This window comes from Cucurbita pepo, chromosome 10 (assembly GCF_057944985.1).
Source record: "Cucurbita pepo subsp. pepo isolate OVF chromosome 10, ASM5794498v1, whole genome shotgun sequence".
Classification (NCBI taxonomy): Eukaryota; Viridiplantae; Streptophyta; class Magnoliopsida; order Cucurbitales; family Cucurbitaceae; genus Cucurbita; species Cucurbita pepo.
Genome location: NC_141807.1, coordinates 11,611,370 through 11,683,458, shown reverse-complemented (window position 1 = coordinate 11,683,458; position 72,089 = coordinate 11,611,370). Strand labels below are relative to the sequence as shown.

General features: G+C 35.1%; 3 non-coding genes across 3 annotated transcripts; 1 reads left to right on the top strand and 2 right to left on the bottom strand.

Annotated features, from left to right (window-relative positions):
* Positions 1–4,898: 4,898 nt before the first annotated feature.
* On the bottom strand, positions 4,899–4,970 carry TRNAE-UUC (transfer RNA glutamic acid (anticodon UUC)). Its single transcript has one exon. It is a non-coding gene; the product is annotated as a tRNA-Glu (tRNA).
* Positions 4,971–56,336: 51,366 nt separating this feature from the next.
* Positions 56,337–56,408, bottom strand: TRNAP-AGG (transfer RNA proline (anticodon AGG)). The gene has a single exon. It is a non-coding gene; the product is annotated as a tRNA-Pro (tRNA).
* Positions 56,409–66,507: 10,099 nt separating this feature from the next.
* TRNAF-AAA (transfer RNA phenylalanine (anticodon AAA)) lies at positions 66,508–66,580 on the top strand. Its single transcript has one exon. It is a non-coding gene; the product is annotated as a tRNA-Phe (tRNA).
* Positions 66,581–72,089: the final 5,509 nt, after the last annotated feature.

Genomic DNA, 72,089 nt, shown 5'->3' with positions numbered 1-72,089 from the left:
TTGTCTCCTTCCTCCAGCAGACTGCACAAGTGGACTCTCCATCGACATACTTTTATTATGACACACGTAGAAGACTTCTGCTTTTAGTTTTAACTAGTTTAGGGCATGACTCTGATACGAAAATGTTAGTCACAAAAAAAGAAAACTGGAAAGATCAGAAGAATCAGGAGAAATCTCTCATCCAATTGAAGAATGCTAAATCAAATCTAATTCAAATAACTAGATAAAATCTAATCCAAATAACTCGATCAAATCTAATCCTTACAGTTATCATATCTATTTGGTATAATATTTATGTCTCGTATCTATATCTCTTTTTTTTTTTGTGACTTTGAGATATTTTGCTTTTATAAATAGATATCTTCACAAAAATAAGTTTAATTTATGTTGAGATGGAGAATAAAAATTGACACTTAAGGACGTTGATACTTGGGACTTTGATTCCTCTTGGTGTGAAGCTTGCATCTTGCAATTACTTGGGTAGAGAATGTGTTTCACTTAAAATTCACTCAAGAGAAAATAATCAAATAACGAACCATATTTGAGAGAGGATAACTTTTTTTTTTTTTAATCTTCGAGAAATAAGAAAGAATAAAAATTAAAACATGGCAGGAATGACATCTTCTTGAATCTTTGTTTTGTTCTCCTAAATGTATATAAAAAAAATAAAAAAATAAAAATCTTATATATTTTTATATATAATTGAAGTACCTATTTAATAAAACTCTATCCAAACTTCTACTCATAAATTTAATTATTATTTGTATACAATTGTTATATTTTTAATTTTAATATTAGCGTGGATAGCTCAGGGAGAGCGTCATATTGAAGATTTAAAGGTAACGTTTGATCCACGTTCACTGCATTAGCGATTATTAGCGTGGATAGCTCAGGGAGAGCGTCATATTGAAGATTTAAAGGTAACGTTTGATCCACGTTCACTGCATTAGCGATTATTTCTTTTTGAATTTTTAATTTTAATATTAGCGTGGATAGCTCAGGGAGAGCGTCATATTGAAGATTTAATGGTAACGTTTGATCAACGTTCACTGCATTAGCGATTATTTCTTTTTGAATTTTTAATTTTAATATTAGCGTGGATAGCTCAGGGAGAGCGTCATATTGAAGATTTAAAGGTAACGTTTGATCCACGTTCACTGCATTAGCGATTATTTCTTTTTAAAATCTCAATCTCAATGAATTAGTAGAAGGAAGATTTAAAGGTAACGTTTGATCCACGTTCACTACATTAGCGATTATTTCTTTTTAAAATCTCAATCTCAATGAATTAGCAGAAGATCGATTATTTCTTTTTAAAATCTCAATGAATTAGCAGAAGATCTGTCACGTTTTTTATCCAACTGGCATAAGTTGACTAAGTTGCATATCTTTACTATTCAATCTAAAACATGTGATTATTTATTTTTTATGTTATCTAGGATGGCTTAGTTGGGAGAGCATCTAATTGAGTATTAGAAGGTCTTGTGTTCAATTTGCATCCATTGCACCTTATAGTTTTATGAATTTTTATTTTTAATGTTAGCGGGGATAGATCAGTTGGGAGAGTGTCAAACTAGTCGCATGTTTAATCTCCACGTTCACTGCACCTGTTTCCATTTGCAGTCGCATGTTTAATCTCCACGTTCACTGCACCTGTTTCCATTTGCATAAGCTGACTATTCAATAAAAAATAAACTAGTTATTATTTATTTTTAAAATTTCAATGAATAATGAATTAGCGGAAATACCTTTACACATGAATTTTGATTTTTAATGTTAGCGAGGATAGCTTAGTTCGGACTGAATATCTGAAGGTTACATGTTTAATCTACATTCACCACACTTGGTTTACGTTGCATAAAAAATAAACTAGTTATTATTTATTTTTAAAATTTCAACGAATAATGAATTAGCAGAAATACCTTTACACATGAATTTTGATTTTTAGTGTTAGCGGGGATAGCTTAGTTCGGACTTAATATCTGAAGGTTACATGGTTAATCCACGTTCACCGCACTTGGTTTACGTTGCATAAGTTCATTAAGTTGCATAACTTTATTCAATCTAAAATGAGTGATTATTTGTTTTTAAAATATAATGAATTTGCGGAAATACCTTTACTTATGATTTTTTTTTTCAAATATTTGCGAAGATAACATAGTTTTGAGAGTGTCAGACTGAAAATGGGAAGGTCACGTGTTCGATCCACGCTCACCGCACCTGAGTTAAGTCACATAACTTCACTCATGACTATTCAATTTAAAATTAGTGATTATTTCCTTTTAAAATATCAATGAATTAGCTAAATACTTTACTAATGAGTTTTCATTTTTAATGTTAGCCGGGATAGCTTCGTTGGGAGAGCGTCACTAAAGATCTCAAGGTCACGTGTTTGATCCACGTTCACTGCACCTCATTCAAGTTGACTAAGTTGCATAACCTCGCTATTCAATCTAAAATTAGTGATTATTTCTATTTAAAATCTCAATGGAGTAGTGAAAATATCTTAACCGATGAATTTTTATTTTTAATGTTAGTGGGGATAGCTCAGTTTGGAGGGCGTCACTGAAGATCTGAAAGTCAAGTGAGAGCATCACTAAAGATCTGAAAGTCACGTGGTTGATCCACGTTCACCGCACCTAATTCAAGTTGACTAACTTGCATAACCTAAATATTCAATCTAAAATTAGTAATTAGGTCACGTGTTTGATCCTGCACCTGATTCAAGTTGACTAAGTTGTATAACCTTGCTATTCAATCTAAAATTAGTGATTATTTCTTTTTAAAATCTCAATGAAGTAGTGAAAATATCTTAACCGATGAATTTTTATTTTTAATGTTAGTGGGGATAGCTCAGTTTGGAGGGCGTCACTGAAGATCTGAAAGTCACGTGAGAGCATCACTAAAGATCTAAAAGTCACGTGTTTGATCCACGTTCACCCGCACCTAATTCAAGTTGACTAACTTGCATAACCTAAATATTCAATCTAAAATTAGTGATTATTTCTTTTTAAAATTACTTGACTATTTAATCTAAATTTAGTGATTATTTCTTTTTAAAATTTCGGAATTTTCATTTTCAATGTTATAGGGGATAGCTTAGTTGGGAGAGCTTAATATTGAAGATTTGAAGGTCAGGTTGTTGTTCGACCTTCACCACACCTGATTCAAGTAATATAACTTACTATCTTATCTAAATTTAGAGATGATTTCTTTTTAAAATTTCAATGAGTTAGCGTAAATAATTTTACTGATGAATTTTCATTTTAACGTTAGCGTGGATAGCTCAATTGGGAGTGCGTTTGTAGATAGCGTGGATTCCTAATTCTTTATTTGACTATAAATGCTCTATAAGACATTTAGTAAAATGACTCATTTTATTGCATGGAACAATAAAATTAATCTTCCCTTAGAATTGTCAATACATTCTACTTTCAATGTTGCTAAGTTGAGTCCTTCTGATGTAGGTGATGATTTTTCTTATTCGAGGACGAATCCTAAAGAGGGGGATGATGATAAGAATCACAGTGTACATTCTACTTTCAATGTTGCTGAGTTGAGTCCTTTTGATGTAGGTGATGATTTTTCTGATTCGAGGAAAAATCCTTTTGAATAGGGGGATGATGATAAGAATCACGGTGTTCCAACCAGACCTATTACACAACCCAAGGCCAAGAAGATTCAACAAGCATTCATACTTCATCTACAAAATTGGATAGGCTAGGTTCAACCATCATTTCATGTGTGACAAGCTGATTCGTTTGAGTCAAGACCATTTGGAGTTCAAAAGTAAATATTTGCATGGTTGAAGTAGCGGATGAAGTTGCAAGCATCATTTCATGAGTGGTTAGAAAACTTTATTTCTTGTTTTAATTTCATAAAGTTTGTAATGCTCAAATTGACTTCGTCTTCTGTGGAGATCTAAAGGGATCGAGATTAAATCACGGCCACTAACTTCTTTTGTGGGGAGACTATAAATACCCACACATTATTATGTAAAAGCATATTTGTGATCAATGAAATTGATCTCTCAAGTTGAGATGATCCCTCGTGTAGAAATTCGAGCATATCTTTGTCATTTCTAAGTTTTATGCAATTCTTGTGGTAGATTGCATCTGAGTCATTCAATCAAGCCTCGATGAAGTTCGATTGTGGAGTGACTCGATTTAGAAAAAGGTTCCATAATCTAATTCTAGCTTTATCTCTTGGTTGATCCAAATTTTGTATAAGAAGGAGCGTCGATTGCATCGATTCTATCAACAGTCTTCCCATGAGTTTATGGTGCATGACCCATTTTTTATACCATCCACCATCGAGCGCCACCATAGTTTTGCATCGTCCATGAGATGCATTGCGACCAACGTAACTCTTAGGTCCTATGAGTAAGTTCAAGTAACCTTCAAGTATTTTTCTACGTCAAAAATAAAGCTTTTTAATTCCTTAGCATCCCGGTTTCCATTTAAGGGGTTGTGTTCTTCAATTTTAAGTTTGTTAAGCCCACATGAATGTGGCTTGAGGTGTGGTTCTCTACCGCCCAACTTGTCAAACTCACTCGGGTGCTCATCAACCATGATGTCGTTCAACAAGAGAGACCTCGAAAACGACTGGATTATCGCATTAACCATTTGAATCACATGCTCATCTCAACAATGACGTCGTTCAACAAGAGAGACCTCGAAAATGACTGGATTATCGCATTAACCATTTGAATTACCTGCTCATCTCAACCATGATGTCGTTCAACAAAAGAGACCTCGAAAACGACTGGATTATCGCATTAACCATTTAAAATTAAACAAAATATCTATAACATAACTTCTAACAAAGGTACCAAGTTCATAAAAGTCTTTTTAGTCTAAGATAGAAACTGTAAAATAAAATGAAATAAGAAAATAATATTCCATTGCCGGGAATCAAACCCGGGTCTCCTGGGTGAAAGCCAGATATCCTTACCGCTGGACAACAATGGATTTTTGGTGTAGATGTCCTGAAGTCTTTTGTCAGATCGCTGAAGAGTTTTAGCATGATCTTTTGCTTAATGTCTAACTCTTCGACACGCCCTTCCCTGTGTGTGTTAGAGTTCTCAGGGCTACCGCGACGTTTCAAGCTGTTCGATTGTGTGGCTCTTTCTTCAAAAGAGTCAATATAAAATGTTAGGTCTTTGATTGGCAACCCATCCAGGGGAGTGTCGATTGCATCGATTCCATCAATGATCTTCCCATGAGTTTATGGTTCATGACCAATTTTTTATACCATTCACCTTCGAGAACTACCATAGTTTTGCATCGTCCATGAGATGCATTGCGGCTAACGTAACTCTCAGATCGTATGAGAAAGTTCCTGTAGCCCTCAACTCTCAAGTCGTATGATAGAGTTCTTAGAGCTACCGCGACATTTCGAGGTGTTCGATCGTGTGGCTTTTTCTTCAAAAGAGTCAACATCAAACGTTAGGTCTTTAATTGGCAACCCATCAAGGGGAGCGTCGATTGAACCGATTCCATCAACGGTCTTCCCATGAGTTTATGGTGCATGACCCATTTTTTATATCATCCACCTTCGAGCGCCACCGTCCATGAGATGCATTGTGGCCAACGTAACTCTTAGGTTCTATGAGCAAGTTCCTGTAACCTTCAAGTATTGTTCTACGTCAAAAATAAAGTTTTTTAATTCCTTAGCATCCTGGTTCCCATTTAAGGGTTTGTGTTTTTGGATTTTTAGTTTGTTAAGCCCAACATGAGCTTGGCTCGGGGTGTGGTTCTCTACGACCCTCCTTATCAAACTCACTCTGGTGCTCATCTCAGTCATCTCAGCCATGATGGCGTCCAACAAAAGAGACCTTCAAAATGATCGGATTATCACATTAACCATTTGAATAACCTCAACCTCACTTGTTGAAATTGAACCAAATATCTATGACATAATACTATTAAAGGTTCAAAGTTCATAACAGTCTTTTTAATCTAAGATACTATTGAACTTGACCATTATAGTGCCTCTCAAACCAAGTTCATAAAAGTCTTTTGAATTTAAGATACTATTGAACTTATCCATTAGAGTGCTTCTCAAACCTAGGTAAAGTTTAAATATAATTGGTGACAAAAGATGAAACTATAAAATAAACGAAATAAGAAAATAAAATTTCATTTTCGAGAATCGAAGTCGGGTCTCCTCGATGAAAGCTAGATCTTCTGTGTAATGTCTAACTCTTCGACATATTTTTTTTATGTGTGTGATAGAGTTCTTAGAGATACCGCCCCAATTCTTGTTGTTTGATCATGTGGCTCTTTCTTCAAAAGAGTCAACATCAAACATTAGGTCTTTGATTGGAAACCCATACAGGGGAGCGTCGATTGCTTCAATTCCATCAATGGTCTTCCCATGATTTTTTGGTGCATGACCAGTTTTTTATACAATTCACCTCCAAGCGCCACCATAGTTTTGCATCGTCCATGAGATGCATTGTAGGCCAATGTAACTCTCAGGTCCTCTGAGCAAGTTCCTATAGTCTTGAAGTATAATATCAAAACATATTAACGTATTTGATATGTTAAATATTAAAATAATTGATGTGTATCATAAACATTAAATAAAAATATATATTTGAAATTTGAATGAGATTCATATTAATTAAACATATATTATGATATTCTACGACATTTTAATATTATTGAAATAAGATATTATATCTTAATGTATTAGGTATTGAAATATATAATTTGACAAAAATTATCACAAGTTCACTTTAAATAGAACCCTAGGGTTAAGTCACATCGAACACTAAATACTGTGACATTTTAAGTGATATTTTGCAGAGGAAGCTGATAAGGTCTTCAAAGAGCATGTGGTCATGTCTCGCATTTTAGGTTAACAACATGGTGAAAAGAAACCAGAAATTCTGATACTGGTAATTAATTACAAACCTTTGAATAAGGTTTTAGAATAAATAAGATATCCAATCCAAAACAAAAATGATTTGATAAAAAGAATTTAGAGTCAAATGTTTTTATAAAATTCGACATGAAATTGGGATTTTGGAAAATTCTAGTTTCCTAAAAGGACAAATATAAAATAGCATTTAATGTCCAATTTAGAAAATATGAGAGGAACCTCATGCCATTTAGGCTAAATAACGCTCCATCCGAATTTCAGAAGATTATGAATGATATGTTCAATCCTTTCAAAAAAATTCGATAGTTTATATCGATGATGTGTTGATATTTTCTAAAACCATTAAGATCAACACTTTAAACATCTACATACATTCATTAATGTAATCAAAAGAAATCAGCTAGTTGTGTCTGGTAGTGTTACTATAACACACGCGGAAGCAATTTGGATCTTAGGCACTTTTAGAACATCAATTATTGTAAATGACTAGCATGTTCATAAGTATTAAAACTTAATGAGTTTAAATACTAACCTTTTGTAGTTCAAACTCCTTTTGCCTCACGAACCGGTTTCGAACCACCACTAGTGTCTTCTCCACTATTCTCCGGCCTTAGAACGGGATTGTGGAATCCGGTGAGTGACTAGACTTGGGAGGGATTTTGTAAGGATGGAAGATAGTGTTTTTGAGAGATTTTTCATCAAGATGAAGAATCCATTCAAAGTATCATGATCACTCTATTTAAAGAGTCAAGTTTGCATGTTCATGCAAACTTTGAGATCACCAAATTTTGACACTTAAAATTCCACTCAAATGTTTGGAATTATGTGGCAAGCATGCATGTTTGAGTTAACCAAATTTTGACACCTCAAAATTCCACTATCATGGATTTTTCCATTAGATGAAAGTCAACATTTTGACTTTCTTCATTTTAATTCAACAATTAATTTGAATAATGAATTTCAAATTAAAATAACATTAAAGGATTAATTAAACTATTTAATTAATATTTAATATTAATTCAAATGCCAATCCCAATCAATTCTGACACATAATTGATTAAGATATTTAAATCTTATTTAAATATCTCAGATTCTCTCTTTTCGTTTAATTCGTAAATAAAACAAAATTGCGGTTAAATATATCGTATATATGTAACGCATATTCCCTAATTTGAATTCGAACACTTCGAACTCACTCGTCACACTGTTCTATGGTTTAGTCCGATATGAGCTAGCAGAGGGACCTAATGGACCTATAGATCATGGGCTCCAACGATTCAAGATTAACCGATTAAACTCATTAACCTGGTTAACCAACATTCGTTAACTACTAGGACACTCCACTATAGCCTAGTAGTTGCACTCCCCTCACTATAGATATATTTCTGTCCATCTGATATAACCATGATTAGTAAGTCGATCCTTCACAGGTTGTTCGTAACTAGAGCTGGGTCAATTTACCGTTTTACCCCTGAAGTTACTTCTTGATCCTTATGTCTCACTGCTCCTCTAATAAACAATTGGTTTGTGGTCCAACCAGTAAACCGAATCCCTCTCAGGCCAATGAGAGGGTGGGGCCCCTTGTTCAAGACCTGGAGTCAGTGCTTAAGGGAACTACCTTTCTTCTATCCCTAAAAGTGGGTAGGAGTGAATTCCGTCTTGCACCCCACGTCCCCAGCCATTCACCCAGTCTTACCCCTGAAATGGGAGGCCTGTTGAGTCGGCGAACTAGAGCCACTCTCACCCATGCAAATCTAAGGATAATTCCGAATAAACAGGAGTTCATGGTTAGCTCAGGATTAAAACCGAGTTACCTAGGTTATCGAATGAAAAGAAAATCAGTCTCAACAGTAAACGACTTTATAAAGTGAGAGTGGTTTTCTTCATGGTCCGATCTTATGCAATACTCATTGCATAGGACGCCCCCACTCACATGTCTCCACATGCACAATTTAGTGATCACATTGTTTATATCATATACAAAAGTGGGCCGCATCCATAGTGTCCCCAGAATAAGGTACTCAGCCTTATCCTTATACTATAGATCATTTTGACTATATACTTGAACTTGATCCACTCTTATGTCTCTACATATAGTTCAAGTAATCATACTATAGCCAGAGTGTTCTTAGTTTATTGGATTTAGATTAACGATCGTAAAGTTCACTTTATTCAATAACAATTTTTTACTGAATAAACATCAATAATAACTTTATTGAAAATAGAATATATCTTTGTTTACAAACTATGAGTTTTAGGACATAAAACCCAACAGTGTCCATACCCAAAATCAAATAATATCAAACTCAGATACGTTTTCTTGGATTTTAAATTTATTTGAGCCTTATTAAAACCTATCCAATGGTCTTTGTCTCAAACTTTCGTGATGACGTATCCTAGAAAAGCAAACTTCAAAAAAAATTTAGGTTCTCTCAATTACGTGTCTTATATCCTTCAAGATATCAGGCACATTTACAAATGTCTTGATGAGTGTCTTCAAAATAATACTAAGTCTTGATTTATAAGGGATATCTCTACTACCCAAAAAAATCAATTCATTAGTCAAATAAACTCTCTGCTTAAGGATGTCAATGACAAAAAAGTTCAATTCTAATTTCAATTAAGGATGTCAATTACAGGAACGTATCCTAACGCTATCGTTCTATCAATCTATCATAATCCTATCCCTTTCTACCCATAACCTAGTCGTATTGTTTTATGAATCCATCGTGACCATATCGTTGTTATCAATCTGTCATACCCATAGCACTTCGATATGTAACCAAACCATAACGTTTCATGAACATGTCTTACTCCTATCGTTACATTACGTTTAGTGCATCCTTCTCGTATCCTATCTCAAATATACCATTGAACACATGGTACCGTAAGTATTTCATACAATTCACATATTATAACATATCATAAGCATATCGATTCACAAACATTTCACACATATCAATATATATGACACTTGCAGAACCACGAGCACAGTCAACATCAAATATAACCATACGCATGGTAAGGCCACCTACCTGATTAGCTTATGCTGGTGTCCCCAATTTATCCTTAAGAAAGTTCGATTTTTCTTTTGTATTAAAGTCAACCTATATGAACATGACATCAATTTCAATCATTTCTCTAAATTTTATGATGCTGTAGTATTAGATTTCATGGGAAAATTGAACGATTAAGGTCTTGAAATGTCTATTTTTACTTGTGTTCCTAATCTTACTTCGGTGTGTTTGTTACATTTTTTTAAAATTATGTTAGTCATTACTTTTGGCTAATTTAATCTATTCTATTTATTTATTTATTTGCTATTGATGGACCTATCTTTCAAAAACATACTAAATAAAACTAAATAATTGGTTAAGAGAGGATATGAGATATGACTTAAGGTTAAATCTCTTTCCACATGAGAATAACTCATTCTCATGTCCATCTTTGCTACCATGTACTAAATTAGGGATTTTATTTCTCTTGGGTCAAAACCATCCTTAAAGCACAAAATTGAAGTTGTAGTTAGTCAATTATAATATCTAGTTTTCAAACTACTTTAAATAGGTGTAAAGAGAGCATGAGAATAACTTACTTTCACTAATCTGACACGTGTTGGGCATGTACTGAACACTTGTTAATACAATGGATACATTACAAATTTATAATCCATCGTATCAGACACTTGACTTTGAATATATTTTGAGAGTAAAACATACATTAAGCTTTTATTTAAGTATACAAATATATAAACTTATTTATATGAATTTATTTCTAATATAAAATTGATAATTTTTTTGAAATAATTCTTTTTAATTAATGTATCATTGTCATATCGGTGTCCTAGTTTTTTAAGAATGACATGTTACTGTTAGTAACAGAAAAAGAAAACGGTAAGATCATGAAGAATTGGGAGAAATCTCTCATCGAATTGAAGAATGACTAAATCAAATCTAATTCAAATAACTAGATCAAATCTAATCCAAATAACTCAATAAAATCTAATCCTAACAATCCCTCCCTTAAACTGAACAGGAATAGTAATCAGTTTATATCTACGACCTCATACCAAACTTCCACCAGGTAACTTCATCAATAACCATGTGCCATTTCTGTTTATGGCTCTAGATCGCTGGCTTGCCTCCATTTCTCACTCTTCAATACTTCTCTAAAGTTTACAAAGTTTGCAGTAAGGGTAAACATGGCTGAGCTTCATCATCTTCTTTACAAAAAAAAACTTCTCCTATTGCATAGTCTCTCATCCAGACTGGTGGTCTCTTATTCCTTGCCTTATTCGAGCTAGGAGAGGTCGCTTCAGCCAAAGAGCCAGATGAAATATTTTCCTCTGCAGTATTTTCATCTGCCGCGTCTATATCCTTATTTTCATCTGCCGCTTCTATATCCTTATTTTCATCTGCTGCTTCTATATCCTTATTTTCATCTGCCGTTTCTATATCATAGAGTCTGTAAGCTTTTGACTCTTCACTAACTTCCAGCAAAACATAACTCAAACTCTTATCATCTACCTTAGTTCTCTGAGCTGCCTCCTCTTTTTGTCTCTGAATCTACTCGAGCTCACAATATTATTCTTCTTCCTTCCGCTGCAGCTCCAGAACTAATCGTCGCTGTGCTTTTTCTACCCTTCTTCTATTCTCTTCCAGCATTTTATCTAGCTCTTCTCTCTCTTTTCGTGCTTGTTCTTCTTTTTGTCTTGTAGTAGTAAGAGCGGCGTCTTTCTCTTTCTCAAGATGCACATCAACATCATCAAACAACTTCGTGCGACCTTTCTCTATTCGCCTATGTATTTCTAATTTAGTCTCTTCAGAGTTTAGCCTTTCTTCAACATTCTTCTAAATTAGTTCTTCCATCCTCCTAGCTGCATCGTCTTCTAACTTCTTCAACTCTGTTTCACGCCTTTTCTTCTTTTCTTCCTCTTTCTTAAGCTTCTCTATGGAATGATTCCGATCAGTGGATGCACGACTAGGACTGGAACTGAACGATTTGGGGAAAGGAGATAACGAGGAAGTCCTACTTCTGCATTGGCGGCTGAGGGAAGTTGAACGGCTGTTTCTCCTGGAATTGGTAGTGGAATGATAGGGGGAAGAACTTGGGTCCCTTCTGCTTCTCTGACTATGGCGATAGGAATTGGAGCGGTGAGTGTACGACAGAGACCTTGAACCACTTTTCCCCATAAGTTTCAATTGAGTTTGAACGGTTGCTACAGGCTGAGATATAGCATGCAATACGAACATTCGATTCAAAGACATCTTTGTCTCCATGATTAAGCCTCTCTCAGGATGAAACACCTTGCATGTTCCATTTTGAAACAAAAAGGTAACGCCTTTGCTTGCAATTTTTCAATACTCAACAAATTGTTCCTCAGGTCTGGCACATAGAACACTCCTGTGATTATCATTATGATTCCATTCACTTCCAGCCGTACATTACCCTTTCCAGTTACAACCATGCTTGAGTTGTTGCCCAGCTTCACTGAATCTCTGAAACTTCCATCAAAATCTGAAAAATATTCCCTTCTTCCCACACATATGATTGCTACATCCCGAGTCAAGGAACCACATATCTTCTCTATTGGCCTTATGCATATTCACGTAAGCCTCAGCGACATCTCTTCTTGACTCTCTGCATAGTTTGTCTCCTTCTCCTTGCTTTGACATTCCCATTGAAAATGTCCTAGCTTGTGACAGTTATAGCACTCCACTGTGGCCTTGTTGAAGGTTTGTCTGGCTCGTCTGGTATTGCTTTGACATTTCCATTGAAAATGTCCTAGCTTGTGACAGTTATAGCACTCCACTATGGCCTTGTGAAGGTTTGTCTGCCTCGTCTGGTATTGCTTTGACATTCCCATTGAAAATGTCCTAGCTTGTGACAGTTATAGCGCTCCACTATTGTCTTGTTGAAGGTTTGTCTGCCTCGTCCCCTTCCTCTGCCTCTAAAGCTTCCACGACCTTGACTCCTTCCTCCAGTAGACTGCACAAGTGGACTCTCCATCGACATACTTTTATTATGACACACGTAGAAGACTGCTGCTTCTAATTTTAACTAGTTTAGGGCATGACTCTAATACCAAAATGTTAGGAACAGAAAAAGAAAACTGGAAAGATCAGAAGAATCGGGAGAAATCTCTCATCCAATTGAAGAATGACTAAATCAAATCTAATTCAAATAACTAGATAAAATCTAATCCAAATAACTTAATCAAATCTAATCCTTACAGTTATCATATCTATTTGGTATCATATTTATGTCTCGTATCTATATCTCATTTTTATTTTATTGACTCTGAGATATTTTGCTTTTATAAATAGATATCTTCACGAAAATAAGTTTAATTTATGTTGAGATGGAAAATAAAAATTGGCATTTAAGGACGTTGATACTTGGGACTTTGATTCCTCTTGGTGTGAAGCTTCCATCTTGCAATTACTTGGGTAGAGAATGTGTTTCACTTAAAATTCACTCAAGAGAAAATAATCAAATAACGAACCATATTTGAGAGATGATAACTTTTTTTTTTTTAATCTTCGAGAAATAAGAAAGAATAAAAATTAAAACATGGCAGGAATGACATCTTCTTGAATGTTTGTTTTGTTATCCTAATTGTATATAAAAAATAAAAAAAATAAAAAAAAAATCTTATCTATTTTTAGATATAATTTAAGTACCTATTTAATAAAACTTCATCCAAAGTTCTACTCATAAATTTAATTATTATTTGTTTATACTATTGGTAATACACTAGTCTCGGTTGGTTGACTAAAACAATGCAACCATTGTCCAAACTATAGAATTTGATTCGAGCCTATTTCCTAATGGAGTGAGGCTCAATTAGACTTTGTTGTAAGATTCGACCATATCAATTTGAATAGCGTTCTCCAACTATAAATTATTGAACTCTAAAGTATTCACGAGAAAAGTAAGTTTGTTGAAACTATCTATAAAAGTGTTCCAAAGTGACTCGTGGAGAAGATTTGCCTTAAAATCTAGTTCCAATTAGGGATGTCAATGATGAAGAAGTGCAAGCTGTTCGAAGGTTTGCCGTGGAAAATTTCAGGGGTGGTAGATATAATTTAATTTACAAGCGTGTGGTGAATGGTCTTTTCAGTCCCATATAGGCCTTGACCCCAAATTTTATAGTATTGTGATAGAAGCTATAAATGACAATAATATAAATTGGTTAGATATTGCAATTGTGAAGAAGTTCCGTCATATGCATCGGACGCTACCACCATCCTATAAGCTCTTATCTTTTGAGGAATTCATCAAATTCCCTCTTCACAAGTAGCAGTATAACTACTAGATTGCTTTCTTTACTTACAATAAGTCCTCTCTCTATATGTGCTTGTGGGACATTACTCTCTTTTATCTATAAAAGTGGCATAGCCATAATGATATAATAATCCTTATATAAGCATCTTTCCTTTCTCTATATGTGCTTGTGGGACATTACTCTCTTTTATATATAAAAATGGCATAGCCATAATGATAAAATAATCCTCTCTATATGTGCTTGTGGGACATTACTCTCTTTTATCTATAAAAGTGGCATAGCCATAATTATATAATAATCCTTATATAAGTATCTTTTCTTTTTCTCTCGTGGATACATAACATGTTAAATTAACTCATACTTAAAAAAATAATTTCTCTCTTTTGGAGATGCGGGGCATCGATCTCCATACCTCTCGCATGCTAAGTGAGCGCTCTACCATCTGAGCTACATCCCCACAATTTTTACATCACAAAACCCTGAATTTCCCGTCATCAATAATAGTGAAAATGAAGAAATATTGCTACCCAACATGTCATGAATAAGGAAAAATTGAAAAGAAATAATATATTTAATAATAGATAGTCTTATTTTTTGGAGGTGCGGGGTACCGATCCCCGTACCTCTCACATGCAAAGCGAGCGCTCTACCATCTGAGCTACATCCCCATGTTTTTTACATCATAAACCGTAAATTTCCCATCATCAATAATAGTGAAAATAAAAAAAAATATCAAAATATTAATAACAAATAGTTTGGTTTGGTGATGCGTGTCATCGATAATTGTGAAAATGAAAAAATATAATAACAAATTAAATACTTTCTTTTGGAGATGCGGGTTATCAATCCCCGTACAACTTGCATGCAAAGCGAGCGCTCTACCATCTAAGCTACATCTCCACAATTTTTACGTCACAAAACCCTAAACGTCTCGTCATGAATAATAGTGAAAGTAAAAATATCACTACTCATTATGTCATAAATAAGGAAATATTGAATAGAAATAAAATAGTAATAACGAATAGTTTCTTTTGGAGATGCGAGGTATCGATCCCTGTATCTCTCGCATGCTACAATCCCACGATTTTACATCAAAAAACTCTAAACTTCCCGTCATCAATGATATTGAAAATGAAAAACTATCCCCGCTCATTATGTCATTAATAAGGAAAAATTTAAAAGAACTAATATATTTAGTAATCGTTTCCTTTGTTGATGCATGGTATCGATCCCAGTAATTCTCACATGGGATGCAAACGCTCTACCATCTAAGCTATATCCTCAAGATTCTTACGTCACAAAATCCTAAACATCTCGTCATCATTAATAGTGAAAATAAAAAAAATAACGCTATTCATTATGTCATAAATAAGAAAAAATTGAATAGAAATAAAATAGTAATAACGAATAGTTTCTTTTGGAGATATGGGGTATCGATCCAATCCCCGTACCTCTTGCATGCTAAGCAAGCAATCTACCATCTAAGCTACATTCCCACTATACTTATATCAAAAAACCCTAAAGTCCCGTCATCAATACTAGTGAAAATGAAAAAATATCTCCGCTAATTATGTCATAAATAAGGAAAGGTTGAATAGAAGTAAAATATTAATAACAAATAGTTTCTTTTGGAGATGCGAGATATCCCCTTACCTCTAACCTGCTAAATGAGCTCTACCATCTAAGCTACATCCCCACAATTCTTGCATCATAAAACCCTAAATTTCCCATCATAAGCTACATCCCACGATTCCTAAAGCTACATCCCCTTCCCATCATAAGCTACATCCCACGATTCCTCAAGCTACATCCCACGATTCCTCAAGCTACATCCCCACAATTCCTCAAGCTACATCCCACGATTCCTCAAGCTACATCCCACGATTCCTCAAGCTACATCCCACGATTCCTCAAGCTACATCCCACGATTCCTCAAGCTACATCCCCACAATTCCTCAAGGCATCATAAAACCCTAAATTTCCCATCATAAGCTACATCCCACGATTCCTAAAGCTACATCCCCTTCCCATCATAAGCTACATCCCACGATTCCTCAAGCTACATCCCCACAATTCCTCAAGCTACACAATTCCTCAAGCTACACAATTCCTCAAGCTACATCCCCACAATTCCTCAAGCTACATCCCCACAATTCTTGCATCATAAAACCCTAAATTTCCCATCATAAGCTACATCCCACGATTCCTCAAGCTACATCCCCACAATTCTTGCATCATAAAACCCTAAATTTCCCATCATAAGCTACATCCCACGATTCCTCATCAATAATAGTGAAAATATAGAAAATCTAGAGATGCAGGGTATTGATCCCCATACCTCTTGCATGCAAAGCAAGTGCTCTACCATTTAAGCTATATCCCCACAATTCTTATGTCACAAAGTCCTAAACATCTCGTCATCAGTAATAGTGAAAATGAAAAACTATCCTGGCTCATTATGTCCTAAATAAGAAAAAATTGAAAATAAATAATATATTTAGTGATCGATTCATTTGGAGATGCAAGGTATCGATCTCCGTACTTTCCACATCCGAAGCGTGCGCTTTACCATCTGAGCTACATCCCCACGATTCTTACATTAAAAAATCCTAAACCAATTGTGAAATGAAAAATATCTCCTCTCATTATTTCATAAATAAGGAAAGATGTAATAGAAATAAAATATTAATAACATAGTTTACATATGTGTCACTTGTGTTATTTTAATGTATTTCTTAACTTGGTAAATGTCTTTCATACTACAATCTCTTGAAGGGAAATTTTGAGAATCGAACTTTCATAGCACTAGACCAAATGCCCTTGTTATACCACTTGAAACGTATGTATGAAGCCTTAGGCCTAGGTATTAACACGTGAAGTCCTCGGAGAATAAAGCCTTGGGATGGGATGTTAAGAAAGACTATGAGTATTAAGAGCATGATGGTAATTGTAAAATGTCGAATATGAAGTCCTTAGATAAGAAAAGATTTAGACATAGGGGTCTTTCAAGAAATATTGAACTCAAAACCTCTTGCACCCCAAGTGAGAATCATACCACTAAACCAAATGCCTTTTCTTAAACACCCAATATTTTTAGCTTCTACTCAAATATATTTTTCTCTTAGTAGTTGGAGGGCTATAAAACGAAAAGTTGAATCTTTATAATATACAAGGGTATATCAAATAAACCAACAACCCAACAAAAGAAACAAACTAATCAATTTTGGTTGGATTGATTCGGTTCAGTTCATTAGTTTGTTTGATTTAATTTTTCTATTTTGCCTCGTATGACAAGAAAATAAAGTTGTATTGAATGCACCTTAGTTTCATTTATGACAAACTCATATGAAACATGATTGCATTAATAGTACTCAGAGTTGGAGTCTATAAGCATTTCATGAATTCCAGTGCAATTCATGCTTCATTAAAGATGAGATAAACTTTAGTTAGGTAAGGGGAACTTTAAATTACGTTCATGTGGAGCTTCAATTACTATATGCTAGTTATAATCTTTAGGATTGACTAATTTGACACGAATTCATGGATTTAAGGAAATTTTTGTGTAATTATCAACTACAACTTATGTTTTCAAAATTTTAGGACATAATTTAGGTAGTTGTTTTTATGAGTCGTAAACTTGTTTCTTTGTATAAAATGGATTTAGTTGAACTATTATTATCGATAAGATGGAGAAAGAAATTGTCTTTGAATTGACTAATAGACCTAGGTTCATCGTTGTTGTCTTTAAACTTGTGATTTTGCAAAAACCTTAACTAATATGAACTGTCATGTCACAAGAACTTTAAGGTAAATCAAGAATATACCCTACACATAATTCAAGATGGCAATAAAATGGAGTTAAATTGAACGCACTTTAGTTTCATGTCTGGCGTGTTCAAGATAAAACATAATTGTATTAATGATATTGAGCCTGGAGTCTATAAGAATTTAATGATCTTAAGAGAAATTACTGTTTTATTAGAGGATACCAACTTTATTTATGGTACTAGGAGTTCAAGAATCTAGATTTGAATCTAGTTAAGTAACAGTAAGATTTGAAAGTTTTGAATTCTAGACCAAATTTGTACCTAATTATTTCTTATTATGACTAATTATAAATTAAGAGAAAAATATTTTTGCAAAGATAGATTTATCTCTAAAGCTTTCGTTACGAAACCATGTTTAGACTAGCAGTTTAAAGTCAGGAGATGCGGTCACAGGTGTGATTATTTTGGATGGGTTCGTAATAGAACTTACCGTGAGATGAGAGAGCCTTCAAAGGTTGTGCACTCACAGATGGGGTTGTTATGTAGCGTTAGTCTGTGTTTGCGTTTGAGTTTTTTTGTACTTTTTTTTTTATTTTTTGTAATTGTATCCCAAACACTTTTTTTTTTTTGTTGGGATAAATTTGAACAACACCTCTTATAATTTTATTTTATTTTATATTCAATGTTGTGTTGTTTTCTCAATCTCATTTTAATTTTACAACATTTTCTTATTTTATATTAATTTACTTTTATTTTTATTTGTTTTCACTCTCAATTTTAGTTTCTATTTGAGTTTTGAACCCTTAAAAGTTGGGTTGTGACAGATTGGTATCAGAGCCGCCAGATTTTAAATTATATAGATTTTTTCTTAGGATAAAGTCGTATATCTCTATGACTCAGCTCGATGACACGTCTCTCCGCGACCAAGTAAGTAGTATATGATATGTTGTAAAACTTGTATGAATTTATTGTATGTTTTGATTTTCGTGGTAGTTATAAAATGTCCTTGGACGTTAAAGAGTGAACGTTAACTATATAAGACAATACTGGATCAACGTTATAGTGTCTAGATATGGTGAGGAGGAAAAGAGTGGTCATGAGATATCTGACTAGCCTTACGAAAACAGAGAGTTGTCGTTGCAAGGGCGAGACCTCTAATCCATGAAATTTTGGTACTAGAAATGAAAAAACTGGAGATGGTCCCCAAACGTCTGTATGGACCATTTCCAATCGCACTTTCTTTGGTTCCCTGGCAGCGTCAACTAGATTAACCCTACGGCGTGACAATCCTTGAGCTTCCACTCCTCCGTGGTCATGGTATCCAGCTTCACCCCCAAAATGGGTTCCTGAATATCTTTCTCGTACAAATAATCTTCAATCTGCATCTTCTAGAAACTGATATCGAATCCATCAAACTTTTCAATTCCAGTCTTTGAACTTTTTATCTTCACAGATCGTGGTGAATCTCTCATCGCTCTGATACCAGTTATTAGAATCACACAACAACGCACACACTTGATCTAAATGAACACAAAGAACGTGATAGAGAAAATGTAAGAAGAAATATTGACTAATGGTTTTGTATTAATGACTTCTGGTATGCAAAGAGAGGATATGGAGAATGAGAAATGTACATCTAGGAAGCACTGACTAATGGGTATACATATGATTTCAGTTTATTATATATAGCTTCACTATATGTAACCGCCTACTATATATAATTATTTAGTATATATATCTCTATCAGATTTTTACTATAAATAGTCAGCCTTCATATCCAACCTTCTAGAGCCCAAATAGTCAGGGATTGACATCCTATTAGAACACAAAGTCATGTACATGCCCCTAGAAAAATGCCTAGTAGTAACGGAGTCTAACCCAACGATCATTCAGACAAACATCCATCAACCAAGAGGGGTGAAAATGATGACGATAGTACAGTTGAGAAAGAATCTTAGCCATGATGAATATACAAAAAACTTTATTGCCACTACATGAACACCACGACCCAAAACAAGAAGGTCAGATATTGGGTTTAACCCCACCAACAGAGATAAATCACAAGATTAGTTTTATGTCGCGTACCACAAATAGATGTCATGCGGCTCAGCCTGAGCTAGTTGAATTCTACAAATAGCAAAATGGCATGTTCACAATCGGGTTTATTTGACCTGCAAAGGCTCTTGTCAGTGATCACTCAAATGCTTGGCAAATCCACCAAGCCAACACCTCTACTGAAGAAGGGAGACAAAAACAAACCACTAAAGCAACACATGTTCACGCAAAAATACCATCCAGACGGATGTAGAGAAGGGTCGACCACGATAATTTCAAAGCAAATAGAGAGTTATGATAAGTTAAGGTCAGATCAACTTTGAGTTCAAAGCAACAAGAACCAAAGACTAGTGCGAAAATTCTATGGACTAGTCGAAGTTATCCACAAGATTAGGAAGACATCATATAGGATCCAATTGCTTCTATCGATACAGACTAACCCTGTTGTCCACGTCAGTAACTTGAAACGTTATTATTCCGACCAAGAAAACATCAAGTAAAAGCAGGTGGTATGACATCATGCAAAGAAGAAATTGTTTCAAGCGAAGAAAGTAGGATAAACACCAACAGAGAAGACTTGATGAGTTAACAAACCGAGAAGTGATTTTCAATAGCTCCTAGTAGGTTGGAAAAGACTCCTCAATACTGAGATCAGCTAGAAGTGTGTCGGGAGACCTAAAGTCAGCCTCATCCTACAACGTTGAGTTTATGAAGAGCCGGTTGATAGAGATATTGACAAATTGTGTAAGGGCAGATGTCGCGGTCATGATTGGCCGAGGAATGTTGCCTGTGGCTGCATGTTAGATGTCTCAGCTATTCTTGTAAACGATTTGTGGTTCATGGTGGCATGCTCATTCCAAACACCTTTTACTTGCTTTCATCTTAGATAGGCCTTTTACTTGATTCGAGCATACACTGCTATTGTTCGTTCAGTCTAAATTTTGCATGGTTGACTTGTTCATTGGATTAGAACAAATGTCACATAATCATTGTCTCACTACTGCAAGAGTGCGATTGTGACACTTGTCTTCCGTTCAGTTGTGGGCCGCATCTTCTGACTAGTTACGTGAGTTTGGCCTGGAGCATACGTGTAGGTTGAAAAAGAAATGGCTGGATGCGGATTGCAAATAAGGTTTGGGCCACGGAAGGTTTTTTTTTACCACATATGGACTTTGGGCTAGTGAGTCTTGAATTTGGATTCGTTTGAAAAAATTTGGTTCGTTTTTTAGTTCAAACGAACCAAAATTAAACCTATTAGTTCCTTCTTCCTTGCACGACTCACTCCTATTCTCTGTTCTGCCTCTTCTTGCTCTCTGAAACTTCTTTAAAGGCTATTGTTCACTGATTATTTGGGAGCATCTTCCTTAAAAGGATTGTGACCACAGATGACCTATGTAGAAAATTTGAACCCCCTTTCTTAAAACCTTTAGCGGACAACATACCTAAAACAGATGCGCTGACCAGACTACGCTACACCTTGTCTTACATCTTTTATAGTGAAAAGTTCCTTAAATAGAAGTCTTATTAGATACTTCTAAGCATTTAGAGATCAACTAGACACAAAGCTAAACATTCTAAACAAAATTAGGGGTTAAACTTTTAAGTTAACTTAATTTAAGAAACTTATGATTTTTATATTATCAAGAGTTTAATTGAGCTACGTCAATTCAATCTAGTGGACCCAAAAATTGAACCAAACCAAACCAACTAGTTAGTAACATGATTTAGTGGAAGCATTTTCACGCAAAGTAGAAGCAATAATGGAGGGTTTGAAATAATATAGTTTTCACCCCTTGTTTCTCGAGTGAATATTGAAATAATATAGTTTTCGTGTTAAGTTTTGCACGGAAGAAAGAAAGACGGGGATGTAAAGTATTATTTCAATTTGTTTGTAATATACAACATTATATAAATTAACTATAAGAAATATATAAAATTACATGTTCTCCAAGAGCTTCAATCAACACCGGAGGGTTACTTCTGCAACCACTCTAAAGATGTTCAAGATCACAACGAGTTAGATAAAACAGCTCTAGAACTTTGAATCCAATAACTTGAGTTTGACTCATGATAGGATCTCCCTTCTTGTGGAATCTGCATAAAATAGGAAACCCACTCCAAAATAAAATTTTACAAGGGGTTCTATGGTGTAGTGGTTAGCACTTTGGACTTTGAATCCAACGACTTGTGTTCTACTCCCAGTAGTAGGACCTTTGACAACACAAGACATTTTAAAACAAAACGGTGTTACCACTTCCCATGAGTGCATAGGTGGCGTTGTCATAATCGTGGCATCCTGCTAGCAAATCGTGGTGCAGGCTCCTCATGGTACATAGGAGGTAAAGTCATATGGATCGTGATGAGCATTTTCTCCCACATCTTGGTTTCGCTAACTAAAGTTTTCCAATAACTCCCAAACTTCATTATGAAATGTTGTATGAATCCTATGAATCCTAACATTTTCTCCCATATCTTGGTTTCCCTAACTAATGTTTTTCTCCCATATCTTGGTTTCGCTAACTAATGTTTTTCTCCCATATCTTGGTTTCCCTAACTAATGTTTTTCTCCCATATCTTGGTTTCGCTAACTAATGTTTTCCAATAACTCCCAAACTTCATTACCTTATATAACCTCTCAGGAAAAGAATTCAAAGGATTCATACAACATTTCATAAAATAAGATCTACTGAGAAAACCCGAGAAAAGGTCAAATTTTGAGTTGACTTGGACAGTTCAATTGAACTGGCCGTATCATCGTTTTCTTCCTCTGAAAAGAAATAAGATGCACATTTTTTGCATCGCCGCCATCTGAAACTCGGCCTGTACAGCCACATTGACAGTGTTTCTCTCCTTGATTTCTTCGTGAAACTTAAAGATGGATGTTACAAGAAAGGGCTTGGGATTTATTTGATAACTTCTCGTGGATCGTAGCCTAAGATATTCGCTACCAAAGTTCATCCAAAATCTGATTTATCGCTAGAGATAAAACAAAGGATTTCTTATTGGGTAGCCGATTCTAGGGGTTTCAAGGCTCTATTTCTTCATTAAACCTCTTCCATATCCTATCTTCAGGCTAAAGGAATTGGTTTGGAGGAACGTCTTTGAGTGTAGGACCTTAATTTCCAGAAATCGTTCTCGGTATGCAACTCACTCGAAACGCCAGATTTTCAATCTCGTGGGTAGCTTATTCTACGACGTTTTAGCTCTGGATTCCTTCATCAAGTTTACTCAACTTCTTCTTCTGAAGCTGGATGAATCCTTAATCTGAAGGAAAAGAGATCGTATATAGGAATTTTGACTCTTATCCCCAATTTAATTTTGAAACCTATTTCCTTCAATTTGGCACGCTCTCGAGGTTATTTTTCTTCGTGGTCTTTTATGGAAGCATTCCTTGGAGGTACAGAAACTGATTGAATCATTCTTTCTCGACGAGTCATCATGTATCCTCGGGTTGGATTTTCAAGTTTTTCTTGAAGTTCTTCAATGGCGGATTGAATTGGGGGAATGGTTTCTAGGCACTTTCAGCACTCTATTTCTTCATAGAACTTGTGGGTAATCTTGTTGAGAAACGGTAGGAATAAGTTTGAAGAGAAATGGTGGAGGATTGCTCTCGAATTTGGAAGAAATCTGAGAGTAGGAGACCCATAATCTAAACGCCTATTGCCTTCAATTGGGGGATCGACCTTTCTCCATTCTTATTCCATATTGTTGCTCCTACTTTAGACTTTATAGGAGGAGCTTAAACCGACATTGAGAGATCCAGATTATTCATTATTTAGAAGTTTGAAGAGAAATGGTGGAGGATTGCTCTCGAATTTGGAAGAAATCTGAAAGTAGGAGAAACACAATCTAAACGTTTATTGCCTTCAATTGGGGGATCGACCTTTCTCGATTTTTATTCCGTATTGTTGCTCCTACTTCCGACTTTATAGGAGGAGCTTAAACCGACATTGAGAGCTCCAGAATCTTCGTTATTTAGAGATCGATCTTTCTAGATAATTTTTTGGTGATATCAACTCCGATCATGGCCTTTCGACCTTGGCTTTGCATACTAGTCGTTGGATGTGATGATCCGTGCGTGTTCGTTCTAGATCATATCAAATTTTGGAGGACATCCGACGGTTGAGATTTGAGTTCGAAAGATTTTGCTTGGATGGTCACGGAAGATGCTATGATTCTAATTAGAGTGGCATTTCTGTAATTATCCATTCTTCTAGGGGTTTTTTTGGTAATTTACCACTTTCCGAATATTTTATTATTTTTTTTCTTGAAAAATCCAAAAGTTTTCTACAAATTTCTCATCCCTTTTTTATCATTTTTCCCTTTTTTTTTTAATCTTGAGATTCCTTCTAGATAAGGAATTACAAATCTAGAAAGATTTTTTATAATTGATAAAATGACTTTTTTGCCCTTTTGATTTACTTTTTCGTTTCCAATCCTTTTCAAAAGGCCTTTAACTCCGTGAAATCACTTGTTAGGGTACACGAGTGACTTGACTAAGTCCTTTGTTCTTGCTTAATTCTTTAATTTTTTTCGTTTCTATCCATTGGGTCTTTCATGAGTGGCTTATTCTTATGGGAGATAATTTCCTTCATTTTTTGGGTGTTACATATACATACTCGTTACAAACACAAAATAAGAAGCAGACTTAAAAGAATAACAAAAAATACTAGATTAAAAACAGAGGTTAGTCCATGGCCCACACTCCAAAGTCCACTCTCATCCACGACCAACTCTTAGTTACTTGAAAAAAAATGATAAACATGGAGTGAGTAAAACTTAGTAAGTAGTCTACTAGTAGGTTCTTAATGGCGACCTTAAGCTAGGATATTACTTCTTGTTATGTTTTCAGGATCTTATACTGATCTTGAAAACCTTCTCCTAAAATAACCTTCAATTTTCTCTCCATGAACACAATTTTCTCCCCATCTATCTTTTTTTAAACACTTTTGAAAGTTAACGAGTAGTTTTGAAGCTTTTTTTTTTTTAAAAAAAAAAAATTCAACTGTATTTTTTTAAAAAACAAATTAATAGTTTCTATAGATTTTTTTTTTAAAGATTAAGTGTATTATTGAAACTTCTAAAAAAATTATGAATATTTTTTTTGAGATAAAGTGCAAAGTTCAATGGTATTTTTATTAATTTAGCTTATAATTTTTAAAAAAATACAAATTTTGTTGATTAAGTTAATATTAATTTTATTAAAATACATAACACCACATCAAAATTAATTTATTAGGAATAAAATTAAAACTAAAAAATCAATTTATTTTAAACTAAAAAATTAATTTATTTTAAAACTAAAAAGTATACATAATTTGACTAAAACATCCCTTATCCCAACTATAAAGAATTTAATTCCAAGCTCTCTTGTAATAGACAAACGATTTATTAACATCTGTTGTAAAATTTCACTTCATCAATTTAAGTAGCGTTCAACTATAAATATCGAATTTTAAAGTATTCCTCGGCAAAGTAAATCTGTTGAAACTATCTATCAAAAGTGTTCCAGAATGAGTTGTGGAGAAGCGTTTCCTTCAATTCTAATTTCAATTAAGGATGTCAATGACAAAAAAGTGCAAGAGGCTAGAAGGTTTGTAGTGGAAGAAAATAACAAGAGTCATGAATATCGTTTTGTTTTCAAGCTGTATCATGTGTCTTATTCATGGTTACTTAAATCTCGTTGAATTGGTGCGCCTTTCACATCAGAGACATTTGTGCCTTAAATCGAGCTCTTTGCAATAGCAAACTAATTAAAAACTCTTTGCTTGCTACAACATTTGCTTGACATAATTGAACCAAAGGACGTTATGGACGACCATAGCTCACTGTATTGGTCTCCAATCATGAAGTGTGACATCGGATCTTTGTGCATACCATATTCATTAACTATAACATGGCAAGAAATTTTTTATGTTTTGACTGGGCATGCCATATTCTGTTGTTCTTATATATATTTAGTTACCTGTGATTAAAGCAAAGAAGTATAGACATGGTTTCCAACCAACCCTTCCTTTATAGTTAGTTCGACGAATGGGTTTTTGTTATCATTTTATCGTTAACCCTTCCGCTCGATTTTGTGTTATGATATCATACAGGGAATGAGAAGCGACCTTACTTGGACAAAATTATATACCGTTTGATAATTATTGTTGATAAGAAAGATATATTGAATTATAAGCATTTTAAGTTCAAAAGTAACAAATTACTTGTACATCTTTTACTTATAATCTTCATATTCTTTATATAGCGATAAGGAAGGGAGGGATATAAAAGATACTCATAATATCATTATGACTATGCCATATTTCATTAATAAAAGAGAGTAATACATCCACAAACACACACATATATATTTCGAGAGAGAGAGGGCTTTATTATAAGTAGAGATAGCATTCTAGTAGTTGTATGCTACTTGGGGACAAGGAACTCGAGAACTTTTTTAAAAGTTCTGCACCTTTGTAATAAAAGACCAAGGAATATCATCGTTATTTATAACTTCTATCACAATAATATAAATTCTGCGAGGACGACGTTCTCTAGTCATAACAAAAAACCGTTCACCACACGCTTGTAAATGAAACGATGTCCACTATTCTCGTTATTCTTTTCAACTACAAACCTTCCTGCATTCTGCACTACTAGGATATTGACATCCTTAATTGGTACTAAAGCATCTAAAGGCAACCCTTCCACACGGCTCATTCTAACACCTTTGGTAAATAGTTCCAAGAGACATTGTTAGGCCGATTTTGTTCATGAATACTTAAGAATTTGATATTTATAGTTGTAGTTGAACGCTACTTAAATTGATGAAGTGAAATCTTACAATAGAGTCTAATAAAGCATTTGTCCATTAGAATAGGTTGGAATTAAATTCTTTATAGTTCGAGATAATAGTTGTATTCTTTAAGTCATTGAGACTAGTACTTGTTAGTATATTTGAGTATAAATATTAAAATGATTAGTTATTAAATATTGTATAAATTAAAGCGTTTATAATTCAAATGATCTTCATAACCTAATTAATAAAAAAAAAAAAATAATTAGGAAGCATTTATGTGCTAGATCAAAATAAGATGCATAAAAAGAACTTGCTGTAATTACTTTATTCATGGACCTTTAATCTTAAAAGTAACTTAAAATATTGCAATATTGTGATTCAATAGGGAAATTAGGCACGAACTAAAAAAAATAATATTTTTAAAAGATGGAAAAATTCATGAGCCAACCAAAATATGTATTGAAAGATGAAGAATTCACAACAACAATCACAAACAATATTAATTAGCATCTTGTCTTTTGGTTTGTCACATTTTCAAACATGAACAAACCTCAATTTCGAGTCGGTGAGTATTATGGATCATAATCAACAGTACTTTGCAAGTAGCTTTGAGCATTCACAAAAGGTCGAAAGTTGAATTTCTTTAGAATGGTAACCACGATGATTATTGTTGAATTTCCAAAAAATACACCACAAATTTCATTTATAGATATAAATGGAATCATTGATATAAAACCCTGATTATATAATTGCATCATCACTAACAAACGCACCTCGGAGTGATCATCTTCACCAGAGGCTACAAAGTAAGAAGCCTTCCAGGATTACTCAAAAGTGAACTTTTAAGACAAATGAAGCTATATTTGAGCAAGAAAAATCATGTTACATGTGTCTGGGATACCACAGAGACACCAATGCAAGCAATCGCTACCACCCGAAGTTTCTTTGATATTGTAGTTGGATCTTTGAGACTCATCCCTCCGATGTGAAAGAGTAGTTATATCGAACATTCTTAATTGTGTGCCTCTTACAGTACTCTCAACAAATGGATCGCTTGATCTATTCTACTCTACTTTACTTCCTCTTGATAACGGTGTGGTATTGACACAACTCATATTGCTGATAATCATCACTTACATCCAAAACAAGAGTATAGCGGTCGACTATCGTCAAGGACCCATTCACCATTTCCATTCCTACCGGAAAAGTTTTATTACATTCATTTCTTTCTCCTTTCTAACTTCTTCATTCTCACATTAAACTTTTTTTTATTTAAAAAAAAATAAAAATAAGCGTAAAAAGGGAGAAAGAAGGAAGAAGAAAAGAGAAAACCTTCATTTTGAAAGCTTATCAAATACTCTTTGACCGATGTAAAGAAAGCTCGAGAATAAAATATTCTCACGTCCCTCTTAGACACGTGTTGGATATATATCCGTCCTTCACATGTCGTATCATAATCATATCATGTCGTAAAAACTTTGTGATTATATCCTTCCCTAATTTATCATAGCCTTAACGTCCTTAGACATATCATAGTTGTGTCGTTACCTGAACGTACCTTAGTCTTAACGTTACAGGAACGTATCCTAACGCTATCATTCTATCAATCTATCATAATCCTATCCCTTTCTACCCATAACCTAATCGTATTGTTTTATGAATCCATCGTGACCATATCGTTGTTATCAATCTGTCATACACATAACACTTCGATACGTAACCAAACCATAACGTTTCATGAACATGTCTTACTCCTATCGTTACATTACGTTTAGTGCATCCTTCTCGTATCCTATCTCAAATATACCATTGAACACATGGTACCGTAAGTATTATCATACAATTCACATATTATAACATATCATAAAGCATATCGATTCACAAACATTTCACACATATCAATATATATGACACTTGCAGAACCACGAGCACAGTCAACATCAAATATAACCATATGGATGGTAAGGTCACCTACCTGATTAGCTTAGGCTGGTGTCCCCAATTTATCTTTAACAAAGTTCGATTGGTCTTTTGTATTAAAGTCAACCTATATGAAAATGACATAAATTTCAATCATTTCTCTAAATTTTATGATGCTCTAGTGTTAGATTTTATGGGAAAATTGCACGAGTAAGGTCTTGAAATGTCTATATATCAAAACTGTTTAACACTTTCCAAATCTTGATTTTTTTGCTGTATGAGTTTTTTTTTTTTTTTTACTTGTGTTCCTAATCTTATTTCGGTGTGTTTGTTACAATTTTTTTTTTTTTTAATTATGTTAGCAATTAGCCAATTTAATCAATTCATCCTTTATGTTTCTTTTTTTTTTTAATTATGTTAGTGGCTAATTTAATCTATTCTATTTATTTTATTTTATTTTATTTTTTTGCTATGGATGGACCTATCTTTCTAAAACATACTAAATAAAACTAAATAATTGGTTAAGATAGGATATGAGATATAACTTAAGGTTAAATCTGTTTCCATATGAGAATAACTCATTCTCATGTCCATCTTTGCTACCATGTACTAAATTAAGGATTTTATTTCTCTTGGGTCAAAACCATCCTTAAAGCACAAAATTGAAGTTGTAGTTAGTCAATTATAATATTTGACGATCTAGTTTTCAAACCACTTTAAATGGGTGTAAAGAGAGCATGAGAATAACTTAGTTTCACTAATCTGACACGTGTTGGCCATGTACTGAACACTTGTTAATACAATGGATACATTACAAATTTATAATCCATCGTATCAGACACTTGACTTTGAATATATTTTGAGAGTGAAACATACATTAAGCTTTTTTTTAAGTATACAAATATATAAACTTATTTATATGAATTTATTTCTAATATAAAATTGATAAATTTTTTGAAATAATTCTTTTTAATTAATGTATCATTGTCACCGGTATCCTAGTTTTTTGAGAATGACATGTTACTGTTAGTAACAGAAAAAGAAAACGGTAAGATCAGAAGAATTGGGAGAAATCTCTCATCCAATTGAAGAATGACTAAATCAAATCTAATTCAAATAACTAGATCAAATCTAATCCAAATAACTCAATCAAATCTAATCCTAACAATCCCTCCCTTAAACTGAACACGAATAGTAATCAGTTTATATCTACGACCTCATACCAAACTTTCACCAGGTAACTTCATCAACTCTCATGTGCCATTTCTGTTTATTGCTCCAGATCCCTGGCTTGCCTCCATTTCTCACTCTTCAATACTTCTCTAAAGTTAACAAAGTTTGCAGGTTCAGTAGGGGTAAACATGGCTGTGCTTCATCATCTTCTTTACAAAAAAAAACTTCTCCTATTGCATAGTCTCTCATCCAGACTGGTGGTCTCTTATTTCTTGCCTTATTCGAGCTAGAAGAGCTTGCTTCAACCAAAGAGCCAGATGAAATATTTTCCTCTGCAGTATTTTCATTTGCCACTTCTATATCATTATTTTCATCTGCCGCTTCTATATCCTTATTTTCATCTGCCGTTTCTATATCATAGAGTCTGTAAGCTTTTGACTCTTCACTAACTCCCAGCAAAACATAACTCAAACTCTTATCATCTAGCTTAGTTCTCTGAGCTGCCTCCTCTTTTTATCTCTGAATCAACTAAAGCTCACAATATTGTTCTTCTTCCTTCCGCTGCAGCTCCAGAACTAATCGTCGCTGTGCTTTTTCTACCCTTCTTCTATTCTCTTCCAGCATTTTATCTAGCTCTTCTCTCTCTTTTCGTGCTTGTTCTTCTTTTTGTCTTGTAGCAGTAAAAGCGGCTTCTTTCGCTTTCTCAAGCTCCACATCAACATCATCAAACAACTTCGTGCGACCTTCCTCTATTCGCCTCTGTATTTCTAATTTAGTCTCTTTAGAGTTTAGCCTTTCTTCAAAATTCTTCTGAATTAGTTCTTCCATCCTCCTAGTTGCATCTTCTTCTAATTTCTTCAACTCTGTTTCACGCATTTTCTTCTCTTCTTCCTCTTTCTTAAGCTTCTCTATGGAATGATTCCGATCAGTGGATGCACGACTAGGACTGGAACTGGACGATTTGGGGAAAGGAGATAACGAGGAAGTCCTACTTCTGCATTGGCGGCTGAGGGAAGTTGAACGGATGTTTCTCCTGGAATTGGTAGTGGAATGATAGGGGGAAGAACTTGGGTCCCTTCTGCTTCTCTGACTATGGCGATAGGAATTGGAGCGGTGAGTGTACGACAGAGACCTTGAACCACTTTTCCCCATAAGTTTCAATTGAGTTTGAACGGTTGCTACAGGCTGAGATATAGCATGCAATACGAACATTCGATTCAAAGACATCTTTGTCTCCATGATTAAGCCTCTCTCAGGATGAAACACCTTGCATGTTCCATTTTGAAAAAAAGGTAACGCCTTTGCTTGCAATTTACCAATACTCAACAAATTGTTCCTCAAGTCTGGCACATATAACACTCCTGTGATTATCATTATGATTCCATTCACTTCCAGCAGTACATTACCCTTTCCAGTTACAACCATGCTTGAGTTGTTGCCCAGCTTCACTGAATCTCTGAAACTTCCATCAAAATCTGAAAAATATTCCTTCTTCCCACACTTATGATTGCTACATCCCGAGTCAAGGAACCACATATCTTCTCTATTGGCCTTATTCATATTCACGTAAGCCTCAGCGACATCTCTTCTTGACTCTCTGCATAGTTTGTCTCCTTCTCCTTGCTTTGACATTCCCATTGAAAATGTCCTAGCTTGTGACAGTTATAGCACTCCACTATGGCCTTGTTGAAGGTTTGTCTGCCTCGTCCCCTTCCTATGCCTCTAAATCTTCCACGACCTTGACTCCTTCCTCCAGCAGACTGCACAAGTGGACTCTCCATCGACATACTTTTATTATGACACACGTAGAAGACTGCTGCTTCTAGTTTTAACTAGTTTAGGGCATGACTCTGATACCAAAATGTTAGGAACAAAAAAAGAAAACTGGAAAGATCAGAAGAATCGGGAGAAATCTCTCATCCAATTGAAGAATGACTAAATCAAATCTAATTCAAATAACTAGATAAAATCTAATCCAAATAACTCTATCAAATCTAATCCTTACAGTTATCAAATCTAATCTCATTTTTATTTTTGTGACTCTGAGATATTTTGCTTTTATAAATAGATATCTTCACGAAAATAAGTTTAATTTATGTTGAGATGGAGAATAAAAATTGACACTTAAGGACGTTGATACTTGGGACTTTGATTCCTCTTGGTGTGAAGCTTGCATCTTGCAATTACTTGTGTAGAGAATGTGTTTCACTTAAAATTCACTCAAGAGAAAACAATCAAATAACGAATCATATTTGAGAGAGGATAACTTTTTTGTTTTTTTTAATCTTGGAGAAATAAGAAAGAATAAAAATTAAAACATGGCAGGAATGACCTCTTCTTGAATCTTTGTTTTGTTCTCCTAAATGTATATAAAAAAAATAAAAAATAAAAATCTTATATATTTTTATATATAATTTAAGTACCTATTTAATAAAACTCCATCCAAACTTCTACTCATAAATTTAATTATTATTTGTATACAATTGTTAATATGTAAGAAAATACACGTATAAAATGTCTATACTATTGGTAATACACTAGTCTCGGTTGTTTGACTAAAACAATGCAACCATTGCCCAAACTAAAGAATTTGATTCGAGGCTATCTCCTAATAGAGTGAGGCTCAATTAGACTTTGTTGTAAGATTCGACCATATCAATTTGAATAGCGTTCTCCAACTATAAATATTGAACTCCAAAGTATTCACGAGCAAAGTAAGTTTGTTGAAACTATCTATAAAAGTGTTCAAAAGTGAGTCGTGGAGAAGATTTGTCGTGGAGAAGATTTGCCTTAAAATCTAGTTCCAATTAAGAATTTCAATGATGAAGAAGTGCCTCGTATGACAAAAGAAACATTAGTTTGTTTGATTTAATTTTTCTATTTTGCCTCGTATGACAAGAAAATAAAGTTGTATTGAATGCACCTTAGTTTCATTTATGACAAACTCATATGAAACATAATTGCATTAATAGTACTCACAGTTAGAGTCTATAAGCATTTCATGAACTTCAGTGCAATTCATGCTTCATTAAAGAGGAGATAAACTTAGTTAGGTAAGGGGAACTTTAAATTACTTCATGTGGAGCTTCAATTACTATATGCTAGTTACAAGCTTTAGGATTGACTAATTCGAATTCATGGATTTAGGGAAATTTTTGTGTAATTATCAACTACAACTTATGTTTTCAAATTTTTAGGACATAATTTAGGTAGTTGTTTTTATGAGTCGTAAACTTGTTTCTTTGCATAATATGGATTTAGTTGAACTATTATTATCGATAAGATGGAGAAAGAAATTGTCTTTGAATTGACTAATAGAACCTAGGTTCATCGTTGTTGTCTTTTAACTTGTGATTTTTCAAAATGCTCAACTAATATGAACTGTCATGTCACAAGAATATACCCTACACATCATTCAAGATGACAATAATACCATCCAGACGGATGTAGAGAAGGGTCGACCACGATAATTTCAAAGTAAATAGAGAGTTATGATAAGTTAAGGTCAGATCAACTTTGAGTTCAAAGCAACAAGAACCAAAGACTGGTGCGAAAATTCTATGGACTAGTCGAAGTTATCCACAAGATTAGGAAGACATCATATAGGATTCAATTGCTTCTATCGATACAGACTAACCCTGTTGTCCACGTCAGTAACTTGAAACGTTATTAGTCCGACCAAGAAAACATCAAGTAAAAGCAGGTGGTATGACATCATGCAAAGAAGAAATTGTTTCAAGCGAAGAAAGTAGGATAAACACCAACAGAGAAGATTTGATGAGTTAACAAACCGAGAAGTGATTTTCAATAGCTCCTAGTAGGTTGGAAAAGACTCCTCAATACTGAGATCAGCTAGAAGTGCGTCGGGAGACCCAAAGTCAGCCTCATCCTACAACGTTGAGTTTATGAAGAGCCGGTTGATAGAGATATTGACAAATTGTGTAAGGACAGATGTCGCGGTCATGATTGGCCGAGGCATGTTGCCTGTGGCTGCATGTTAGATGTCTCAGCTATTCTTGTAAACGATTTGTGATTCATGGTGGCATGCTCATTCCAAACACCTTTTACTTGCTTTCATCTTAGATAGGCTTTTACTATTATTGTTGTGCCAATAGAGGGTGTATGATTAGCCCTCAAAATCATATCTACACCCATCAGGACTAAAATGTCCCAAAATGTACTATAGGAGAACGTGACCAGTTGTTGTTTCTTCACTTTTAGCTTATAACATTGCTTTATTTGAAATTGTTTTTAACGTATTTCCTCGCTCACGTTTTCTAAAATATTTCTTCTAAATGTGATTCGAGCATACACTGCTATTGTTCGTTCAGTCTAAATTTTGCATGGTTGACTTGTTCATTGGATTAGAACAAATGTCACATAATCATTGTCTCACTACTGCAAGAGTGCGATTGTGACACTTGTCTTCCGTTTAGTTGTGGGCCGCATCTTCTGACTAGTTACGTGAGTTTGGCCTGGAGCATACGTGTAGGTTGAAAAAGAAATGGTTGGATGCTGATTGCAAATAAGGGTTGGACCATGGAAGGTTTTTTTTTTTACCACATATGGACTATGGGCTAGTGAGTCTTGAATTTGGATTCGTTTGAAAAAATTTGGTTCGTTTTTTAGTTCAAATGAACCCAAATTAAACCTACTAGTTCCTTCTTCCTTGCACGACTCACTCCTATTCTCTGTTCTATCTCTTCTTGCTCTCTGAAACTTCTTTAAAGTCTATTGTTCACCGATTATTTGGGAGCATCTTCCTTAAAAGGATTGTGACCACAAATGACCTATGTAGAAAATTTGTACCCCCTGTCCTAAAACATTTAGCGGATAACATACCCAAAACAGATGCGCTGACCAGACTGCGCTACACCTCGTCTCACCACCCCCCCCCCTCGGAGCAAATGGATCCATCCAATCGATGAACACTCAAACTCGCCCATCCTTTTTGGCACAGGGACGCGAGAACCAATCTGAGTAATCTACAGTGGGGAGACCCCTTAAAGCAACAAGCGAGAATGGCTAGGTTGATAGTAGGGTTAAAGAAAAGGCGAGTATGAAAAGACGTATCGCATAACCGTCCCTGTAAGCAGCTTCATTCTTTCTTGATCTATGAACCGACTTTATGAAAAAAATCAGTCTTTCGGCTGAAAGTGTGACTGTTGGGTATAGATAAGCAGGACCTCTTGGTTCGAGGGAAACCAGAGATGTTGGTTAAGATAGCTAAGCAAGCAAGTACAGGACGGACAAAATGCACATACAAATTGATTGACATGATCCCTCTCCCTCTCTCTTTGGCTAGTTGGCTAGTTGCACGATAAGCGGAAAAGCATACTAGGTAGGGAAAGATAGGCTGCTCGATCTCTTGTAAGGCACACCCTCAACGACGAGCTCACCAGGCAATGCTATAAGTCCGATAGAAGTCCAAGATTTCATCTACTATGGACAAGGAAGCTCTTGGGGGAGCTAACATGAAATGAGAAATACATTCGATTACGGCAACTAATAGATAGCAAACTTTTTGGTAGAAATTGAATGATCCCTTGGCTCGGGCAAGAAAAGGAAAAGGTAGTCGTACTCCTACCTTTTCCATCGGATGATAGGAAAGTTTGAGCTGAAAGATTGAATCACACCTGGTAAGAAAGGCGCGCTTAGCAGGTTTCTCCAAACGTATAAACAAAAAGAGGAAGCAACCGGTCCTAAAGAGGTCAACGCATACGTGCTTTTTCCTTTCGTTTAGCGAGATAGCTTACCAGCTCTTTCGGCTCATAGCAGCAGTATGAAAAGCGAAATCCTCATCCTGTGTCGAGTCCGCATTGCCATACGAATCAACATCGGCCAAACCAAGAGCTACTATTTTTTCTTTAACGAAAGCGGATCTAACAGTTTCGATAAAACCAACCTCTTTTAAAGAAGGAGTCGCTCTGCCTTGATCACCGTGGATATATGCAGCTCCCGCTTTACCTTTGCCTATCGTGAAAAGGAAAGTTCCCTCACGATAGGCCCTCCCAGCTCCCGAACGTCTTTCTATCAATCGAGAGTGGTATAGAATAGTACAACAAACCAACAAGACAAGAATGGACTCATAAGATGGGCGGTCAGGGAAACGATTTCATTTGTGTTATCCGCCAAGGAAATGATCAAGGAATTCTCTATACACGGCTGAGAGATGACCGTATTGTTGCACATCCTGAATAAAGTACCGTAGGCAAGCGAAGCTTTTGAAAATGAAAGCGTGTAGAACTCAGATCCACTTTCTCTTCGATTCGTAAACTTCGGATCTGATCATCATTTCGTCTCCGGGTGACTGAGAGAGAATTTAGGCCTGGCGTGCATCCGATTCGGTCAACAATAAGGTACAAAGCGGATTGATAAAATGGGCTTGAAGTTTCATTGTCGTTAAGTCGAAGATCTCTACTAGGTTTAGTGCACTTTGGTAGTTACGAATGTTGCCGTAATTGAATGTCTTTCTCATTCGACATTCTCTGTTACCAAGCACTCATACTCGCCAGGGTTGAAGAGACAGTCCGTGAGCTAATTGGGTTTCGAGATTGCGTATACGCGAAAGGAGCTCGCTTTCGACTTTCTCCTCGGTGTTTTATGCTCGGTTCTGGTTCAGGAAAGGGTCTCATCTCTTTCATTGGAGCACATTGATGCCAAAGGAGTCTTCGGAACTAGTGGAGAGGCTATGATGACTTCAGGCTATTCAAATAGCATGGCTGATACCACAAAGAAAGGGTATCTAAGTCATACTAGTGGAATAGATTTTTCATAATAATTATCTCGATATATGATACCAAAAACCTGCCTGATGACTGATAAGGTAGGGGGTTTCAAAAGACAAAAGAATGACAATTCTACGTGTGATAGAAAAGGAGATCTTTTTTTTTTTTTTAGTGTGCGTGGTTCGCCTGCCTTCCTGACCACGGATAGGCTTTGGGGATTTGCACTTCGGCCCCTTAGAATACCACATCAAGGTGACAGGATTCGAACCTATGGCTCTCTGAAACTTCTTCATCGGTTATTTGGGCGCATCTTTCTTAAAAGAATTGTGACGACAGATGACCTATGTGACGACAGCGGACAACATGCCTGCCTTCCTGACCACGGATAGACTACGGGGCTTTGCACTTCGGCCCCTAAGAATACCACATCAAGGTGACAGGATTCGAACCTATGGCTCTCTGAAACTTCTTTATCGGTTATTTGGGCGCATCTTCCTTAAAAGGATTGTGACAACAGATGATCTATTTGACGACAGCGGACAACATAATGAAAGCGCATCTTCCTTAAAAGAATTGTGACTACAGATGATCTATTTGACGACAGCGGACAACATAATGAAAGCGCATCTTCCTTAAAAGAATTGTGACAACAGATGATCTATTTGACGACAGGGGACAACATAATGAAAAGTTCCTAGAAACAGGGGACAACATAATGAAAAGTTCCTAGAAACAGGGGACAACATAATGAAAAGTCATAATGAAAAGTTCCTAGAAACAGGGGACAACATAATGAAAAGTTCCTAGAAACAGGGGACAACATAATGAAAAGTTCCTAGAAACAGGGACAACATAATGAAAGTTCCTAGAAACAGGGACAACATAATGAAAAGTTCCTAGAAACAGGGACAACATAATGAAAAGTTCGTAGAAACAGGGACAACATAATGAAAAGTTCCTAGAAAGAATAAGTTCCTAGAAACAGGGACAACATAATGAAAAGTTCCTCTAGAAACAGGGACAACATAATGAAAAGTTCCTCTAGAAACAGGGACAACATAATGAAAAGTTCCTCTAGAAACAGGGACAACATAATGAAAAGTTCCTCTAGAAACAGGGACAACATAATGAAAAGTTCCTAGAAACAGGGACAACATAATGAAAAGGGACAACATAATGAAAAGTTCCTAGAAACAGGGAAACAGGGACAACATAATGAAAAGTTCCTAGAAACAGGGACAACATAATGAAAACAGGGACAACATAATGAAAAGTTCCTAGAAACAGGGGACAACATAATGAAAAGTTCCTAGAAACAGGGGACAACATAATGAAACGTCATAATGAAAAGTTCCTAGAAACAGGGGACAACATAATGAAAAGTTCCTAGAAACAGGGGACAACATAATGAAAAGTTCCTAGAAACAGGGGACAACATAATGAAAGTTCCTAGAAACAGGGACAACATAATGAAAAGTTCCTAGAAACAGGGACAACATAATGAAAAGTTCCTAGAAAGAATAAGTTCCTAGAAACAGGGACAACATAATGAAAAGTTCCTCTAGAAACAGGGACAACATAATGAAAAGTTCCTCTAGAAACAGGGACAACATAATGAAAAGTTCCTAGAAACAGGGACAACATAATGAAAAGGGACAACATAATGAAAAGTTCCTAGAAACAGGGAAACAGGGACAACATAATGAAAAGTTCATAGAAACAGGGACAACATAATGAAAAGTTCCTAGAAACAGGGGACAACATAATGAAAAGTTCCTAGAAACAGGGGACAACATAATGAAAAGTCATAATGAAAAGTTCCTAGAAACAGGGGACAACATAATGAAAAGTTCCTAGAAACAGGGGACAACATAATGAAAGTTCCTAGAAACAGGGACAACATAATGAAAAGTTCCTAGAAACAGGGACAACATAATGAAAAGTTCCTAGAAAGAATAAGTTCCTAGAAACAGGGACAACATAATGAAAAGTTCCTCTAGAAACAGGGACAACATAATGAAAAGTTCCTCTAGAAACAGGGACAACATAATGAAAAGTTCCTAGAAACAGGGACAACATAATAAAAAGTTCCTAGAAACAGGGGACAACATAATGAAAAGTTCCTAGAAACAGGGGACAACATAATGAAAAGTTCCTAGAAACAGGGACAACATAATGAAAGTTCCTAGAAACAGGGACAACATAATGAAAAGTTCCTAGAAACAGGGACAACATAATGAAAAGTTCCTAGAAAGAAAAAGTTCCTAGAAACAGGGAGAACATAATGAAAAGTTCCTCTAAAACAGGGACAACATAATGAAAAGTTCCTCTAGGAACAGGGACAACATAATGAAAAGTTCCTAGAAACAGGGACAACATAATGAAAAGGGACAACATAATGAAAAGTTCCTAGAAACAGGGAAACAGGGACAACATAATGAAAAGTTCCTAGAAACAGGGACAACATAATGAAAACAGGGACAACATAATGAAAAGTTCGTAGAAACAGGGACAACATAATGAAAAGTTCCTAGAAACAGGGACAACATAATGAAAAGTTCCTAGAAACAGGGGACAACATAATGAAAAGTTCCTAGAAAGAATAAGTTCCTTGAAACAGGGACAACATAATGAAAAGTTCCTCTAGAAAGAGGGACAACATAATGAAAAGTTCCTCTAGAAAGAGGGACAACATAATGAAAAGTTCCTCTAGAAACAGGGACAACATAATGAAAAGTTCCTAGAAACAGGGACAACATAATGAAAAGGGACAACATAATGAAAAGTTCCTAGAAACAGGGAAACAGGGACAACATAATGAAAAGTTCCTAGAAACAGGGACAACATAATGAAAAGTTCCTAGAAACAGGGACAACATAATGAAAAGTTCCTAAAAGAATACAATAAAACAATTGCTCTTTTTGAAGAGAAACAGGGACAACATAATGAAAAGTTCCTAAAAACAGGGACAACATAATGAAAACAGGGACAACATAATGAAAAGTTCCTAGAAACAGGGACAACATAATGAAAACAGGGACAACATAATGAAAAGTTCCTAGAAACAGGGACAACATAATGAAAAGTTCCTAAAAGAATACAATAGAACAATTGCTCCTAGAAACAGGGACAACATAATGAAAAGTTCCTAAAAGAATACAATAGAACAATTGTTCCTAGAAACATAGAAACAGGGACAACATAATGAAAAGTTCCTAAAAGAATACAATAGAACAATTGCTCTTTTTGAAGTCGGGCCCTTCCATTCATTTCTGTAATGCTCTTTTTGAAGTCCGGCTCTGTATTCTCATCTTCTTTCTTGGTTCAATGTTTAAAACCGCATTGCCACGCATTCCTTTGGCCCTATTGATAACTATTTTGTTTCATTTCTGTAATGCTCTTTTTGAAGTCCGGCTCTGTATTCTCATCTTCTTTCTTGGTTCAATGTTTAAAAACCGCATTGCCACGCATTCCTTTGGCTCTTGGTTCAATGTTTAAAAATGGTTCAATGTTTAAAAACCGCATTGCCACGCATTCATTCCTTTGGCTCTTGGTTCAATGTTTAAAAACCGCATTGCCACGCATTCCTTTGGCTCTATTGATAACTATTTATTCCTTTGGCTCTATTGATAACTATTTTGTTTCATTTCTGTAATGCTCTTTTTGAAGTCCGGCTCTGTATTCTCATCTTCTTTCTTGGTTCAATGTTTAAAAACCGCATTGCCACGCATTCCTTTGGCCCTATTGATAACTATTTTGTTTTTTTGTTTTTTTTTTCTTTCAAAATTTCCTTTGGCCCTATTGATAACTATTTTGTTTTTTTGTTTTTTTTTTCTTTCAAAATTGTGCTTTTTTTCTTTTGAAGGGGCATTTCGAGAATCGAACCCAAGACCTCTTGCAACCAAAGCAAGAATCATTCCACTAGACCAAATGCCCTTATTAATGACTGTATATTAAGTTTTTTATGGAATGTATCATCATTATTTCATCTATTTTCTTTGTTAATGAAAATCATTAGCAATTATTATTATATCTTTTAGATCTTTTAGATCTAGACCGCTGTTAAATTATTTACATAGGGTTTGCGATAATTACTGTAGAGAGAGAAGAAAAAAAATAGAAGTTATTTAAAGAATAGAAGTTAATTACCTTAATTAAAGAATAGAAGTTAATTACTGTAGAGAGAAGAAAAAATAATAGAATTACTATAGATAGAAGAAAAAATAATAGAATTACTATAGAGAGACCGTAAAGAAGTTAATTAAAGAATAGAAGTTAATTACTGTAGAGAGAAGAAAAAATAATAGAATTACTATAGAGAGACTGTAAAGAAGTTAATTAAAGAATAGAAGTTAATTACTGTAGAGAGAAAAAAAATAATAGAATTACTGTAGAGAGAAGAAAAAATAATAGAATTACTATAGGGAGAAGAAAAAATAATAGAATTACTATAGAGAGAAGAAAAAAGAATTACTATAGAGACTGTAAAGAAGTTAATTAAAGAATAGAAGTTAATTACCGTAGAGAGAAGAAAAAATAGAATAGAATTACTATAGAGAGAAGAAAAAAGAATTACTATAGAGAGACTGTAAAGAAGTTAATTAAAGAATAGAAGTTAATTACCGTAGAGAGAAGAAAAAAGAATAAAATTACCGTAGAGAGAAGAAAAAAGAATAGAATTACCGTAAAGAGAAGAAAAAAGAATAGAATTACTATAGAGAGAAGAAAAAAGAATAGAATTACTATAGAGAGAAGAAAAAAGAATAGAAGTAAGAATAGAAAAGAATAGAATTACTATAGAGAGAAGAAAAAAGAATAGAATTACTATAGAGAGAAGAAAAAAGAATAGAATTACTATAGAGAGAAGAAAAAAGAATAGAATTACTACATTAGAATTACTATAGAGAGAAGAAAAAAGAATAGAATTAGTATAGAGAGAAGAAAAAAGAATAGAAGTAAGAATAGAAAAGAATAGAAGAAAAAAGAATAGAATTACTATAGAGAGAAGAAAAAAGAATAGAATTACTATAGAGAGAAGAAAAAAGAATAGAATTAGTATAGAGAGAAGAAAAAAGAATAGAAGTAAGAATAGAAAAGAATAGAATTACTATAGAGAGAAGAAAAAAGAAGAAAAGAATAGAAGAAAAAAGAATAGAATTACTATAGAGAGAAGAAAAAAGAATAGAATTACTATAGAGAGAAGAAAAAAGAATAGAATTACTACATTAGAATTACTATAGAGAGAAGAAAAAAGAATAGAATTAGTATAGAGAGAAGAAAAAAGAATAGAAGTAAGAATAGAAAAGAATAGAATTACTATAGAGAGAAGAAAAAAGAATAGAATTACTACATTTTTATTTTCTCGTGTAAGTTTTAGTTTGATAGTTACATTTGAGACATATATTACACAAGTAAATGATATTAAGAGCATTATCATTAAATGATAATATACTTGGTTGAGACATATATCGTGGAGTACACAAGTAAATGATATTAAAAGAGCATTATCATTAAATGATAATACACTAGGTTGAGACATATACATAGGAGGATTTTGAGAATTGAACTCGGGACCTCTCGCACCCTAAGCGAGAATCATACCACTAGACCAAATGCCCTTTCTAAAAGAAATGCAACATTTTTAGCTCCTACTTAATATATTTTTTTCCCTCAAGTTTGAAATCTATTTTCTTAAGCGGTTGTTGGACTATAAAACAAAAAGTTGATGGTCTAGTATTTTACTTGTAAGTAAGACCCAAGTTCATCTTTAGAAATTTTCTTTACAATAATAAATAGACCCAAGTTCATCTTTGTTGTTGTCTAATTGTGATTTTGCAAAAAGCTTAACTAATATGAAATATCGAGGTAAATAAAGAATATATCCTACACGTCATTCAAGATGACAATAAAATTGAGTTAAATTGAACGCAGTTTTAGTTTCATGTTTAGTAGGTTCAAGATGAAGCATAATTGTATTAATGATATTAAAGAGAAATTCGTGTTTTATTAGAAGAGACCAACTTCATTTAAGGTACTAGGAGTTTAAACTACTTCCATTGTAATTTCAATCACTCCACAATGATTACAAATTTAGGGTTGGCTAATTGGACATCAATTATCAACTTTAAGTTATAATTTAGGTAGTAGCCATTATAATATTGATAACTCTCTAAAAGTAGAGTTATATCAAGTCTTTTTATAGTTAATATTGCACCCTTATTCACAATTTTCTCATTTATTACCCATTTATTCTACTTACTGAGCATGAAATCGTTTATTGCGGTCTAACATGAAAAAAAAATGATTTGGCATAAATCGATCTTAATTGTATATTTAGTTGAGTTATATGGTAAAATTTCAGACATCTATGCTAAACCATGTGGGAGTAGCAAATTTGGAAACAAATGGGGGATGACATGAAAATTTTAAATCCACATCATCAGTCCAAGTGGTCATTGACTACCCAATGAGGAACATCCTATGTGGACTACTTATTTCTTTTCAGCTCTAAAGGGGAACCCATGCTCAATATAAAAGGAAAAGGAAGACCAAGAGGAGAGGAGCCACATTTTGGGGGAGAAAATCGAATTACACAGCAGCAACCTCTGCTGTGAAACCAGAGAAGAAGAAGAAAACACTAATCCAGAAGCTGTTGACAGCAGAAAGAAAAGGAGACCAACAAGGATTGATTAGGGCAAAGAGGTGGACGTGAGAGCTCAAGAGAAGGGAACTTCCATTGACGAATGGCAACAAACCGAGATAACTCTCTATTTCCTTATTCTCTTTGCTTATTCCATCAATTTTACACGATGAAGATGCGGATTCCTCTGTTTAATTAAGTTTGTATGGAGAGTTAAACTTAATAGGGGAGGTGAGAGAGTTTTATATAGTTTAAGTATGTTGACGGTATGATTTTAGTTTATTAAAGAGTTGTTGTTAATAGACCTAAGCAATGCTCCTAACGTTCTATTAACCACCTTAGTTTGCTCGTTAATCTGAAGATGACTTGTAGTTGAAAACAATAATTTGTTACCCAATTTATGACTTAATATTCAAAAAGTGACTTAAAAATTTAACATCCCTATCTTTTTTTGTGCAGCAAACATTGGCAACATTGACTACAAAACTTATAAACATCGTGCTTCATGGCAAAGGTCATATGGATCGTGATGAGCATTTTCTCCCATATCTTTGTTTCCCTAACTAAAGTTTTCCAATAACTCCCAAACTTCATTACCTTATATAACCTCTTGGGATAAGGATTCATATAACATTTCATAAAATAAGATCTACCGATGAATTTCATAGTATTTGAAGGTCATCTAGGTCATGAACCGAAGGTAAATTACCTTAGGGGCACTATAGTCATTTTACACCGTTTCTTCGTTTACCTACTTATCGTTATCCAATGACCACCAAATTTGACTTCTGACCTCGACATACTATAATATGCTCTGTATTAAAATTTGATAGGCAGCGGAGCTCATATAGTGGGTTATTTTAATGTTACTTAAATCTCGAGCTATTTGATCGGTTCAGGGTCTTAACTCACGGTTCTTTGGGTTTTTCTTTCATATATCCTTAATTCTACTTGGTTTAGGGTTCATATGAAAATCCAAGCGATTTCTACAAGTATTTCTTAACAAAAAGTCCAAGGTGGCTACTTGCCTCGTCGTCGACGTTTGGGACGTCCATTCTTGAGCTTCCAGTATCTAAATTACTTCAAAATTTCCTTCCACGTACTCCTTATTGTGTCTAGTTTCTGAAACCATAAAATTTTCTATGAGAATCGGTCTGGAATGGGGTTAAAATCGAGAAAACCCGATAAAAGGTCAAATTTTGAGTTGACTTGGACAGTTCAGTTGAACTGGCCATATCATCGTTTTCTTCCTCTAAATAGGAAGAAGATGCGCATTTTTCGCGTCGCCGCCATCTAAAACTCGGCCTGTACAGCCACATTCACAGCGTTTCTCTCGTCGATTTCTTCGTGAAACTTAAAGATGGGTATTACAAGGAAGGGCTAGTGATTAATTTGATACCTTCTCGTGGATTGTAGCCTAAGATATTCGCTTCCAAAGTTCATCCAAAATCTTATTTATCGCCGGAGATAAAACAAAGGATTTCTTATTAGGTAGCCGATTCTAGGGGTTTCAAGGCCCTATTTCTTTATCGAACCTCTTCCATATCCTTTCTTCAGGCTAAAGGAATTGGTTTGGAGGAACGTCTTTGAATGTAAGATGTTAATTTTCAAAAATCGTTCTCGGTATGCAACTCACTCGAAATGCCAGATTTTTCAATCTCTTGGTAGCTTGTTTTACGATGTTTCCTCTCTCGATTCCTTCATCAAGTTTACTCAACTTCTTCTTCTGAAGCTAGAGGATCCTTAATTTGAAGGAAAAGAGATCGTAGATAGGAATTCGACTCTTATCCCCAATTTAATTTTGAAACCTATTTCCTTCAATTCGACACGCTCTCGAGGTTACTTTTCTTTGTGGTCTTCTATGGAAGCATTCCTTGGAGGTGTAGAAACTGATTGGAATCATTCTTGCTCGACGAATCATCATGTATCCTCGGATTGGATTTTCAAGTTTTTCTTGAAGTTCTTCAATGGTTGATTGAATTGGGGGAATGGTTTCCAGGGTCTTTCAACACTATATTCCTTCATAGAACTTGTGGGTAATCTTTTTGAGAAACGGTAGGAATAAGTTTGAAGAGAAATGGTGGAGGATTGCTCTCAAATTTCGAAGAAATCTGAAAGTAGGAGACCCATAATCTAAACGCTTTTTGCCCTCGATTGGGGGATCGTCCTTTCTCGATTCTTATTCCGTATTGTTTCTCCTACTTCAGATTTATAAGAGGAGCTTAAACCGACATTGAGAACTCCAGATTCTTCGTTATTTAGAAGTTTGAAGAGAAATGGTGGAGGATTACTCTCGAATTTGGAAGAAATCTGAGAGTAGGAGACCCACAATCTAAACGCTTATTGCCTTCGAGGGATTTTGCTCGGATGGTCACGGTAGATGCTCTGATTCTAATTAGAGTAGCATTTCTATAATTATCCATTCTTCTAGGGGTATTTTGGTAATTTGCCACTTTTCGAATATTTTATTATTATTTTTCCCAAAAAAATCCATAATTTTTCTACAAATTCCTGATCGCTTTTTTTATCATTTTTGGCTTATTTTGAATCTAGAGAAGAACAAAAAATACTAGATTAAAAATAGAGGTTAGTCCATGGCCCATACTCCAAAGTCCACTCTCATCCACGACCAACTCTTAGTTACTTGATAAAAAATGATAAACATGGAGTGAGTAAAACTTAGTAAGTAGCCTACTCGTAGGTTCTTAATGGCGACCTTAAGCTAGGATATTACTTCTTGTTATGTTTTCAGGATCTTAGAACTTAGAGGTCATCGTGTCATGTATCATATACTGATCCTGAAAACCTTCCGCTAAAATAACCTTCAATTTTCTCCCCATGAACACATGAGTGGTATCGTCATAATCATGTAATCCTACTGGTAAATCGTGGTGCAGGACATCTCGTTTAGCTGATGGGAAAGGTAGGCCTATCATAACATCCAGCTCATGATACATATTGCAGGACATCCTACCTAAAGAGGAATAGGGGCCTTTTAGTACACATCGTAATGCAGATAATGGTTACTTATGGGTATGGATCCTAGCAACTTATTTAGCATGTTATTCACATAGTTCTAGGTACTTGGTACATGGATTATTGATGAACCTAGGTTTATACATAATGTCATGGGTTTGGCTTTAGGAGTTGAGGTTTGAGCTTAGGAAAACATTAAAGGGTAACCTAACGTGGACTAATTCGTGTGAAAACCTACTAGCACTTTGAGGACCTCTTTCCTTCACCAAACTTATGGGTAAACTTATATAGAAGGTGCAGGAACAAGTTTGGAAATGAATAGTGGACTATAGTTCTCGAATTCTAGGTAAACCCATGAACACGATGCCCCAAAACAAAAAACTTGTATCTCTCGATTGGGTACTGGATTAAGCTTGCTTCTTGCCCCTAATAGTCTACCCTTATTCATAATTTATAGACGAATTTTCCACTACCATTGTAATTCTTATTTCATTCTAGAATTTCTTGATTTTTATTATTTCATTCTTGATTTTTCTGAATCTTCTGCCAGAAAAGTCTTCTCCGATCGGAGCCTTCCTTTTTTAAGCAACTTGTAATTCTTATTCTATAAAAAATTTAATGATTCGGGAAGTTTATACAAATTAGAAAAAGTACCATTTTCTCAATGTTTTTTCAATTTTACTTGTTCTTTACTTCTAGATACGACCTAGTAGGGATTATACACTGTCTCTTATTGGAGACCTTGAGTGTTGCAAATTCTCCTCTCTTTTGAAAACTTTCCGTGAAAGTGTTTATTCTAAAATAGGTCAAGGTATAAGGTTCTTATTTTTCTTCTGTTTCCCAAGTGGCTTCTTTTACTCTATGATTCTTCCATAGGACCTTAACAAGAGAGATTTCCTTGTTTCTCAATCATTTGACTTTCTTGTCTATTATTTGAATCGGGTCTTTTTTATACGTTAGGTCATCTCTCAAGAAGAGAGTTTCATGAGTCAGTACGTGCGAACGATCTAGGGTATACTTCCGTAGTATGGATACATGAAAGATATTATGTACTGCAGACAAGTTTGGGCATTGCCCGATTCTATAGGCCACAGATCCAATCCTTTCTAATATCTCAAAGGGATGGATAAACCTAGGGCTTAGCTTCCCCTTTTTACCCTACCTGAGCACCCCTCTCATGGGGTGCTACCTTTAGGAATATATGATCCCCTACCTACAATTCCATGTCCTTGCGCCTTAGGTCTGCATAGCTTTTCTCTCGGCTTTGTGCGGTTTGTATCCTAGCTTTAATCTTCTAGACTGCGGCGTTGGTACTTTGCACCAACTCTGGCCCAATAGTTGTCGTTTGCCCCCCTTCTTCCCAAAAGATAAGGGATCGAAATCTTCGTCCATAGAGAACCTCGTATGTGGCCATTTGTATGGTGGCTTGGCAAGTATTATTATAAGTGAATTTCATAAGGGGTAGGTACTTATCCAAGCTTCCTGCAAAATCCATCACATATACCCTCAACATGTCTTCCAATATTTGCTTGAGCATTTCTGTTTGACCATCTGTTTATGGGTGGAATGTCGTACTATAACTGCGTACCCAATGCCTTAGTTGAATTTTCCAGAAGCGAGATTTAAATCTGGCATCTCGGTCTAATACTATTGCCTTTTGTTGAATTTCCAGAAGCGTACCCAATACCTTTACTGATAAATATTCATTTTTAATGTTAGCAAGAGTAGCTTAGTTGGTCACACGTGTTTTATCCACGTTCAACGCACCTAATACAAGTTTATTACCTGACTATACAATCTAAAAACATAACTTGCTTATTCAATCTAAAATTAGTGATTATTTCTTTTTTAAAAATAATGAATTAGCGGAAATACCTTTACTTATGAATTTTCATTTTGAATATTAGCAGGGATAACTCTGTTGGGAGAGCGTCAGACTGAAGATTTGAAGGTCACGTGTTTGATCTCCACGTTCACCGCACCTGATTCTAGTTGCATAATCCGACTATTCAATCTAAAATTAGTCATTATTCCTTTCTGAAATCTCAATGAATTATCGGAAATACCTAACGTGTTCTAGTTCACCGCACCTTAAACAAGTTGGATAACTTGAATATCTTATTAAAAATTAGTGATTATTTCTATTTAAAATTTCAATGAATTAGCGAACCTTTACTGATGAATTTTCATTTTTAATGTTAGTGTGGATAGCTCAGTTAAGATAGCGTTAGATTGAAGATCTGAAGGTCTCGTGTTCGTTCCATGTTCACCACACATGGTTCACGGTGCATAATTTGACTATTCAATATAAAATTAGTGATTATTTCTTTCTAACATTTCAATTAATTAGTGGAAATACCTTTACTTAAAACTTAAAAACTTTCATTTTTAATGTTAGTGGGAATAGCTCAGTTTGGAGAGCGTCAGATTTAAGATTTGAAGGTCACGTGTTCGATCTCCACGTTCACCGCACCTGTTTCTTTTTGCATAACCTGACTATTCAATAAAAAATTAGTCATTATTTCTTTTTAAAATCTCAATGAATCAGCGAAAATACCTTTACTGATGAATTTTCATTTCCAATGATTGCGGGGATAGCTCAGTTGGTAGAGCGTGAGACTGAAGATCTGAAGGTTGTTCGATCCACGTTCACCGCACTTTGTTCAGGTTGTATAATTTGAATATTCTTTCTAAAATTAGTGATTATTTATGTTTAAAATATAATGAATTAGTGGAAATACCTTTACTTATGAATTTTCAATTTTAATATTTGGGTGGATAGCTCAGGGAAAGCATCATATTGAAGATTTAAAGGTAACGTTTGATCCACGTTCACTGCATTAGCGATTATTTCTTTTTGAATTTTTAATTTTAATATTAGCATGCATAGCTCAAGGAGAGCGTCATATTGAAGATTTAAAGGTAACGTTTGATCCACGTTCACTACATTAGCGATTATTTCTTTTTAAAATCTCAATGAATTAACAGAAGATCTGTCACGTTTTGTATCCAACTGGCATAAGTTGACTAAGTTGCATAACTTTACTATTCAATCTAAAACATGTGATTATTTATTTTTTATGTTATCTAGGATGGCTTAGTTGGGAGAGCATTAGATTGATTATTGGAAGGTCTTGTGTTCAATCTGCATTCATCGCACCTTATAGTTTTATGAATTTTTATTTTTAATGTTAGCGGGGATAGCTCAGTTTGGAGAGGGTTCAAGTTGACTAAGTTGCATAACCTGGCTATTCAATCTAAAATTAATGATATTTCTTTTTAAAATCTCAATGAAGTAGTGAAAATATCTTAACCCATGAATTTTTATTTTTAATGTTAGTGGGGATAGCTTAGTTTGGAGAGCGTCACTGAAGATCTAAAAGTCACGTGAGAGCATTACTGAAGATCTGAAAGTCACGTGAGAGCATCACTAACCTAAATATTCAATCTAAAATTAGTGATTATTTCTTTTTAAAATTTTTGATTATTTAATCTAAATTTAGTGATTATTTCTTTTTAAAATTTCAGAATTTTTATTTTTCAATGTTATAGGGGATAGCTTAGTTGGGAGAGCTTAATATTGAAGATTTGAAGGTTAGGTGTTGTTCGACCTTCACCACACCTAATTCAAGTAATATAACTTACTATCTTATCTAAATTTAGAGATGAATTTTCATTTTAATGTTAGCGTGGATAGCTCAATTGGGAGTGCGTTTGTAGATAGCGTGGATTCCTAATTCTTTATTTGACTATTAAATGCTCTATAAGACATTTAGTAAAATGACTCATTTTATTGCATGGAACAATAAAATTGATCTTCCCTTAGAATTGTCAATACATTCTACTTTCAATGTTGCTAAGTTGAGTCCTTTTGATGTAGGTGATGATTTTTCTGATTCGAGGACGAATCCTTTTGAAGAGGGGGATGATGATAAGAATCACGGTGTTCCAACTGGACCTATTACACAACCCAAGGCCAAGAAGATTCAACAAGCATTCATACTTCATCTACAAAATTGAATATGCTAGGTTCAACCATTATTTCATGTGTGAAAGCTGAGTCGTTTGAGTCAAGACCATTTGGAGATTCAAAAGTAAATATTTGAATGGTTGAAGTAGCGGATGAAGTTGCAAGCATCATTTCATGAGTCGTTAGAAAACTTTATTTCTTATTTTAATTTCATAAAGTTTTTAATGCTCAAATTGACTTCGTCTTCTGTGGAGATCTAAAGGGATCGAGATTAAATCACGGCCACTAACTTCTTTTGTGGGGAGACTATAAATACCCACACATTATTATGTAAAAGCATATTTGTGATCAATGAAAATTATCTCTCAAGTTGAGATGATCCCTCGTGTAGAAATTCGAGCATATCTTTGTCATTTCTAAGTTTTATGCAATTCTTGTGGTACATTGCATCTGAGTCATTCAATCAAGCCTTGATCAAGTTCGATTGTGGAGTGACTCGATTTAGAAAAAGGTTCCATAATCTAATTCTAGCTTTATCTCTTGGTTGATCCAAATTTTGTATAAGAAGGAGCGTCGATTGCATCGATTCCATCAACAGTCTTCCCATGAGTTCATGGTGCATGACTCATTTTTTATACCATTCACCTTCGAGCGCCACCATAGTTTTGCATCGTCCATGAGATGCATTGCGACCAACGTAACTCTTAGGTCCTATGAGCAAGTTCAAGTAACCTTCAAGTATTGTTCTACGTCAAAAATAAAGCTTTTTAATTCCTTAGCATCCGGGTTTCCATTTAAGGGGTTGTGTTCTTAGATTTTAAGTTTGTTAAGCCCACATGAACGTGGCTTGAGGTGTGGTTCTCTACAGCCCAACTTGTCAAACTCACTCGGGTGCTCATCAACCATGATGTCGTTCAACAAGAGAGACCTCGAAAACGACTGGATTATCGCATTAACCATTTGAATCACCTGCTCATCTCAACCATGACATCGTTCAACAAGAGAGACCTCGAAAATGACTGGATTATGCATTAACCATTTTAATTACCTGCTCATCTCAACCATGATGTCGTTCAACAAGAGAGACCTCGAAAACGACTGGATTATCGCATTAACCATTTGAAATTGAACAAAATATCTATAACATAACTCTAACGGTACGAAGTTCATAAAAGTCTTTTTAGTCTAAGGTAGAAACTGTAAAATAAAATGAAATAAGAAAATAATATTCCATTGCCTGGAATCGAACCTGGGTCTCCTGGGTGAAAGCCAGATATCCTCACCGCTGGATGACAATGGATTTTTGGTGTAGATGTCCTGAAGTCTTTTGTCAGATCGCTGAAGAGTTTTAGCATGATCTTTTGCTTAATGTCTAACTCTTCGACACGTCCTTCCCTGTGTGTGTTAGAGTTCTCATAGCTACCGCGACGTTTCAAGCTGTTCGATTGTGTGGCTCTTTCTTCAAAAGAGTCAATATAAAATGTTAGGTCTTTGATTGGCAACTCATCCAGGGGAGTGTCGATTGCATCGATTCCATCAACGATCATCCCATGAGTTTATGGTTCATGACCCATTTTTTATACCATTCACCTTCGAGAACTACCATAGTTTTGCATCGTCCATGAGATGCATTGCGACTAACGTAACTCTCAGGTTGTATGAGAAAGTTCCTGTAGCCCTCAACTCTCAGGTCGTATGATAGAGTTCTTAGAGCTACCGCGACATTTCGAGGTGTTCGATCATGTGGCTTTTTCTTCAAACGAGTCAACATCAAACGTCATGTCTTTAATTGCAACCCATCAAGGGGAGCATCAATTGCATCGATTCCATCAACGGTCTTCCCATGAGTTTATGGTGCATGACCAATTTTTTATATCATCCACCTTCGAGCGCCACCATTCATGAGATGCATTGTGGCCAACGTAACTCTTAGGTTCTATGAGCAAGTTCCTGTAACCTTCAAGTATTGTTCTACGTAAAAAATAAAGCTTTTTAATTCCTTAGCATCCTGGTTCCCATTTAAGAGTTTGTGTTTTTGGATTTTCAGTTTGTTAAGCCCAACATGAGCTTGGCTTGGGGTGTGGTTCTCTACGACCCCCCTTGTCAAACTCACTCTGGTGCTCATCTCAGTCATCTCAGCCATGATGGCGTTCAACAAAAGAGACCTTGAAAATGACCGGATTATCACATTAACCATTTGAATGACCTCAACCTCACTTGTTGAAATTGAACCAAATATCTATGACATAACACTATTAATGGTTCAAAGTTCATAAAAGTCTTTTTAATCTAGGATACTATTGAACTTGACCATTATAGTGCCTCTCAAACCAAGTTCATAAATTTTTTTTGAATTTAAGATACTATTGAACTCATCCATTATAGTGCTTCTCAAACCAAGGTAAAGTTTAAATATAATTTGTGACAAAAGATGAAACTATAAAATAAACGAAATAAGATCATAAAATTTCATTTTCGAGAATCAAACTCGAGTCTCCTCGATGAAAGCCAGATCTTCTATGTAATGTCTAACTCTTCGACACATTTTTTTTATGTGTGTGATAGAGTTCTCAGAGATACCGCCACGTTTCTTGTTGTTTGATCATGTGGCTCTTTATTCAAAAGAGTCAACATCAAACATTAGGTCTTTGATTGGAAACCCATACAGGGGAGCGTCGATTGCTTCAATTCCATCAATGGTCTTCCTATGATTTTTTGGTGCATGACCAGTTTTTTATACAATTCACCTTCAAGCGCCACCATAGTTTTGCATCGTCCATGAGATGCATTGTAGGCCAATGTAACTCTCATGTCCTCTGAGCAAGTTCCTATAGTCTTGAAGTATAATATCAAAACATATTAACGTATTTGATATGTTAAATATTAAAATAATTGATGTGTATCATAAACATTAAATAAAATTATATATTTGAAATTTGAATGAGATTCATATTAATTAAACATATATTATGATATTCTACGATATTTTAATATTATTGAAATAAGATATTATATCTTAATGTATTAGGTATTCAAATATATAATTTGACAAAAATTATCACAAGTTCACTTTAAATAGAACCCTAGGGTTAAGTCAAAAAGCATCGAACACTAAATACTGTGACATTTTAGGTGATATTTTGCAGAGGAAGCTGATAAGGTCTTCAAAGAGCATGTGGTCATGTCTGGCATTTTATATTAACAACATGGTGAAAAGAAACCAGAAATTCTGATACTGGTAATTAACTACAAACCTTTGAATAAGGTTTTAGAATAAATAAGATATCCAATCCAAAACAAAAATGATTTCATAAAAAAAATTTAGAGTCAAATGTTTTTATAAAATTCGACATGAAATTGTGATTTCGAAAAATTCTAGTTTCCTTAAAGGACAAATATAACATAGCATTTAATGTCCAATTTAGAAAATATGAGAGGAACGTCATGCCATTTAGGCTAAATAACGCTCCATCCGAATTTCAGAAGATTATGAATGATATTTTCAATCCTTTCAAAAAAATTCGATAGTTTATATCGATGATGTGTTGATATTTTCTAAAACCATTAAGATCAACACTTTAAACATCTACATACATTCATTAATGTAATCAAAAGAAATCACCTAGTTGTGTCCATACCCAAAATCAAATAATATCAAACTCAGATATATTTGGCCAACGGTTATATCCCGTCCGCTAGAGCTTTGAAAAGTACTTTCTATTCTCTGTAATTCTTTCTTACTGTACATACGTGAAGTCATCAATAGAAAAATCCTTTTAGCCAGAGTTCTCCTTGCACTTTTCTCTATCCTGTTCTTTGTGTTCATCTAGATCGAGCGTGTGCGTTGTTGTGCGATCCTAACAGGCCCTTCTATCTTGGATAGAAATTTGTTACACTTTTTGGACCGACACTATGTCTAAGGGGTCACTAAGGTTAAAATCCTACAAAATGGATCCATGGCTCAGTGGTAGAGAATTTGACCGGTCACCCGTTTGAACTTGATTAGGCCCTTTTATTTTGGAGAGACACTTTTTACACTTTTAGACTGACACTCTGTAGAAGGGGTCATTAAGGTTGAAATCATGCAAAATGGGTCCATAGCTCAGTGGTAAAGCATTTGACGGCAGATCAAGAGGTCACCCATTCGAATTTGGTTGGTTCCTTTTATCATTTTACTTTGTTTTCAACCTCTTTTAACTTGCAATCCGTGCTTGGAGAACCCATCGAAATGTGAGTTTGTAACCCATCCGTTAGGGTTCTTGGAATGATTCTCTAGATTATCCCTTCCATGTTGGGAGTCGGGCCATGGGTCTTGGGTGAAGGAACCGTTGGTTTACCGCCCCTAAGAGTTAAGGAAGCATCTTGAGGCTAGTTTCACATAGTATCATTGTCTTTGAGATAACAATTCTTTTCTATTTTATATAAATTTTTTAAATATGGGTTCATTTCCAAATGCATGCTAACACCCTTATTGTTGAATAAATGACATGAAACTAGTTTCACATAGTAACGTTGCCTTTTTCTCCTATTGGTGGAAGGATAATAGGTTGATTATACCTATAGGGTAGTTTTAAGCGTGACAACGAGACTAAGTTTTTTTTTTTTTTTTTAAGTTAAAAATTAGAATTATAACAATCTGCCTAAAACCCTCAGACTAATTTTGCTTCATTTCTAAATTGTAAATTGTAAACTCAAACATTTCAAAGAAATAAAAAAGTTTTGATGGTACCAATGCTAACCAGAAAACAATCAACCAAATTGATTTCGAACATAGAAAACTTCATGTCTCCATCTTGTAAGGCCAATAAACCAAAGGGCCTAATATAGTTATCCATGGATGTTGACTTTGACCAATTCCTACTATTTTTTTTTTATATTTTGAAACTATTTTAAACACTTTTTTCTTGTACTCCTTATAATTTTACCTTTTAAGGTTGTAAATATTTGTGCACACGTGACTATTATGATTATTAGTCAACTGAGTTAAGTGGAAATAAATTTTGAAGATGAAATTAAAGTATTAATTTTGATATCATCCTTACCTGAGTTTTGGGATATTGTTATTAATGAGATTCAATCTAATGCCATTAGTAATTCACAATGATAATATTCAAAATACTTGACAAAAAAGAATAGTCAACGTAAGATATTTGAAACAAATAAATATTTTGTCCTGTATGATATATCAAATCACTCATTTGAAATTCCTTAATAATAAACCTGAAGTCTTACATCTTTTATAGTGAAAAGTTCCTTAAATAGAAGTCTTATTAGATACTTCTAAGCATTTAGAGATCAACTAGACACAAAGCTAAACATTCTAAAAAAAATTAGGGGTTAAACTTTTAAGTTAAGCTAATTTAAGAAACTTATGATTTTTATATTATCAAGAGTTTAATTGAGCTACGTCAATTCAATCGAGTGGACCCAAGAATTGAACCAAACCAAACCAAACCAAACCAACTAGTTAGTAACATGATTTAGTGGAAGCATTTTCACGCAAAGTAGAAGCAATAATGGATGGTTTGAAATAATATAGTTTTCACCCCTTGTTTCTCGAGTGAATATTGAAATAATATAGTTTTCATGTTAAGTTTTGCACGGAAGAAAGAAAGACGGGGATGTAAAGTATTATTTCAATTTTTTTGTAATATACAACAATATATAAATTAACTATAAGAAATATATAAAATTACATGTTCTCCAAGAGCTTCAATCAACACTCGAGGGTTACTTCTGCAACCACTCTAAAGGTGCTCAAGATCACAACGAGTTAGATAAAACAGCTCTAGAACTTTGAATCCAATAACTTGAGTTTGACTCATGATAGGATCTCCCTTCTTGTGGAATCTGCATAAAATAGGAAACCCATTCCAAAATAAACTGTAGAGAGAAAAAGAATAATAGAATTACAATAGAGAGAAGAAAAAAGAATAGAAGTTATTTTTATTTTCTAGAAGTTAATTACGGTAGAGAGAGAAGAAAAAAAAATAGAATTACTGTAGAGAGAAAAAAAAGAATAGAATTACTGTAGGGAGAAGAAAAAAAGAATAGAAGTTATTTTGGAGTTCTTATTTTTTATTTACACGGTAGAGAGAAAAAAAAGAATAGAAGTTAAGAAGTTATTTTGGAGTTCTTATGAACATAGGGGCATTTCGAGAATTGAACTCGAGACCTCTCACACCCTAAGTGAGAATCATACCACTAGACCAAATGCCCTTTCTAAAAAAAATGCAACATTTTTAGCTCCTACTCAATATATTTTTTTCTCTCAAGTTTGAAATCTATTTTTTTGAGCGGTTGTTGGACTATAAAACAAAAAGTTGATGGTCTAGTATTTTACTTGTAAGTAAGGCTTGTAATATTAAATTGTTCTAATATGCAAGTGTTATCAAATAAACTACAACCCAACAAATGAATCAAACTAATCAGTTTGGGTTGGGTTGGATTTATTCGGCTCAGTTCATCAGTTTGTTTGATTTAATTCTTCTATTTTGCTTCGTATGACAAGAAAATGAAGTTGTATTGATTGTACCATAGTTTGATTTATGACAAACTCATATGAAATATAATTTCATAAATAGTACTAAGAGTTCGAGTCTATAAACATTTCATGAACTTAAGTGAAACTTATGCTTCATTAAAGACGAGATAAACTTTAGTTAAGTAACTCGAACTTTAAATTACTTCATGTGGAGCTTCAATTACTCTATGTTAGCTACTATCTTTAGGATTTACTAATTGGACAGAGTTCTTGGATTTAGGGGATTGTTTTATGTAATTTTCAACTACAACTTATGTTTTCAAATTTTTAGGTCATAATTTAGGTAGTGGTTGTATATTATGGATGAACACTAGAGTTTCTATCCTGTTCACCACAACTATTCTAGTTTTTGTTTGAAGGCTACAATTGTCATCTATGTTGTATGGCAATAAAATTTGTTTAGATGAAATTTTAGTTAAAGTTTCATATTTTACTTCTTGCGAGTAAAAAATTTGTTTCTTCGCATAATATGAATTTAGTTGCAAAGTTTTTAGGAATTAGATGGAGAAAGAAATTTTCTTTAAAATAATAAATAGACCCAAGTTCATCTATGTTGTTGTCTAATTGTGATTTTGCAAAAAGCTTAACTAATATGAAATATCGAGGTAAATCAAGAATATATCCTACACATCATTCAAGATGACAATAAAATTGAGTTAAATTGAACGCAGTTTTAGTTTCATGTTTAGTAGGTTCAAGATGAAGCATAATTGTATTAATGATATTAAAGAGAAATTCGTGTTTTATTAGAAGAGACCAACTTCATTTAAGGTACTAGGAGTTTAAACTACTTCCATTGTAATTTCAATCACTCCACAATGATTACAAATTTAGGGTTGGCTAATTGGACATCAATTATCAACTTTAGGTTATAATTTAGGTAGTAGCCATTATAATATTGATAACTCTCTAAAAGTAGAGTTATATAAGTCTTTTTATAGTTAATATTGCACCCTTATTCACAATTTTCTCATTTATTACTCATTTATTCTACTTAGTGAGCATGAAATCGTTTATTGCGGTCTAACATGAAAAAAAAAAAATGATATGGCATAAATCGATCTTAATTGTATATTTAATTGAATTATATGGTAAAATTTCAGACATTTATGCTAAATCATGTGGGAGTAGCAAATTTGGAAACAAATGGGGGATGACATGAAAATTTTAAATCCACATCATCAGTCCAAGTGGGTCATTGACTACCCAATGAGGAACATCCTATGTGGACTCCTTATTCCTTTTCAGCCCTAAAGGGGAACCCATGCTCAATATAAAAGGAAAAGGAAGACCAAGAGGAGAGGAGCCACATTTTGGGGGAGAAAATCGAATTACACAGCAGCAGCCTCTACTGTGAAACCAGAGAAGAAGAAGAAAACACTAATCCAGCAGCTGTTGACAGCAGAAAGAAAAGAAGACCAACAAGGATTGATTAGGGCAAAGAGGTGGACGTGAGAGCTCAAGAGAAGGGAACTTCCATTGACGAACGGCAACAAACCGGGATAACTCTCTATTTTCTTATTCCATCAATTTTACATGATGAAGATGCGGATTCCTCTGTTTAATTCAGTTTGTATGGAGAGCTAAACTTAATAGGGGAGGCGAGAGAGTTTTATATAGTTTAAGTATGTTGACGGTATTATTTTAGTTTATTAAAGAGTTGTTGTTAATAGCCCTAAGCAATGCTCCTAACGTTCTATTAACCACCTTAGTTTGCTCGTTAATCTTAAGATGACATGTAGTTGAAAATAATAATTTATTACCCAATTTATGATTTAATATTCTTATAAATAATAGCCCTAAGCAATGCTCCTAGTATTTTTTTACCTAATTTATGACTTAGTATTCCAAAACTGACTTAAAAATTTAACATCCCTATCTTTTTTTGTGCAGCAAACATTGGCAACATTGACTACAAAGCTTATAAACATCGTGCTTCATGGCAAAGGTCATATGGATCGTGATGAGCATTTTCTCCCATATCTTGGTTTCGCTAACTAAAGTTTTCCAATAACTCCCAAACTTCATTACCTTATATAACCTCTTGGGATAAGGATTCATATAACATTTCATAAAATAAGATCTACCGATGAATTTCATAGCATTTGAAGGTCATCTAGGTCATGAACCGAAGGTAAATTACCTTAGGGGCACTATGGTCATTTTACACTGTTTCTTGGTTTACCTACTTATCCTTATCTAATGACCACCAACTTTCATATCTGATCTCAACATACTATAATATGCTCAGTATTAAAATTTGATAGGCAGAAGAGCTCATATAGTGGGTTATTTTAACGTTACTTAAATCTCGAGCTATTTCATCGATTTGGGGTCTTAACTCACGGTTCTTTGGGTTTTTCTTTCATATATCCTTAATTCATACTTGGTTTAGGGTTCATATGAAAATCCAAGCGATTTATACAAGTATTTCTTAACAAAAAGTCCAAGGTGGCTACTTGCCTCGTCGTCGACGTTTGGGACGTCTATTCTTGAGCTTCGAGTATCTAAATTACTTCAAAATTTCCTTCCACGTACTCTTTATTGTGTCTAGTTTCTGAAACCATAAGATTTTCTATGAGAATAGGTCTGGAATGGGGTTAAAATTGAGAAAGCCCGAGAAAAAGTCAAATTTTGAGTTGACTTGGACAGTTCAGTTGAACTGGCCATATCATCGTTTTCTTCCTCTGAACAGGAAGACGATGCGCATTTTTCGCGTCGCCGCCATCTGAAACTTGGCCTGTACAACCACATTTACAGCGTTTCTCTCCTCGATTTCTTCGTGAAACTTAAAGATGGGTATTACAAGGAAGGGCTAGGGATTGATTTGATACCTTCTCGTGGATCGTAGCCTAAGATATTCGCTTCCAAAGTTCATCCAAAATCCGATTTATCGCTGGAGATAAAACAAAGGATTTCTTATTGGGTAGCCGATTCTAGGGGTTTCAAGGCCCTATTTCTTCATCGAACCTCTTCCATATCCTTTCTTCAGGCTAAAGGAATTGGTTTGGAGGAACGTCTTTGAATGTAAGACGTTAATTTCCAAAAATCGTTCTCGGTATGCAACTCACTCGAAACGCCAGATTTTTTGATCTCTTGGGTAGCTTGTTTTACGATGTTTCCTCTCTGGATTCCTTCATCAAGTTTACTCAACTTCTTCCTCTGAAGCTAGAGGATCCTTAATTTGAAGGAAAAGAGATCGTAGATACGAATTCGACTCTTATCCCCAATTTAATTTCAAAACCTATTTCCTTCAATTCGACACGCTCTCGAGGTTACTTTTCTTTGTGGTCTTCTATGGAAGCATTCCTTGGAGGTGTAGAAACTGATTGGAATCATTCTTGCTCGATGAATCATCATGTATCCTCGGATTGGATTTTCAAGTTTTTCTTGAAGTTCTTCAATGGTTGATTGAATTGGGGGAATGGTTTCTAGGCTCTTTCAGCACTATATTCCTTCATCGAACTTGTGGGTAATCTTGTTGAGAAACGGTAGGAATAAGTTTGAAGAGAAATGGTGGAGGATTGCTCTCAAATTTGGAAGAAATCTGAAAGTAGGAGACCCATAATCTAAACGCTTATTGCCCTCGATTGGGGGATCGACCTTTCTCGATTCTTATTCCGTATTGTTTCTCCTACTTCAGACTTTATAGGAGGAGCTTAAACCGACATTGAGAGCTCCAGATTCTTCGTTATTCAGAAGTTTGAAGAGAAATGGTGGAGGATTGCTCTCGAATTTTGAAGAAATCTGAGAGTAGGAGACCAACAATCTAAACGCTTATTGCCTTCGATTGGGGGATCGACCTCTCTCGATTCTTATTCCGTATTGTTGCTCCTACTTCAGACTTTATAGGAGGAGCTTAAACCAACATTGAGACCTCCAGAATCTTCGTTATTTAGATATCGAACTTTCTGGATAATTTTTTGGAGATATCAACTCCGATCATAGCCTTACCGACCTTGGCTTTGAATACTAGTCGTTGGATGTGATGATCCGTGCGTGTTCGTTCTAGATCATATCAAATTTTGGAGAAGATCCGACGGTTGAAATTTGTGTTCGAAGGATTTTGCTTGGAGTGGCATTTCTGTAATTATCCATTCTTCTAGGGGTATTTTGTAATTTGCCACTTTTTGAATATTTTATTATTATTTTTCTCAAAAAATCCATAATTTTTCTACAAATTCCTCATCGCTTTTTTATCATTTTTCGCTTATTTTGAATCTAGAGAAGAACGAAAAATACTAGATTAAAAATAGAGGTTAGTCCATGGCCCATACTCCAAAGTCCACTCTTATCCACGACCAACTCTTAGTTACTTGAAAAAAAATGATAAACATGGAGTGAGTAAAACTTAGTAAGTAGCCTACTCGTAGGTTCTTAATCGCGACCGTAAGCTAGGATATTACTTCTTGTTATGTTTTCAGGATCTTAGAACTTAGAGGTCATCGTGTCATGTATCATATACTGATCCTGAAAACCTTCTGCTAAAATAACCTTCAATTTTCTCCCCATGAACACATGAGTGGTGTCGTCATAATCATGTAATCCTACTGGTAAATCGTGGTGCAGGACATCTCGTTTAGCTGATGGGAAAGGTAAGCCTATCATAACATCCAGCTCATGATACATATTGCACGACATCCTACCTAAAGAGGAATAGGGGCCTTTTAGTACACATCGTAATGCAGATAATGGTTACTTATGGGTATGGATCCTAGCAACTTATTTAGCATGTTATTCACATAGTTCTAGGTACTTGGTACATGGATTATTGATGAACCTAGGTTTATACATAATGTCATAGGTTAGGCTTTAGGAGTTGAGGTTTTAGCTTAGGAAAACATTAGAGGGTAACCTAACGTGGACTAATTCGTGTGAAAACCTACTAGCACTTTGAGGACCTCTTTCCTTCACCAAACTTATGGGTAAACTTATTTAGAAGGTGCAGGAACAAGTTTGGAAATGAATAGTGGACTATAGTTCTCGAATTATAGGTAAACCCATGAACACGATACCCCAAAACAAAAAACTTGTATCTCTCGATTGGGTACTCGATTAAGCTTGCTTCTTGCCCCTAATAGTCTACCCTTATTCATAATTTATAGATGGATTTTTCACTACCATTGAAACGTCTAGAATTTCTATAATTTCATTCTTGATTTTTCTGAATCTTCTGCCAAAAAAGTCTTCTCCGATCGGAGCCTTTCTTTTTTAAGTAACTTGTAATTCTTATTCTATAAAAAATTTAATGATTCGGGAAGTTTATACAAATTAGAAAAAGTACCATTTTCTCAATGTTTTTTCAATTTTACTTGTTCTTTACTTCTAGATAGAACCTAGTAGGGATTATACACTGTCTCTTATTGGAGACCTTGAGTGTTGCAAATTCTCCTCTCCTTTGAAAACTTTCAGTCATCGAAAGTGTTTATTCTAAAATAGGTCAAGGTACAAGGTTCTTATTTGCCTTCTGTTTCCCAAGTGGCTTCTTTTACTCTATGATTCTTCCATAGGACCTTAACAAGAGAGATTTCCTTGTTTCTCAATCATTTGACTTTCTTGTCTATTATTTGAAACGGGTCTTCTTTATACGTTAGGTCATCTCTCAAGAAGAGAGTTTCGTGAGCCAGTACGTGCGAACGATCTAGGGTATACTTCCGTAGTATGGATACATGAAAGATATTATGTACTGCAGACAAGTTTGGGCATTGCCCGATTCTATAGGCCACAGATCCAATCCTTTCTAATATCTCAAAGGGACGGATAAACCTAGGGCTTAGCTTCCCCTTTTTACCCTACCTGAGCACCCCTCTCATGGGGTGCTACCTTTAGGAATATATGATCCCCTACCTACAATTCCATGTCCTTGCGCCTTAGGTCTGCATAGCTTTTCTCTCGGCTTTTTGCGGTTTGTATCCTAGCTTTAATCTTCTGGACTGTGGCGTTGGTACTTTGCACCAACTCTGGCCCAATAGTTGTCGTTTTCCCCCCTTCTTCCCAAAAGATAAGGGATTGAAATCTTCGTCCATAGAGAACCTCGTATGTGGCCATTTGTATGGTAGCTTGCCAAGTATTATTATAAGTGAATTTCATAAGGGGTAGGTACTTATCCGAGCTTCCTGCAAAATCCATCACATATACCCTCAACATGTCTTCCAATATTTGCTTGAGCATTTCTGTTTGACCATCTGTTTATAGGTGGAATGTCCTACTATAACTGCGTACCCAATGCCTTGGAAAATTTTAAATCTGGCATCTCGATCTTGTTAGGATCGATACCAGTTGTTAGGATCGCACAACAACGCACACGCTCGATCTAGATGAACACAAAGAGAAGGATAGAGAGAAGTTGCAAGGAGAACTCTGGCTAAAAGGATTTTTTATTGATGACTTCAGGTATGTACAACAAGAGAGAGAGTACAGAGAATAGAAAAGTACATTCTCAAAGCTATACCGGACCAGATATATATAGGGTATATTTTACTATATATAGCTTTACCAGATTTAGCCATCTACTATATATAGTTATTTACCATATATAGCTTTACCGGATTTAGCTTTACCATATATAGCTTTACTATATATAGCTTTACCAAATATAGCTTTACCGGATATAACCGTTGACCAAGCTATAAATAAGTATCAGGCTCCATAGCCTAACAATTCTCCCACTTGGAGACTGATCTAGTCAACCAAGAATTTCACTCTCAAACGACCATGAGCATCCACTGCACCATACCAATTGAGGTTTTGCACAACCTCAATATTCCAACATCAACACATTTTGTTAACATGTTTGCTGGATTCTTTGCACCCTCTATCTTCTCAAAACACATCACCATCTTCAACTAACCTCCGAGTGAAATGGTATCGCCTTCTGTGTTTTGAATGATAGACCGGGTTCCTCGCCAACAGCATGAGTCTCAGGAGTTTCTTGAGTATCTGCTACAACATCACTATGTGAATCTTTTAGCAACTCAACCTCAACTCCCACTTGCTTCACCTCTGGTTTCTCAGCAAGAGTCTTAGGAGTTTCTTGAGTATCCGCTACAACATCACTCTGTGAATCTTTGAGCAACTCAACCTCAACTAAAGTTTCAGCGACGCTTCCGGCCGACGCAACCCCCTCTAGAGCTTCAACGACGCTTCCGGATGACGCAACCCCCTTTGGAGCTTCGGCGACGCTTCCAGCCGATGCAACCCCCTCTGGAGCTTCAGCGACACTTCCGGACGACGCAATCCCCTCTGGAGCTTCAGCGACGCTTCCGGACGACGTAACCCCCTCTGGAGCTTCAGCGACGCTTCCGGACGACGCAAACCCCTCTGGAGCTTCAGCGACGCTTCCGGACGACGCAAACCCCTCTGGAGCTTCAGCGACGCTTCCGGACGACGCAACCCCCTCTGGAGCTTCAGCGACGCTTCCGGACGACGCAACCCCATCTGGAGCTTCAGCAACGCTTCCGGGTGACGCAACCCCCTCTGGAGCTTCAGCGACACTTCCGAGCGACGCAACCCCCTCTAGAGCTTCAGCGACACTTCCCGCCGACGCAACCCCCTCTGGAGCTTCAGCGACGCTTCCGGACGACGCAACCCCCTCTAGAGCTTCAGCGACGCTTCCGGATGAGGCAACCCCCTTTGGAGCTTCAGTGACGCTTTCAGCCGACGCAACCCCCTCTAGAGCTTCAGCGACGCTTACGGGCGACGCAACCCCCTTCTGGAGTTTCAGCGCGCTTCTTCCGGTACTTTTCTTCAATTCTCTAACAGTCTTTGTGAAGCTAACTCGTTTATGTTTGCTCATAACGAAGTTCTCACAAGAACTCATAACAATCTCCGCATCAAATTCACCTTTTTCATAGCCGACAGTTTTTCGTACATATTCGACAGCGTCTTCAACAGACCTGACGTTGTCTTCTCCTTGATAATGTTGAACACCACGTTTCTGGATAGCGTCAACCGGATCAGCCCCAAGGCTTATCGATCCTTGAGCTTCCACTGTTTCGTGGTCATGGTATCCGGCTTCACCCCCAACAGAGGTTCGTGAAGATCTTTCTGGTACAGATAATCTTCAATCTGCATCTTCCAGAAACCGAAATCGGATCCATCGAACTTCTCAGTTCCAATCTTTGAAATTAACATCTTCACAGATCGTGGTGAATTTCGCCTGGCTCTGACTTCCACCTGGCTCTGACTTCCGCCTGGCTTTGACTTCTGCCTAGCTCTGACTTCCGCCTAGCTCTGATACCAGTTGTTAGGATCGATACCAGTTGTTAGGATCGCACAACAACGCACACGCTCGATCTAGATGAACACAAAGAGAAGGATAGAGAGAAGTTGCAAGGAGAACTCTGGCTAAAAGGATTTTTTATTGATGACTTCAGGTATGTACAACAAGAGAGAGAGTACAGAGAATAGAAAAGTACATTCTCAAAGCTATACCGGACCAGATATATATAGGGTATATTTTACTATATATAGCTTTACCAGATTTAGCCATCTACTATATATAGTTATTTACCATATATAGCTTTACCGGATTTAGCTTTACCATATATAGCTTTACTATATATAGCTTTACCAAATATAGCTTTACCGGATATAACCGTTGACCAAGCTATAAATAAGTATCAGGCTCCATAGCCTAACAGATCTAATACTATTGCCTTTTGTTGAATTTCCAGAAGGGTACCTAATACCTTTACTGATAAATATTCCTTTTTAATGATAGCAAGAGTAGCTCAGCTGGGAGATTGTTAGACTGAAGATTTGAAGGTCACACGTGTTTTATCCACGTTCAACACACCTAATACAAGTTTATTACCTGACTATACAATCTAAAAACATAACTTGCTTGTTCTATCTAAAATTAGTGATTATTTCTTTTTTAAATATAATGTATTAACGGAAATACCTTTACTTATGAATTTTCATTTTTAATATTAGCAGGGATAACTCTGTTGGGAGAGCGTCAGACTGAAGATTTGAAGGTCACGTGTGTGATCTCCACGTTCACCGCACCTGATTCTAGTTGCATAACCCGACTATTCAATCTAAAATTAGTCATTATTCCTTTCTGAAATCTCAATGAACTATCGAAAATACCTAACGTGTTCTAGTTCACCGCACCTTAAACAAGTTGGATAACTTGAATATCTTATTAAAAATTAGTGATTATTTCTATTTAAAATTTCAATGAATTAGCGAACCTAAGTAGTTCAGGAGCTGATCCTCCAGTTTCCCCATAGTTAGAAGCTCCAGCTCCGTATCAAGGTCACGGTCGATATCGTCCACATCTTACTGTTCAATCTAATCTGTGTCATTCATCTTTCGGTTCGGCTTTACAGTGAAAGAAAGAAATCCGGGATTTACTGATGAATTTTCATTTTTAATGTTAGTGTGGATAGCTCAGTTGAGATAGCGTTAGATTGAAGATCTGAAGGTCTCGTGTTCGATCCATGTTCACCACACATGGTTCACGGTGCATAATTTGACTATTCAATATAAAATTAGTGATTATTTCTTTCTAACATTTCAATTAATTAGTTGAAATACCTTTACTTAAAATTTAAAAACTTTCATTTTTAATTTTAGCGGGGATAGCTCAGTTTGGAGAGCGTCAGATTTAAGATTTGAAGGTCACGTGTTCGATCTCCACGTTCACCGCACCTGTTTCTTTTTGCATAACCTGATTATTCAATAAAAAATTAGTCATTATTTCTTTTTAAAATCTCAATCAATCAGCAAAAATACCTTTACTGATGAATTTTAATTTCAATGATTGCGGGGATAGCTTAGTTGGGAGAGCGTCAGACTAAAGATTTGAAGGTCACGTGTTTGATCCACGTTCACCGTACTTTGTTCAGGTTGTATAATTTGAATATTCTTTCTAAAATTAGTGATTATTTATGTTTAAAATATAATGAATTAGTGGAAATACCTTTACTTATGAATTTTCAATTTTAATATTAGCGTGGATAGCTTAGGGATTAGTAGAAGGATGATTTAAAGGTAACGTTTGATCCACGTTCACTACATTAGCGATTATTTCTTTTTAAAATCTCAATGAATTAGCAGAAGATCTATCACGTTTTTTATCCAACTGGCATAAGTTGACTAAGTTGCATAACTTTACTATTCAATCTAAAAGATGTGATTATTTATTTTTTATGTTATCTAGGATGGCTTAGTTGGGAGAGCATCAGATCGATTATTGGAAGGTCTTGTGTTCAATTTGCATTCATTGCACCTTATAGTTTTATGAATTTTTATTTTTAATGTTAGCGGGGAGAGTGTCAAACTAAAGATTTGAAGGTCGCATGTTTAATCTCCACGTTCACCGCACCTGTTTCCATTTGCATAAGCTGACTATTCAATAAAAAATAAACTAGTTATTATTTATTTTTAAAATTTCAACCAATAATGAATTAGCAGAAATACCTTTACACATAAATTTTGATTTTTAGTGTTAACGGGGATAGCTTAGTTCAGACTGAATATCTGAAAGTTACATGTTTAATCCACGTTCACCGCACTTGGTTTACGTTGCATAAGTTCATTAAGTTGCATAACTTTATTCAATCTAAAATTAGTGATTATTTCTTTTTAAAATATAATGAATTAGAGGAAATACCTTTACTTATGATTTTTTTTTCAAATATTAGCGAAGATAACTTAGTTTTGAGAGTGTCAGACTGAAAATGTGAAGGTCTCGTGTTCGATCCACGTTCACCGCACCTGATTCAAGTCACATAACTTCACTCGTGACTATTCAATTTAAAATTAGTGATTATTTCCTTTTAAAATATCAATGAATTAGCTAAATACTTTACTAATGAGTTTTCATTTTTAATGTTAGCGGGGATAGCTTCGTTGGGAGAGCGTCACTAAAGATCTCAAGGGCACGTGTTTGATCCACGTTCACTGCACCTTATTCAAGTTGACTAAGTTGCATAACCTCGCTATTCAATCTAAAATTAGTGATTATTTCTTTTTAAAATCTCAATGAAGTAGTGAAAATATCTTATGAACCCATGAATTTTTATTTTTAATGTTAGCGGGGATAGCTGAGTTTGGAGAGCGTTCAAGTTGACTAAGTTGCATAATATCAATGAATTAGCTAAATACTTTACTAATGAGTTTTCATTTTTAATGTTAGCCAGGATAGCTTCGTTGGGAGAGCGTCACTAAAGATCTCAAGGGCACGTGTTTGATCCACGTTCACTGCACCTGATTCAAGTTGACTAAGTTGCATAACCTGGCTATTCAATCTAAAATTAGTGATTATTTCTTTTTAAAATCTCAATGAAGTAGTGAAAATATCTTATGAACCCATGAATTTTTATTTTTAATGTTAGCGGGGATAGCTGAGTTTGGAGAGCGTTCAAGTTGACTAAGTTGCATAACCTGGCTATAAAATTTAAAATTAGTGATTATTTCTTTTTAAAATCTCAATGAAGCAGTGAAAATATCTTAACCGATGAATTTTTATTTTTAATGTTAGCGGGGATAGCTAAGTTTGGAGAGCGTCACTGAAGATCTAAAAGTCACGTGAGAGCATCACTGAAGATGTGAAAGTCACGTGTTTGATCCACGTTCACCGCACCTAATTCAAGTTGACTAACTTGCATAACGTAAATATTCAATCTAAAATGAGTGATTATTTCTTTTTAAAATTACTTGACTATTTAATCTAAATTTAGTGATTATTTCTTTTTAGAATTTTCATTTTCAATGTTATAGGGGATAGCTTAGTTGGGAGAGCTTAATATTGAAGATTTGAAGGTCAGGTGTTGTTCGACCTTCACCACACGTGATTCAAGTAATATAACTTACTATCTTATCTAAATTTAGAGATGATTTCTTTTTACAATTTAGATGAGTTAGTGTAAATAATTTTACTGATGAATTTTCATTTTAATGTTAGCGTGGATAGCTCAATTGGGAGTGCGTCTGTAGATAGGGTGGATTCCTAATTCTTTATTTGACTATAAATGCTCTATAAGACATTTAGTAAAATAACTCATTTTATTGCATGGAACAATAAAATTGATCTTCCCTTAGAATTGTCAATACATTCTACTTTCAATGTTGCTAAGTTGAGTCCTTCTGATGTAGGTGATGATTTTTATTATTCGAGGACGAATCTTAAAGAGGGGAATGATGATAAGAATCACAGTGTACATTCTACTTTCAATGTTGATGAGTTGAGTCCTTTTGATGTAGGTGATGATTTTTCTGATTCGAGGACGAATCCTTTTGAAGAGGGGGATGATGATAAGAATCACCGTGTTCCAACTGGACCTATTACACAACCCAAGGCCAAGAAGATTCAACAAGCATTAATACTTCATCTACAAAATTGGATAGGCTAGGTTCAACCATCATTTCATGTGTGACAAGCTGATTCGTTTGAGACAAGACCATTTGGAGATTCAAAAGTAAATATTTGCATGGTTGAAGTAGTGGATGAAGTTGCAAGCATCATTTCATGAGTGGTTAGAAAACTTTATTTCTTATTTTAATTTCATAAAGTTTGTAATGCTCAAATTGACTTCGTCTTCTGTGGAGATCTAAAGGGATCGAGATTAAATCACGGCCACTAACTTCTTTTGTGGGAAGACTATAAATACCCACACATTATTATGTAAAAGCATATTTGTGATCAATGAAATTGATCTCTCAAGTTGAGATGATCCCCATGTAGAAATTCGAGCATATCTTTGTCATTTCTAAGTTTTATGCAATTCTTGTGGTACATTGCATCTGAGTCATTCAATCAAGCCTTGATCAAGTTCGATTGTGGAGTGACTCAATTTAGAAAAAGGTTCCATAATCTAATTCTAGCTTTATCTCTTGGTTGATCCAAATTTTGTATAAGAAGGTGCGTCGATTGCATCGATTCCATCAACAGTCTTCTCATGAGTTTATGGTGCATGACCCATTTTTTATACCATTCACCTTCGAGCGCCACCATAGTTTTGCATCGTCCATGAGATGCATTGCGACCAACGTAACTCTTAGGTCCTATGAGCAAGTTCAAGTAACCTTCAAACATAAAGCTTTTTAAATCCTTAGCATCCCGGTTTTCATTAAGGGGTTGTGTTCTTGGATTTTAAGTTTGTTAAGCCCACATGAACTTGGCTTAAGGTGTAGTTCTCTACAGCCCAACTTGTCAAACTCACTCGCGTGCTCATCAACCATGATGCCGTTCAACAAGAGAGACCTCGAAAACGACTGGATTATCGCATTAACTATTTGAATCACCTGCTCATCTCAACTATGACGTCGTTCAACAAGAGAGACCTCGAAAATGAGTGGATTATCGCATTAACCATTTGAATTACCTGCTCATCTCAACCATGATGTCGTTCAACAAGAGAGACCTCGAAAACGACTGGATTATCGCATTAACCATTTGAAATTGAACAAAATATCTATAACATAACTCTAACAAAGGTACGAAGTTCATAAAAGTCTTTTTAGTCTAAGATAGAAACTGTAAAATAAAATAAAATAAGAAAATAATATTCCATTGCCGGGAATCGAACTCAGGTCTCCTGGGTGAAAGCCAGATATCCTTACCGTTGGACAACAATGGATTTTTAATGTAGATGTCCTGAAGTCTTTTGTCAGATCGCTGAAGAGTTTTAGCATGATCTTTTGCTTAATGTCTAACTCTTCGACACGTCCTTCCGTGTGTGTGTTAGAGTTCTCAGGGCTACCGCAACGTTTCAAGCTGTTCGATTGTGTGGCTCTTTCTTCAAAAGAGTCAATATAAAATGTTAGGTCTTTGATTGGCAACCCATCCAGGGGAGTGTCGATTGCATCGATTCCATCAACGATCTTCTCATGAGTTTATGGTTCATGACCCATTTTTTATACCATTCACCTTCGAGAACTACCATAGTTTTGCATCGTCCATGAGATGCATTGCGGCTAACGTAACTCTCAGGTCGTATGAGAAAGTTCCTGTAGCCCTCAACGCTCAGGCCGTATGATAGAGTTCTTAGAGCTACCGCGACATTTCGAGGTGTTCAATCGTGTGGCTTTTTCTTCAAAAGAGTCAACATCAAACGTCAGGTCTTTAATTGGCAACCCATCAAGGGGAGCGTCGATTGCATCGATTCCATCAACGGTCTTCCCATGAGTTTATGGTGCATGACCCATTTTTTATATCATCCACCTTCGAGCGCCACCGTCCATGAGATGCATTGTGGCCAACGTAACTCTTAGGTTCTATGAGCAAGTTCCTGTAACCTTCAAGTATTGTTCTACGTCAAAAATAAAGCTTTTTAATTCCTTAGCATCCTGGTTCCCATTTAAGGGTTTGTGTTTTTGGATTTTCAGTTTGTTAAGCCCAACATGAGCTTGGCTTGGGGTGTTGTTCTCTACGACCCTCCTTGTCAAACTCACTCTGGTGCTCATCTCAGTCATCTCAGCCATGATGGCGTTCAACAAAAGAGACCTTGAAAATTATCGGATTATCACATTAACCATTTGAATGACCTCAACCTCACTTGTTGAAATTGAACCAAATATCTATTACATAACACTATTAAAGGTTCAAAGTTCATAAAAGTCTTTTTAATCTAAGATACTATTGAACTTGACCGTTATAGTGCCTCTCAAACCAAGTTCATAAAAGTCTTTTGAATTTAAGATACTATTGAACTCATCCATTATAGTGCTTCTCAAACCTAGGTAAAGTTTAAATATAATTGGTGACAAAAGATGAAACTATAAAATAAACGAAATAAGAAAATAAAACTTCATTTTCAAGAATCGAACTCAGGTCTCCTCGATGAAAGCCAAATCTTCTATGTAATGTCTAACTCTTCGACATGTTTTTTTTATGTGTGTGATAGAATTCTCAGAGATACCGCCACGTTTCTTGTTGTTTGATCATGTGGCTCTTTCTTCAAAAGAGTCAACATCAAACATTAGGTCTTTGATTGGAAACCCATACAGGGGAGCGTCGATTGTTTCAATTCCATCAATGGTCTTCCCATGATTTTTTGGTGCATGACCAGTTTTTTATACAATTCACCTTCAAGCGCCACCATGGTTTTGCATCGTCCATGAGATGCATTGTAGGCCAATGTAACTCTCATGTCCTCTAAGCAAGTTCCTATAGTCTTGAAGTATAATATCAAAACATATTAACGTATTTGATATGTTAAATATTAAAATAATTGATGTGTATCATAAACATTAAATAAAAATATATATTTAAAATTTGAATGAGATTCATATTAATTAAACATATATTATGATATTCTACAACATTTTAATATTATTGAAATAAGATATTATATCTTAATGTATTAGGTATTCAAATATATAATTTGACAAAAAATTTCACA